Source organism: Oncorhynchus kisutch, linkage group LG12, assembly GCF_002021735.2.
Source record: "Oncorhynchus kisutch isolate 150728-3 linkage group LG12, Okis_V2, whole genome shotgun sequence".
NCBI classification, from domain to species: domain Eukaryota; kingdom Metazoa; phylum Chordata; class Actinopteri; order Salmoniformes; family Salmonidae; genus Oncorhynchus; species Oncorhynchus kisutch.
In genome coordinates this window covers 10,907,557-10,978,740 of record NC_034185.2, presented here as the reverse complement: position 1 = coordinate 10,978,740, position 71,184 = coordinate 10,907,557, and the positions used below count along the sequence as shown (strand labels likewise).

The 71,184-nt window shown below is 42.0% G+C and overlaps 3 protein-coding genes across 4 annotated transcripts in view; 2 read left to right on the top strand and 1 right to left on the bottom strand.

Annotated features, from left to right (window-relative positions):
• Positions 1–21,339: 21,339 nt before the first annotated feature.
• Positions 21,340–47,964, bottom strand: LOC116376495 (myosin heavy chain, fast skeletal muscle-like). 2 transcript variants are annotated; one of them, XM_031836852.1, is made up of 41 exons: positions 47,908–47,934; positions 47,436–47,481; positions 47,079–47,306; positions 46,584–46,730; positions 46,239–46,395; positions 45,791–45,818; positions 45,435–45,543; positions 45,218–45,310; positions 44,975–45,035; positions 44,760–44,858; positions 44,372–44,475; positions 43,138–43,276; positions 42,515–42,633; positions 42,197–42,346; positions 41,929–42,099; positions 41,412–41,715; positions 40,752–40,816; positions 40,571–40,658; positions 40,338–40,455; positions 40,057–40,180; positions 39,529–39,665; positions 38,474–38,729; positions 38,016–38,258; positions 37,525–37,701; positions 37,286–37,431; positions 37,022–37,112; positions 36,293–36,682; positions 36,069–36,195; positions 35,777–35,895; positions 35,437–35,633; positions 35,104–35,287; positions 34,802–34,967; positions 34,351–34,475; positions 33,135–33,443; positions 32,032–32,235; positions 31,767–31,892; positions 31,456–31,626; positions 31,067–31,171; positions 30,883–30,978; positions 30,292–30,423; positions 29,695–29,810 (listed from the first exon to the last, which is right to left on the bottom strand). In XM_031836852.1, the coding sequence occupies exons 3-41, from the start codon at positions 47,292–47,294 to the stop codon at positions 29,793–29,795; spliced, it is 5,811 nt and encodes a 1,936-aa protein (XP_031692712.1). In that variant the 5' UTR covers positions 47,295–47,306; positions 47,436–47,481; positions 47,908–47,934; the 3' UTR covers positions 29,695–29,792. The 2 variants fall into 2 exon arrangements, with proteins under 2 accessions (XP_031692713.1, XP_031692712.1); XM_031836853.1 differs by lacking the exons at positions 29,695–29,810; positions 30,292–30,423; positions 30,883–30,978 and adding an exon at positions 21,340–21,561 and having other exon boundaries at positions 47,908–47,964.
• On the top strand, positions 22,316–27,099 carry LOC116376496 (myosin-6-like). Its single transcript, XM_031836854.1, has 10 exons — positions 22,316–22,441; positions 22,535–22,622; positions 22,738–22,855; positions 23,323–23,578; positions 25,042–25,284; positions 25,599–25,775; positions 25,874–26,019; positions 26,193–26,647; positions 26,745–26,871; positions 27,043–27,099. Exons 1-8 carry the CDS (start codon positions 22,415–22,417, stop codon positions 26,299–26,301), a joined length of 1,164 nt encoding a protein of 387 aa, XP_031692714.1. The 5' UTR covers positions 22,316–22,414; the 3' UTR covers positions 26,302–26,647; positions 26,745–26,871; positions 27,043–27,099.
• Positions 47,965–61,429: 13,465 nt separating the features above from the next.
• Positions 61,430–71,184, top strand: part of LOC109877481 (DNA-directed RNA polymerase III subunit RPC1) — a 71,502-nt gene continuing 61,747 nt past the window's right edge. The window contains exons 1-8 of the mRNA XM_031836851.1: positions 61,430–61,673; positions 62,217–62,352; positions 62,635–62,772; positions 65,738–65,909; positions 66,072–66,226; positions 67,818–68,057; positions 69,084–69,246; positions 69,538–69,674. Of these exons, the coding sequence (XP_031692711.1) occupies positions 61,630–61,673; positions 62,217–62,352; positions 62,635–62,772; positions 65,738–65,909; positions 66,072–66,226; positions 67,818–68,057; positions 69,084–69,246; positions 69,538–69,674 (1,185 nt within the window). The 5' untranslated portion in view covers positions 61,430–61,629. The remainder of the gene's footprint in view (positions 61,674–62,216; positions 62,353–62,634; positions 62,773–65,737; positions 65,910–66,071; positions 66,227–67,817; positions 68,058–69,083; positions 69,247–69,537; positions 69,675–71,184) is intronic.

The window sequence follows — 71,184 nt, the reverse complement described above, 5'->3', positions numbered from 1 at the left end:
CAACTTGTTCATGGAATTAGGATCAGTCCACACCGTCCCCTCTCTCATCCTCCCAGAGCAGGTCAACCTGTACACAGACACAGGGGAAATACTGGCCATTTCATGGTAAAACCCTGTCCTACTCTAACATCTACCACCTGGAAATAATCACAGTAGGTGACGCATGTCACACAGAGAACATACATAAAACTGGGAATCCCACACACATAAGAGTCTGGGGGAGCAGGGGACTCGTCCTAGCCAAACCTTTAGTAGAGTCTGGGGGAGCAGGGGACTCGTCCTAGCCAAGCCTTTAGTAGAGTCTGGGGGAGCAGGGGACTCGTCTTAGCCAAGCCTTTAGTAGAGTCTGGGGGAGCAGGTGACTCGTCCTAGCCAAGCCTTTAGTAGAGTCTGGGGGAGCAGGGGACTCGTCCTAGCCAAGCCTTTAGTAGAGTCTGGAGTAGCAGGGGACTCATCCTAGCCAAGCCTTTAGTAGAGTCTGGGGGAGCAGGGGACTCGTCTTAGCCAAGCCTTTAGTAGAGTCTGGGGGAGCAGGGGACTCGTCCTAGCCAAGCCTTTAGTAGAGTCTGGGGGAGCAGGGGACTCGTCCTAGCCAAGCCTTTAGTAGAGTCTGGGGGAGCAGGGGACTCGTCCTAGCCAAGCCTTTAGTAGAGTCTGGGGGAGCAGAGGACTCGTCCTAGCCAAGCCTTTAGTAGAGTCTGGGGGAGCAGGGGACTCGTCCTAGCCAAGCCTTTAGTAGAGTCTGGGGGAGCAGGGGACTCGTCCTAGCCAAGCCTTTAGAAGAGTCAGTGACAGCCCAATCCACTAGATGGCCCGAGGCCAATGATCAACATTTACAAGTGAAACACTTCACATCCAGGCACACTTTTTGGAAGACTGATTTAAATATTGGGGGAAATGGAAAGTGTTCCTGTCTGCCTGTGAATGAGTTGAATAGAAGGAGTTGAATAGAAGGAGTTGAATAGAGGGAGTTGAATAAGAAGGAGTTGAACAGAAGGAGTGGAATAGAGGGAGTTGAATAGAAGGAGTTGAACAGAAGGAGTGGAATAGAGGGAGTTGAATAAGAAGGAGTTGAACAGAAGGAGTTGAATAGAAGGAGTTGAATAGAAGGAGTTGATAGAAGGAGTTGAACAGAAAGGTGTTGAATAGAAGGTGTGAATAGAAGGTGTTGAATAGAAGGAGTTGAATAGAGGGAGTTGAATAGAAGGAGTTGAATAGAAGGAGTTGAATAGAAGGTGTTGAATAGAAGGAGTTGAATAGAAGGTGTTGAATAGAAGGAGTTGAATAGAAGGAGTTGAATAGAAGGAGTTGAACAGAAGGAGTTGAATAGAAGGTGTTGAATAGAAGGAGTTGAATAGAAGGTGTTGAACAGAAGGAGTTGAATAGAAGGTGTTGAATAGAAGGTGTTGAATAGAAGGAGTTGAATAGAAGGTGTTGAATAGAAGGTGTTGAATAGAAGGAGTTGAATAGAAGGAGTTGAATAGAAGGAGTTGAATAGAAGGAGTTGAATAGAAGGAGTTGAATAGAAGGAGTTGAATAGAAGGAGTTGAATAGAAGGAGTTGATAGAAGGAGTTGAACAGAAAGGTGTTGAATAGAAGGTGTGAATAGAAGGTGTTGAATAGAAGGAGTTGAATAGAGGGAGTTGAATAGAAGGTGTTGAATAGAAGGTGTGAATAGAAGGTGTTGAATAGAAGTCGTTGAATAGAAGGAGTTGAATAGAAGGAGTTGAATAGAAGGAGTTGAATAGAAGGAGTTGAACAGAAGGAGTTGAATAGAAGGTGTGAATAGAAGGTGTTGAATAGAAGGTGTTGAATAGAAGGAGTTGAATAGAAGGAGTTGAATAGAAGGTGTTGAATAGAAGGAGTTGAATAGAAGGAGTTGAATAGAAGGAGTTGAATAGAAGGAGTTGAACAGAAGGAGTTGAATAGAAGGTGTTGAATAGAAGGAGTTGAATAGAAGGTGTTGAACAGAAGGAGTTGAATAGAAGGTGTTGAATAGAAGGAGTTGAATAGAAGGAGTTGAACAGAAAGGTGTTGAATAGAAGGTGTGAATAGAAGGTGTTGAATAGAAGGTGTTGAATAGAAGGAGTTGAATAGAAGGAGTTGAATAGAAGGTGTTGAATAGAAGGAGTTGAATAGAAGGAGTTGAATAGAAGGAGTTGAATAGAAGGAGTTGAACAGAAGGAGTTGAATAGAAGGTGTTGAATAGAAGGAGTTGAATAGAAGGTGTTGAACAGAAGGAGTTGAATAGAAGGTGTTGAATAGAAGGAGTTGAATAGAAGGAGTTGAACAGAAAGGTGTTGAATAGAAGGTGTTGAATAGAAGGTGTTGAATAGAAGGAGTTGAATAGAAGGTGTTGAATAGAAGGTGTTGAATAGAAGGAGTTGAATAGAAGGTGTTGAATAGAAGGTGTTGAATAGAAGGTGTTGAATAGAAGGAGTTGAATAGAAGGAGTTGAATAGAAGGAGTTGAATAGAAGGAGTTGAATAGAAGGTGTTGAATAGAAGGTGTTGAATAGAAGGAGTTGAATAGAAGGAGTTGAATAGAAGGAGTTGAATAGAAGGAGTTGAATAGAAGGAGTTGAATAGAAGGAGTTGAATAGAAGGAGTTGAATAGAATGTGTTGAATAGAAGGTGTTGAATAGAAGGTGTTGAATAGAAGGTGTTGAATAGAAGGAGTTGAACAGAAGGAGTTGAATAGAAGGAGTTGAATAGAAGGAGTTGAATAGAAGGTGTTGAATAGAAGGAGTTGAATAGAAGGAGTTGAACAGAAGGAGTTGAATAGAAGGAGTTGAATAGAAGGAGTTGAATAGAAGGAGTTGAATAGAAGGAGTTGAATAGAAGGAGTTGAATAGAAGGAGTTGAATAGAATGTGTTGAATAGAAGGTGTTGAATAGAAGGTGTTGAATAGAAGGTGTTGAATAGAAGGAGTTGAATAGAAGGTGTTGAATAGAAGGTGTTGAATAGAAGGAGTTGAACAGAAGGAGTTGAATAGAAGGAGTTGAATAGAAGGAGTGAATAGAAGGAGTTGAATAGAAGGAGTTGAATAGAAGGAGTTGAATAGAAGGAGTTGAATAGAAGGAGTTGAATAGAAGGAGTTGAATAGAAGGAGTTGAATAGAAGGAGTTGAATAGAAGGAGTTGAATAGAAGGTGTTGAATAGAAGGAGATGAATAGAAGGTGTTGAATAGAAGGAGTTGAATAGAAGGAGTTGAATAGAAGGTGTTGAATAGAAGGAGTTGAATAGAAGGTGTTGAATAGAAGGAGTTGAATAGAAGGTGTTGAATAGAAGGTGTTGAATAGAAGGAGTTGAACAGAAGGAGTTGAATAGAAGGTGTTGAACAGAAGGAGTTGAATAGAAGGTGTTGAACAGAAGGAGTTGAATAGAAGGAGTTGAATAGAATGTGTTGAACAGAAGGAGTTGAATAGAAGGTGTTGAACAGAAGGTGTTGAATAGAAGGAGTTGAATAGAAGGTGTTGAATAGAAGGAGTTGAATAGAAGGTGTTGAATAGAAGGTGTTGAATAGAAGGAGTTGAACAGAAGGAGTTGAATAGAAGGTGTTGAACAGAAGGAGTTGAATAGAAGGAGTTGAACAGAAGGTGTTGAACAGAAGGAGTTGAATAGAAGGTGTTGAACAGAAGGTGTTGAATAGAAGGTGTTGAATAGAAGGAGTTGAATAGAAGGAGTTGAATAGAAGGAGTTGAATAGAAGGTGTTGAATAGAAGGAGTTGAATAGAAGGTGTTGAATAGAAGGAGTTGAATAGAAGGAGTTGAACAGAAGGAGTTGAATAGAAGGAGTTGAACAGAAGGAGTTGAATAGAAGGTGTTGAATAGAAGGAGTTGAATAGAAGGAGTTGAATAGAAGGAGTTGAATAGAAGGAGTTGAATAGAAGGAGTTGAATAGAAGGAGTTGAATAGAAGGAGTTGAATAGAAGGTGTTGAATAGAAGGAGTTGAATAGAAGGAGATGAATAGAAGGAGTTGAATAGAAGGAGTTGAATAGAAGGAGTTGAATAGAAGGAGTGAATAGAAGGAGTTGAATAGAAGGAGTTGAATAGAAGGAGTTGAATAGAAGGAGTTGAATAGAAGGTGTTGAATAGAAGGAGTTGAATAGAAGGAGTTGAACAGAAGGAGTTGAATAGAAGGAGTTGAATAGAAGGAGTTGAATAGAAGGAGTTGAATAGAAGGTGTTGAATAGAAGGAGTTGAATAGAAGGAGTTGAATAGAAGGTGTTGAATAGAAGGTGTTGAATAGAAGGTGTTGAATAGAAGGTGTTGAATAGAAGGAGTTGAATAGAAGGAGTTGAATAGAAGGAGTTGAATAGAAGGTGTTGAATAGAAGGAGTTGAATAGAAGGAGTTGAATAGAAGGAGTTGAATAGAAGGAGTTGAATAGAAGGAGTTGAATAGCGAGGTGTTGAATAGAAGGAGTTGAATAGAAGGAGTTGAATAGAAGGAGTTGAATAGAAGGAGTTGAATAGAAGGAGTTGAATAGAGAGGTGTTGAATAGAAGGAGTGGAATAGAAGGAGTTGAATAGAAGGAGTTGAATAGAGAGGTGTTGAATAGAAGGAGTTGAATAGAGAGGTGTTGAATAGAAGGAGTTGAATAGAGAGGTGTTGAATAGAAGGAGTTGAATAGAAGGAGTTGAATAGAAGGAGTTGAACAGAAGGAGTTGAATAGAAGGTGTTGAATAGAAGGAGTTGAATAGAAGGAGTTGAACAGAAGGAGTTGAATAGAGGGAGTTGAATAGAAGGTGTTGAATAGAAGGAGTTGAATAGAAGGAGTTGAATAGAAGGAGTTGAACAGAAGGAGTTGAATAGAGGGAGTTGAATAGAAGGAGTTGAATAGAAGGAGTTGAATAGAAGGAGTTGAATAGAAGGAGTTGAATAGAGGGAGTTGAATAGAAGGAGTTGAATAGAGGGAGTTGAATAGAAGGAGTTGAATAGAAGGAGTTGAATAGAAGGAGTTGAATAGAAGGAGTTGAATAGAAGGAGTTGAATAGAAGGAGTTGAATAGAAGGAGTTGAATAGAAGGAGTTGAATAGAAGGAGTTGAATAGAAGGTGTTGAATAGAAGGAGTTGAATAGAAGGAGTTGAATAGAAGGTGTTGAATAGAAGGAGTTGAATAGAAGGAGTTGAATAGAAGGAGTTGTTCAGTTTAACTGCTGTTGTGGTAATGTCCTGAACCTCTATGGTAGCTGTTATATCTAGGAAGACTGAAGACCTGATGATAGGATAATAGGATGTGTAAAAAAAACTCTAAAAGTGGTGTCAACTGGTTAGAAGTAATTTAATTTGGTTTTCAACACTCAACTTCCTTTTCCCCTTTGGTTAAACCTAATAAATAACTTTCCCCCTTTGGTTAAGCCTAATAAATAACTTTTCCCCTTCGGTTAAGCCTAATAAATAACTTTTCCCCTTTGGTTAAGCTTAATAAATAACTTTTCCCCTTTGGTTAAGCCTAATAAATAACTTTTCCCCTTCGGTTAAGCCTAATAAATAACTTTTCCCCTTTGGTTAAACCTAACATATAACTTTTCCCCTTTGGTTAAGCCTAATAAATAACGTTTCTCCTTTGGTTAAACCTAACATATAACTTTTCCCCTTTGGTTAAGCCTAATAAATAACGTTTCTCCTTTGGTTAAACCTAACATATAACTTTTCCCCTTTGGTTAAACCTAACATATAACTTTTCCCCTTTGGTTAAGCCTAATAAATAACTTTTCCCCTTTGGTTAAACCTAACATATAACTTTTCCCCTTTGGTTAAACCTAACATATAACTTTTCCCCTTCGGTTAAACCTAATAAATAACTTTTCCCCTTCGGTTAAGCCTAATAAATAACATTTCTCCTTTGGTTAAGCCTAATAAATAACTTTTCCCCTTTGGTTAAGCCTAATAAATAACGTTTCTCCTTTGGTTAAGCCTAATAAATAACTTTTCCCCTTTGGTTAAGCCTAATAAATAACGTTTCTCCTTTGGTTAAACCTAACATATAACTTTTCCCCTTTGGTTAAACCTAACATATAACTTTTCCCCTTTGGTTAAACCTAATAAATAACTTTTCCCCTTTGGTTAAACCTAACATATAACTTTTCCCCTTCGGTTAAGCCTAATAAATAACTTTTCCCCTTTGGTTAAGCCTAATAAATAACGTTTCTCCTTTGGTTAAACCTAACATATAACTTTTCCCCTTTGGTTAAGCCTAATAAATAACGTTTCTCCTTTGGTTAAACCTAACATATAACTTTTCCCCTTTGGTTAAGCCTAATAAATAACTTTTCCCCTTTGGTTAAACCTAACATATAACTTTTCCCCTTCGGTTAAACCTAATAAATAACTTTTCCCCTTCGGTTAAGCCTAATAAATAACTTTTCCCCTTTGGTTAAACCTAACATATAACTTTTCCCCTTCGGTTAAACCTAATAAATAACTTTTCCCCTTTGGTTAAACCTAACATATAACTTTTCCCCTTCGGTTAAACCTAATAAATAACTTTTCCCCTTCGGTTAAGCCTAATAAATAACATTTCTCCTTTGGTTAAGCCTAATAAATAACTTTTCCCCTTTGGTTAAGCCTAATAAATAACGTTTCTCCTTTGGTTAAGCCTAATAAATAACTTTTCCCCTTTGGTTAAGCCTAATAAATAACGTTTCTCCTTTGGTTAAACCTAACATATAACTTTTCCCCTTTGGTTAAACCTAACATATAACTTTTCCCCTTTGGTTAAACCTAATAAATAACTTTTCCCCTTTGGTTAAACCTAACATATAACTTTTCCCCTTCGGTTAAACCTAATAAATAACTTTTCCCCTTCGGTTAAGCCTAATAAATAACGTTTCTCCTTTGGTTAAGCCTAATAAATAACTTTTCCCCTTTGGTTAAGCCTAATAAATAACGTTTCTCCTTTGGTTAAGCCTAATAAATAACTTTTCCCCTTCGGTTAAGCCTAATAAATAACGTTTCTCCTTTGGTTAAGCCTAATAAATAACTTTTCCCCTTTGGTTAAGCCTAATAAATAACGTTTCTCCTTTGGTTAAGCCTAATAAATAACTTTTCCCCTTCGGTTATAAGCCTAATAAATAACGTTTCTCCTTTGGTTAAGCCTAATAAATAACTTTTCCCCTTTGGTTAAGCCTAATAAATAACGTTTCTCCTTTGGTTAAGCCTAATAAATAACTTTTCCCCTTTGGTTAAGCCTAATAAATTACTTTTCCCCTTCGGTTAAACCTAATAAATAACTTTTCCCCTTTGGTTAAGCCTAATAAATAACTTAAATACATACAAGGATGAGTATCAAAAACATTAATAACACCTGCTCTTTCCATGACACAGACTGACCAGGTGAATCCAGGTGAAAGATATGCTCCCTTGTTGATGTCACTTGTTAAATCCACTTCAATCAGGGTAGGTGAAGGGGGGAGGAGACAGGTTAAAGAAGGGTTATTAAGGCTTGAGACGATTGAGACATAGATTGTGTATGTGTGCCATTCAGAGGGTGAATGGGCAAGATAAAACATGTAAGTGTCTTTGAACAGGATATGGTAAGTACCAGGCGCACCATTTTGTGTCAAGAACTGGATGGCTGCTGGCTTTCCCATGTGTATCAAGAATGGTCCACCACCCAAAGGACATCCAGCCAACTTGACACAACTGTGGGAAGCTTTGGAGTCAACATGGGCCAGCATCCCTGTGGAACATTTTCAACACCTTGTAGAGTCCATGCCCAGATGAAAACTCAATATTAGGAAGGTGTTCCTAATGTCTGGTATACTCAGTGTATATATACAACCCATTTTTTAAATGTTGTACCAAGTAGATTTTTCACTTTGGAATTACCTATACAAATGTATTCAACTGGGTTACAAGCAATTCAATCAATTTCTTGTTAATGAATATATTTAACAATATCTCCAAACACTGTGTGGAACCAAAATGACATCACAGACCCAGCACCATATTTTACAGTAGTGTCACGTCCTGGCCATAGAGAGGCTTTTATTCTCTATTTTGGTTTGGCCAGGGTATGACTAGAGTGGGCGTTCTATGTTCCTTTTTCTATGTTTTTGTATTTCTTTGTTTTTGGCCGGGTATGGTTCTCAATCTGTTTCGGTTGTTGTTTTTGTCACTTTGTATTTAGTGTTCTATTTAATGACGAACACGTGCTGCGCTTTGGTCCTCACCTTCTTCTACCAACGGCCGTTACAAGTAGGGATGAGGTACTTTCTGTATATGCATTGTTCTTTCAAATGCCAAAACCACCTGGCCTGTGTGGCCAAAGACCTCTATTTTTGTGTCATGTGACCATAGCACAGGTTACAATCCAAGTGCCAATACGGTTTACCAAACTCCAGGCGTTACTAGGGCCAGATAACATGAAAATAAAGCTCTTTGGATATTCACACCAGAGATGGGTTGGGCGTTCGAAAGAACAATGTAGAAAATACCTCATCTCTACTGTAAAACGTGGTGCTGGATCATGGGTGTTATGCGGCTATTTTGGATCCACTGGTCCTGAGGCCCTTGGTAAAAGGCCAACGACATCATTAACTTTGCCAAGTACCAGGACATTTTACCAAATACCAGATTGCGTCTCTCAGGAGGCTGACACTTTGCAACAAGTGGATCTTCCAGCAAGACAATAATCCCAACCACACATCAACATCAACAAATAAATGGTTAATTGACCACAAAAATCAACATTTTGCAATGACCAAACATGTGGTTTGAATTGAAGAAGGAAGTCCATAAGAGCAGACGAAGGATATCAAGGATCTGGAAAGATTCTGTATGGAGGAACGGTCTAAGACAGTGGTTCCCAAACTTTTTATAGTCCCGTACCCCTTCAAACATTCAACCTTTAGCTGCGTACCCCGTCTATCACCAGGGTCAGCGTACTCTCAAATGTAGTTTTTTCCATCATTGTAAGCCTGCCACAAACACACTATACAATACATTTATTAAACATAAGAATGAGCTGTGCTGACCCGGGTTGTGGGAAGTGACAAAAAGCTCTTATAGGACCAGGACACAAATAATAATATAATAATAATCAATAATGTTGCTCTTTATTTAACCATCTTACATAGAAAACTTTATTTGTTCATTGAAAATTGTGAATAACTCACCACAGGTTAATGAGAAGGGTGTGAATAACTCACCACAGGTTAATGAGAAGGGTGTGAATAACTCACCACAGGATAATGAGAAGGGTGTGAATAACTCACCACAGGTTAATGAGAAGGGTGTGAATAACTCACCACAGGATAATGAGAAGGGTGTGAATAACTCACCACAGGTTAATGAGAAGGGTGTGAATAACTCACCACAGGTTAATGAGAAGGGTGTGAATAACTCACCACAGGATAATGAGAAGGGTGTGAATAACTCACCACAGGTTAATGAGAAGGGTGTGAATAACTCACCACAGGTTAATGAGAAGGGTGTGAATAACTCACCACAGGTTAATGAGAAGGGTGTGAATAACTCACCACAGGTTAATGGGAAGGGTGTGAATAACTCACCACAGGTTAATGAGAAGGGTGTGAATAACCCACCACAGGTTAATGAGAAGGGTGTGAATAACTCACCACAGGTTAATGAGAAGGGTGTGAATAACTCACCACAGGTTAATGAGAAGGGTGTGAATAACTCACCACAGGTTAATGAGAAGGGTGTGAATAACTCACCACAGGTTAATGAGAAGGGTGTGAATAACTCACCACAGGTTAATGAGAAGGGTGTGAATAACTCACCACAGGTTAATGGGAAGGGTGTGAATAACTCACCACAGGTTAATGAGAAGGGTGTGAATAACTCACCACAGGTTAATGAGAAGGGTGTGAATAACTCACCACAGGTTAATGAGAAGGGTGTGAATAACTCACCACAGGTTAATGAGAAGGGTGTGAATAACTCACCACAGGTTAATGAGAAGGGTGTGAATAACTCACCACAGGTTAATGAGAAGGGTGTGAATAACTCACCACAGGTTAATGAGAAGGGTGTGAATAACTCACCACAGGTTAATGAGAAGGGTGTGAATAACTCACCACAGGTTAATGAGAAGGGTGTGAATAACTCACCACAGGTTAATGAGAAGGGTGTGAATAACTCACCACAGGTTAATGAGAAGGGTGTGAATAACTCACCACAGGTTAATGAGAAGGGTGTGAATAACTCACCACAGGTTAATGAGAAGGGTGTGAATAACTCACCACAGGTTAATGAGAAGGGTGTGAATAACTCACCACAGGTTAATGAGAAGGGTGTGAATAACTCACCACAGGTTAATGAGAAGGGTGTGAATAACTCACCACAGGTTAATGAGAAGGGTGTGAATAACTCACCACAGGTTAATGAGAAGGGTGTGAATAACTCACCACAGGTTAATGAGAAGGGTGTGAATAACTCACCACAGGTTAATGAGAAGGGTGTGAATAACTCACCACAGGTTAATGAGAAGGGTGTGAATAACTCACCACAGGTTAATGAGAAGGGTGTACTTGAAAGGATGCACAGAACTCTGCAATGTTGTGTTGTATTGGAGAGAGTCTCCATCTTAAATCATTTTCCACACACAGTCTGTGTCTGTATTTAGTTTTCATGCTAGTGAGGGCCGAGAATCCACTCTCACATAGGTACGTGGTTGCAAAGGGCATCAGTGTCTTAACAGCATGATTTGCCAAGGCAGGATACTCTGAGCACAGCCCAATCCACTTAAATTCAATTTTCAGTGAACCGATTGTTACAATTTTGATGAGGTTCTCTGGCTCCGATATCGGTAAGTGGACTGGAGGCAGGGCATGAAAGGGATAACGAATCCAGTTATTTGTGTCATCCATTTCGGGAAAGTACCTCCGTAATATCGCACCCAACTCACTCAGGTGCTTCGCTATATCCCATTTGACATTGTCTGTAGGCTTGAGTTCATTTGCACACAAAAAAAATCATACAATGATGGAAAGAATTGTGTGTTGTCCTTGTTAATGCAGACAGAGAAGAGCTCCAACTTCTTAATCAGAGCCTCAATTTTGTCCCAAGTATTGAATATAAGTGCAGAGAATCCCTGTAATACTAGATTCAGATAATTCAGGTGAGAGAAAACATCACCCAGATAGGCCAGTCGTGTGAGAAACTCGTCATCATCAAGCGGTCAGACAAGTGAAATTATGATCAGTAAAGAAAACTTTAAACTTGTCTCTCAATTAAATAAAACCTGTCAATACTTTGCCCCTTGATAACCAGCGCACTTCTGTCTGTTGTAGAAGCGTTACATGGTTTCTACCCATATCATTGCATAGTGCAGAAAATACACAAGTTCAGGGGCCTTGCTTTGACAAAGTTAACAATTTTCACTCTAGTGTCCAAAATGTCTTTCAAGCTGTCAGGCATTCCCTTGGCAGCAAGAGCCTCTTGGTAGATGCTGCAGTGGACCCAAGAGGCTCTTGGTAGATGCTGCAGTGGACCCAAGAGCCTCTTGGTAGATGCTGCAGTGGACCCAAGAGCCTCTTGGTAGATGCTGCAGTGGACCCAAGAGCCTCTTGGTAGATGCTGCAGTGGACCCAATAGCCTCTTGGTAGATGCTGCAGTGGACCCAAGAGGCTCTTGGTAGATGCTGCAGTGGACCCAAGGTGCGGCTTTTGCGCCATCAGTACAAATACCAACACATCTTGACATCTACAAAGTCCATTTGATGTCATAAAGCTGCCCAGTATTAAAAAAATACCCTCTCCTATTGTTCTCATTTCCAGTGGTTTGCAGAAGAGGATGTCTCCCCCCCCCCCCCCCATAAACGTAACGGACATATACCAGGAGCTGTGCCAGGCCCGCCACGTCTGTTGACTCATCCAGCTGTAATGCATATAATTCACTGGCTTGTATGCGAAGCAGTAATTGTTTCAATACATCCCCTGTCATGTCACTGATACGTCGTGAAACGGTGTTGTTTGATGAAAACATTGTCTGTATAGTTTTTTTGGGCCTTTTCCCCCAGCATTGTCTCAGCCATATCCACGGCAGCAGGAAGAATGAAGCCCTCCACAATAGTATGGGACTTGCCTGTCCTGTGCCACTCGGTAGCTCACCATATAAGACGCTTCTAGCCCCTTCTTATTAACGGTATCTGTTGCTTTTATACATGTCTTACTTCTCGAATGTCATCTTAATTCTCTCTCAAAAAACTCCTGTGCCTTATTTTTCAAATTGCCATATTTTGTTTCTAAATGTCTGCGCAAGAGTGAAGCTTTCATCGAGTTGTAAAATAGTACTTTTGAACATATAACACACTGTGGCTGAGGAAAGGCACTACTATGTTAGTGAACCTCAAATCAATGTAGTTCTCATCATATTTGCGCCAATGTAGTTCTCATCAGTTCTCATCCTGCAAGAGAGTAAGGGTTAATGTGATTGGATGTTAATTAATTATTTGACTAGGCTATCTGTAGTTGACATTGTGCTGCAATTTCGCTGAACACTAGATTGTAAGTGTATTTTGGCAGTGAAACGAGGCTACTCAGGAGAGAAAAAAACCTCACACAAATGTATAGCCCCGTTGGAAAATATAAATGGACTGTTTGAAAATTCATTTTGTAATAAAAAAAAAATGTGAATCACGTTTTTATTTGGCGTACCCCCGACAGCGTTGTACCCCGGTTGTGGAAAACCTGGTCAAAGATCTCTGCCAATGTGTTCTTCCACCTCATAAAATATTTGAGGAAAAAGCTCAGTGTCGTTATCCTCACAAGGGGAGGCTGCTGGTGTATTGCAAACAGGGGGTCCAACATTTTATTACTTGTTACACAAAATATATTTATCTGAGCAATTGCATTTGTATAAAATAATATAATTTAGAGCGTAGAATACAGATCAGAATTTGTATTACTTATTTTATACTGTCTTTAAAAAAATATTTATCAAGGATCTAATAATGTATGTATGTATGTATGTACTGTATGTACTGTATGTACTGTATGTATGTACTGTATGTACTGTATGTACTGTATGTATGTATGTATGTATGTATGTAGAGCTTTGTAATATCTACAATAATTTGGTATACAGTCTGGCTTTCTAGCTAACCTTCCTTTCTCAGGTAGTTGTTTCCTCTTTCAGAACCTTTTCATAATCCACTTAATCTACAGAATCCATAATCCACACTAAATCTGAAACTATCAAAAAATCACAACATGGAAATGGCTTCAATGTGGGTCCAAAGGTTCACATATCTGACACCAATCTGATCTAACCCTAACCCTAACCCTCTCGCTCCATAATCCTATTGGTTCACATATCTGACACCAATCTGATCTAACCCTAACCCTCTCGCTCCATAATCCTATTGGTTCACATATCTGACACCAATCTGATCTAACCCTAACCCTAACCCTCTCCCTCCATAATCCTATTGGTTCACATATCTGACACCAATCTGATCTAACCCTAACCCTAACCCTCTCGCTCCATAATCCTATTGGTTCACATATCTGACACCAATCTGATCTTTTTCTTGCAGTCTGAAAAGCCCAAAAGCACATGGAATCGGACATGTTCAGTGGTCATTGTTACCTGGGGTCCTTGGGATGTCCCTACCCTAAACCCCTACCCTTATCCTTACACTAAACATAACCGTACCCTAAACTCCTACCCTTATCCTTACACTAAACATAACCCTACCCTAAACTCTAACCCTAACCCTAACTCTAACCCCTACCCTTATCCTTACCCTAAACCTAACCCTACCCTAAACTCTAACCCTAACCTTAACTCTAACCCCTACCCTTATCCTTACCCTAAACCTAACCCTACCCTAAACTCCTACCCTTATCCTTACACTAAACATAACCGTACCCTAAACCCCTAACCTTATCCTTACCCTAAACTCTAACCCCTACCCTTATCCTTACCTTAAACTCGAACCCCTACCCTTATCCTTACCCTAAACTCTAACCCCTACCCTTATCCTTACCTTAAACTCTAACCCCTACCCTTATCCTTACCCTAAACTCTAACCCCTACCCTTATCCTTACCTTAAACTCTAACCCCTACCCTTATCCTTACCTTAAACTCTAACCCCTACCCTTATCCTTACCCTAAACTCTAACCCCTACCCTTATCCTTACCTTAAACTCTAACCCCTACCCTTATCCTTACCCTAAACTCTAACCCTAACCCAAACCCAAACCCCTAACCCTTATCTTACCCTAAACATAGCCCTAACCTTAACCCTTAACTTAAACCATTTTAAATGTAAACTTCAATGGGATTAGGGACATCCCAAGGATGCTGGATATCACAGACCATTTTCAAAACATATTTGAACCACATTCATAGGTGGTTTGAAATCAGAAACAAATCAAATTCATGGTCATGAACGGTTAAACTTGATTAAAAAATAAAAAATTGTCTCTTACTAGCTACTCAGTTGACAGTTTGACAAGAAAATGTGCGAGCAAACTAGATTGTTTACACCCTAAGGTCGATGTCCCTGTCCCCGATTTAAATATAATTAGCATAATTCAAAAACTACCCATAAAAATCTGTCAATTGAATCTAGAAATATCCGTTGTTTTGCCTTGGACGTGTCTCAACCCTCCACATCCGACTATGTCGCACTTCCGCATCTATGGGCTGTAGTACTGTAGTACAGGACAACTTTTAAATATATTTTGTATACCTAAAGGGTTCCTAAAATTCTAAATGAAATAGCTAAATTAGCCATAGTATGACCATCTAATTAAAACAATTCCATATGTTAGCTTAGTAGAATCCCTGAAAGAGATTCTGGAGGGAAATGGGAGGAGCCTGAAGAATGTCCAAACCAAACAGTTAAATAACCACAGTTAACCTTTCCACCCTGAGCTCTGTGAGTCAACATGTAGTATAACTATTCAACACAGTTAACCTCTCCACCCTGAGCTCTGTGAGTCAACGTGTAGGGAAGGCTTCCTCTGACAGGTGGTTGGCCAGTCTATTTATAGACAAAGTGTGTTAGTGTTTTAGGAAACAGGGATCAATGCAGGACTCAGTAAGGGCTTCTCCATGGGCTGGCTAGACTACGGTGGTGTGTGTGTGTGTCTGTGTGTGTGTGTGTTCTATAGGAAACTGGCAGGGGATCTCCACAGTAGACCCAGGTGTGTGTAGAAGGAAACACAATTAAAAATATTTCAAAATGTTTGTATCTGAAATAGCATGAGCAGTGCACATTTGTACCAGCACGAGAAACTCTATATTTCATGAAATGCATAGCATTACTCAGTGTTTAAATGAATGAATCAGTGTTTAAATGAACTAGCATGATATTGATTCTTGACTACACCATTCACCACAGATGAATAGGGGAAACATAAGTATCTTTGCTAACACCCTGCAGTCAGGTTTTCACACCAGTAGACTAGCTAGCTATGTAAACACCGCCTTCTGTGAACACGTGATGATGGTTACAAGGCGGTGCATATCTACATTTGGTAAGATCGTATTTTTTAGACATTACCATTGGTGTTTTAAAAGGATCAGAGAGTGTGTGAGGAAGTGGAGGCAGCAGGGTAACTGAGGGCTTAGTCGTTGGGTGTTTCCAGTACATGGAGTTTGTGCGTGAAAAACCCATTATTTCTTGGGGGTGCGAGACCTATTCATGACGTCCCTTCCGCACCGCCATGACGCCCCATTACAGCTGCTCTTAATACGATGTGCAAGTGGTGTCGTCCTGCGTCACACTTCCGGGTCCTGTCTTTTGAATGGGCTTGTTGATTATATCGACTTATTCATGAAAATGTGCTCATTTAAGATATACAGCACCAGTCAAAAGTTTCCATTTCCCCCATTAGTTAAATCAGTCTTCCAAATAGTGTGACTGGATGTGAAGTGTTTCACTTGTAAACGTTGATCATTGGACTCTGGCCATCTAGTGGATTGGGCTGTCACTAACTCTTCTAAAGGTTTGGCTAGGACGAGTCCCCTGCTCCCCCAGACTCTACTAAAGGCTTGGCTAGGACGAGTCCCCTGCTACTCCAGACTCTACTAAAGGCTTGGCTAGGACGAGTCCCCTGCTCCCCCAGACTCTTCTAAAGGCTTGGCTAGGACGAGTCCCCTGCTCCCCCAGACTCTACTAAAGGCTTGGCTAGGACGAGTCACCTGCTCCCCCAGACTCTACTAAAGGCTTGGCTAGGACGAGTCCCCTGCTCCCCCAGACTCTTCTAAAGGCTTGGCTAGGACGAGTCCCCTGCTCCCCCAGACTCTACTAAAGGCTTAGCTAGGACGAGTCTCCTGCTCCCCCAGACTCTACTAAAGGCTTGGCTAGGACGAGTCCCCTGCTCCCCCAGACTCTACTAAAGGCTTGGCTAGGACGAGTCCCCTGCTCCCCCAGACTCTACTAAAGGCTTGGCTAGGACGAGTCCCCTGCTCCCCAGACTCTACTAAAGGCTTGGCTAGGACGAGTCACCTGCTCCCCCAGACTCTACTAAAGGCTTGGCTAGGACGAGTCCCCTGCTCCCCCAGACTCTTCTAAAGGCTTGGCTAGGACGAGTCCCCTGCTCCCCCAGACTCTTCTAAAGGCTTGGCTAGTACGAGTCCCCTGCTCCCCCAGACTCTACTAAAGGCTTGGCTTGGACGAGTCCCCTGCTCCCCCAGACTCTACTAAAGGCTTGGCTAGGACGAGTCCCCTGCTCCCCCAGACTCTTCTAAAGGCTTGGCTAGGACGAGTCCCCTGCTCCCCCAGACTCTACTAAAGGCTTGGCTAGGACGAGTCCCCTGCTCCCCCAGACTCTACTAAAGGCTTGGCTAGGACGAGTCCCCTGCTCCCCCAGACTCTTATGTGTGTGGGATTCCCAGTTTTATGTATGTTCTCTGTGTGACATGCGTCACCTACTGTGATTATTTCCAGGTGCTAGATGTTAGAGTAGGACAGGGTTTTACCATTAAATGGCCAGTATTTCCCCTGTGTCTGTGTACAGGTCGGCCTGCTCTGGGAGGATGAGAGAGGGGACGGTGTGGACTGATCCTAATTCCATGAACAAGTTGGTGAGTCTAAAAATAAGTCAGTCCATAAAGAAGGAGGCTGTATCTTCTGGAACACGGCTCAAATAGCAGCAGATCTGCCAACAAAGCAACGAAGCAATGCTAAATTACCTTAGAGATTGCTGTGGAAGCTGGATGTATTTCTGACACTGAACATGGCCATATTGGGCTCGTAACTCATCTGTTGCTTTGGTAGAATGTACTTCTTGCAACTCTGCTATCGACTGTATGGGATGAAATTGGAGTGTCAACAACAGCTCAGCAGTTGGGGTTTGATACTTTGACATTTCTATGTCAGCGGGTAACATTCCAAAACAACTTTAGTCTGCATGTAATTCTGACACCCAGTTTCAGAACGTGGCCATTGGCTGGAGAGGTTTACTGACAGGGGGGGGGGTCATCATGTGGACTACTTCTTGTAACATGTTGTCACTGACAGGGGGGGGGGTCGTCATGTGGACTACTTCTTGTAACATGTTGTCACTGACAGGGGAGGGGGGTCGTCATGTGGACTACTTCTTGTAACATGTTGTCACTGACAGGGGGGGGGTCGTCATGTGGACTACTTCTTGTAACATGTTGTCACTGACAGGGGGGGGGGGTCGTCATGTGGACTACTTCTTGTAACATGTTGTCACTGACAGGGGGGGGGGGTCGTCATGTGGACTACTTCTTGTAACATGTTGTCACTGACAGGGGGGGGGGGGGTCGTCATGTGGACTACTTCTTGTAACATGTTGTCACTGACAGGGGGGGGGGGGTCGTCATGTGGACTACTTCTTGTAACATGTTGTATGCTTGTCTAAAGATCTGTAAAGCTTGATAGAAAAACACAACGGCTAATTGATCCATGTGTTTCTCCTTGTAAATGTATTACATTCAGCCCTTCATTGACTTCACACTACATGCTGAAAAGACCTCATAACCTGTAATGTGGATCACAGAGATGTCCGGTTCAGAACAGCACATTATTTAGACCTCATAACCTGTAATGTGGATCACAGAGAGGTCCGGTTCAGAACAGCACATTATTTAGACCTCATAACCTGTAATGTGGATTACAGAGAGGTCCGGTTCAGAACAGCACATTATTTAGACCTTATTGGTCGACCACGAGGTCCTCACATTGCTGACATTGGCCCCTGTAACAGACTTGGCCCCTGTAACAGACTTGTCATGATATATTAGAGGCACATATCTCCCTGAGATTACACAGACCCACAATGAATTTGAAAACAAATCCATTTTGATACACTCCCATATCTACTGGGTGAAATACTACAGTGTGACATCACAGCAGCACGATGTGTGATCTGTTACCACAAGAAAAGGGCAACCAGTGAAGAACAAATACCATTGTGACATCACAGCAGCACGATGTGTGATCTGTTACCACAAGAAAAGGGCAACCAGTGAAGAACAAATACCATTGTGACATCACAGCAGCACGATGTGTGATCTGTTACCACAAGAAAAGGGCAACCAGTGAAGAACAAATACCATTGTGACATCACAGCAGCACGATGTGTGATCTGTTACCACAAGAAAAGGGCAACCAGTGAAGAACAAATACCATTGTGACATCACAGCAGCACGATGTGTGATCTGTTACCACAAGAAAAGGGCAACCAGTGAAGAACAAACACCATTGTAAATACAGCCCATATTTATGCTTATTTCTTTTCCCTTTTGGACTTGAACTATTTGCACATAATTACAAAACTATATATAGACATAATATAACATTTGAAATGTCTTTATTTTTTGGGAACTTTTATGAGCGTAATAATAACTGTTGATGTTGTTATTGTTTATTTCACTTTTGTTTATTATCTATTTCACTTGCTTTGGCAATGTTAACATGTGTTTCCCCATGACATTAAAGCCCTTTGAATTTAACTGAATTGAATTGATATGTGACCTGAAAAATAAGATCTGAATTAAGTCCAGCTTGGTTGTTTTAGGGATCTAGCTTGGTTGTTTTAGGGACCCAGCTTGGTTGTTTTAGGGAGCCAGCTTTGTTGTTTTAGGGATCCAGCTTGGTTGTTTTAGGGATCCAGCTTGGTTGTTTTAGGGATCCAGCTTGGTTGTTTTAGGGATCCAGCTTGGTTCTTTTAGAGGATCCAGCTTGGTTGTTTTAGGGATCCAGCTTGGTTGTTTTAGGGATCCAGCTTGGTTGTTTTAGGGATCCAGCTTGGTTGTTTTAGGGATCCAGCTTGGTTGTTTTAGAGGATCCAGCTTGGTTGTTTTAGGGATCCAGCTTGGTTGTTTTAGGGATCCAGCTTGGTTGTTTTAGGGATCCAGCTTGGTTGTTTTAGGGATCCAGCTTGGTTGTTTTAGGGATCCAGCTTGGTTGTTTTAGAGGATCCAGCTTGGTTGTTTTAGGGATCCAGCTTGGTTGTTTTAGGGATCCAGCTTGGTTGTTTTAGGGATCCAGCTTGGTTGTTTTAGGGATCCATGCCACGGCGTGTGACATGTCATATATTTTGACTGGCTGTGACATTTTAATGGATTGAATCATGTAAAAAGTGCTGCCGTGTGCCAAAGCTCTTGCGTGTCTCAGGCAAACTCCTGTCTGTGGTGATTCAAATACTTGGCGAGAACAGTGTAAGTCGTTGAAAGCACCATTAAAATGTCTTGGATCAAGAGTTACTGTCCGATCCTCCCAAGGTCCTGCCAAAATATGTTATCTATGTACAATGACAGTTTTATTATGACCGTTTACTCAACGGTTTAATGACATCTGGCAGTTAACAGTATGTCAGAAGCCAGAAACTCCTGTTCTGGACAGCCCCCATCCACATGGTTGTGCAGGTTCTTATTCCACACCAGCACTATGTCCCTCGGATACCAAAACACAGGTCGAATATCATGCCAGATCTTTGCACATTAAAATAACTTTGAATGTCATAAACTCTTAGTCTGCATGGTGTTGATGTTCTCTCCACCCACAAACACGCCAAGTAAATATCTTGTGTCTAATAACAGTGGCATCTGCTCAACTAGTGCATCCAGCAGCTCCCCTCTATGGGGCTTCTTGTACTGATGTCCTGGGTGGACACTGCTCACAGAACAAACAGGAGGTATTCAGGTGAAATGTTCTGAACATTGCTGATAGAAATGTATTGAATAGAGCTGATGTGATTCTCTATTCTACCTGTCATATCTGTTCTACACAATACATTTCATGGATGGATTGGATGGATGGATGGAAGGAAGTTAAAATATGTTTTAGAGATCTATCTATTGTTTTCTATGTTAGAACAGTTTGCTGGTAATATCTGATTTCACTTTTTTATTTCGTTAGGCAAGTCAGTTAAGAACAAATTCTTATTTTCAGTGACGGCCTAGGAACAGTGGGTTAACTGCCTGTTCAGGGGCAGAACGACAGATTTGTACCTAGTCAGCTCAGGGGTTTGAACTTGCAACCTCCCAGTTACTAGTCCAACGCTCTAACCACTAGGCTACGCTGGCCTTGAATGGAAAATGGAAAAGGTTCCAAAATGAAATCCATGATGATGCTATGAATTCAATAATGTCCCCATAATGTTGCTTGAGTATGATAATCAATATGTTGTTTTGTTACAGACCAGGAGAACCAGTCCGTCCTGATTACGTAAGTTGTTTACTAAAATCTCACTTGAGAAAGGGTTTCTACTGCAATATGTTGTGTCACTTGGGTGTGATATATTACATTATGAATGGATTAGGCTATGCATAGGAATGAGTCGATGAGTAGGGATATTTGTTAATGAGAGAGGTACAGGATAGAGGTACAGGATAGAGGTACGGGATAGAGGTACGGGATAGAGGTACGGAATAGTGGTACGGGATAGAGGTACTGTCACGTTCTTTCAGAATCGAACCCAGAAGCAGACCAGGACAAGGAGAGTAGGAAGAAGGTGAGTATTTATTTACAAGTGAATGTGAATGGGTAGATATATCCAGGTGACGTAGCGGACAGCAGTGGTGAGTTGATGGGAGTAAATAGGTGGATCCAATGGGGTAGCGGAATCCTCCGACGACCAGGCGGGAATGGGGTAAATGATCCGGGTGAGTAACTGAAGACAAACGGAGGTAAGTTTAAGGCAAGCAATACGTAAAAAACAACAAAACTAATTCTATCCAACTTGAGGCTGATACTATGGCACAACATACTGTTCATGGCTAACGATCCGGCAGGGAATGGATGTCAGGTCAGAGCTTTTGAAGGGGAGAGGTGATGATCAGGACAGGTGTGCAGATTACTGATGGGATACAGGTGCTGGTGAACATCGATCTCCCAACAAGCTAATTCGCCTCGACCCCGCCGTCTGGAATCCATTATGCAGCGCACCGTGTAGGCAGGACCACCTCCGATCATCCAAGGAGGAGGAGAACGAGGAGGAGGGGGCAACAGAGGACTGAGGAGAACCGGCTTGAGGCAGGATACATGAAAGGTGGGGTGTACTCGAAGCGTTGCCGGCAATTTGAGTCGGACCACAGCAGGGTTAATGATTCTCTCCACCACAAACGGACCAATGAACTTTGGTCGAGTTTCCTCGACTCAGTCTGTAGAGGAAGATCCCGTGTAGCCAACCAAACCTTATCTCCGATGATATAAGCGGGAGCAGGAATACGGCGACGATTCGCCTGGATCTGATACCGGTCAGAAACTCTAAGGAGGACCTTCCTGGCCCGATGCCAGGTCCGGTGGCAACGACGAATGTGAGCCTGGACAGAAGGAACCGAAAGATCCCTCTCCTGAGAAGGAAACAAGGGAGGTTGGTATCCGTACAGGCATTGGAAGGGGGACATCCCAGTGGCAGATGAAGGAAGGGTATTATGGGCATACTCGACCCAGGGTAATTGAGATGACCAAGAGGTGGGATCAGAGGAGACAAGACAACGCAGCGTGGACTCCATCTTCTGGTTGGCTCTCTCCGCCTGACCATTAGATTGTGGGTGAAATCCAGAAGTGAGACTGACTGTAGCTCCAATGGCCAAACAGAAGGATCTCCAGACAGCAGAGGTAAACTGAGGACCACGGTCAGAAACAATGTCACTGTGCAATCCGTGGACCCTGAAAACCTCCCTAACCAGGATCTCGGACGTCTCCGTGGCAGATGGAAGCTTGGAGAGAGGGACAAAAATAGTTTAGTTTTATCAAAACAGGGGCAGGGAGCATGCTTTGTTATTGTTTCAACTGCTGATTGCTGCTTTAAATGTATCACCATTTGTCAGGGTGATTTACTGGGTTCATTTACTCATACAATAGGTGTTATTTTACACAATCTCATTGGCAGCATTTGCATTAAGATACGTGTGAAGATAACCTGAGATCCCTCTCATTTATAATTATGTTGAACTTTTCTCCATTATAACAGATACAACCAAGAAAGGAGGCAAGAAGAAGGGTGGTTCCATGCAGACTGTGTCCTCCCAGTTCAGGGTGAGCTTTTAAAATGTGGATATTCAGTCCTTCAAAATGTGTACTGATTATCAGAAATGATTTCTGAGAACACGGTTTGTAACCCTCTTACAGGAGAACTTACATAAGCTGATGACCAACTTGAGGAGCACTCATCCTCACTTTGTCCGCTGCCTGATCCCCAACGAGTCAAAGACTCCAGGTACAATAGATGTTGAGTTAAATATGACATCTTGTCAGTACAGTATCAGTAACATTAACAAACCAGTCTTTAACCTGTTTATGAGTATTTATAGAGACTTGGTTTGTGTTTCCAGGTCTGATGGAGAACTTCCTGGTTATCCACCAGCTCAGTTGTAATGGTGTTCTGGAGGGGATCAGGATCTGCAGGAAGGGCTTCCCCAGTAGAATCATCTATGCTGACTTCAAGCAGAGGTACACACGCACACGCACATGCACACGCATACACACACACACACACACGCGCACATGCACACGCATACACACACACACACACACACACGCACATGTATTAAAAAAAAGCTATTTTCCAAAACATATATTTTGACCCTTTAGTGTGTGTACTTTACTGTATTTATACTTGAAATATCGTTTTCCAAAGGAAAAGTAAACAACTAAAACACTGGAGGAGTTTACTTAGTTACAGTTCAGTTTAAAATGACAATATTGTTCAGTCATTTAATCATCATTTTCCTAACAATCTTTAAACATGTCACTCACCTTGTCACTCAACATGTCACTCACCTTGTCACTCACCTTGTCACTCACCTAGTCACTCACCATGTCACTCACCATGTCACTCACCATGTCACTCACCATGTCACTCATCATGTCACTCACCATGTCACTCACCATGTCACTCTATCCTCTCTGTGGACCAGAGATTCTGTCTTCACCATCCAGTACAACATCCGTTCATTCATGAATGTGAAAACCTGGCCATGGATGAAGTTGTACTTCAAGATCAAGCCCCTGCTGCAGAGCGCTGAGACTGAGAAGGAGCTGGCCAACATGAAGGAGAACTATGAGAAGATGACTTCGGACTTGGCCAAGGCTCTGGCCAAGAAGAAGGAGTTGGAGGAGAAGATGGTGGCCATGGTGCAGGAGAAGAATGACCTGGCGCTTCAAGTCGCATCTGTGAGTGAGCAACAACCCTCATCAGAGCACATTTAGACACACAAGTACACAGACACAATCACACACACATCAGCACATACGAACAATAATTTAAAAGGCCTTGACTAGAATACAGTATATACATATGAACAATAATTGAATAGGATGGCCTTGACCAGAATACAGTATATACATATGAACAATAATTGAATAGGATGGCCTTGACTAGAATACAGTATATACATATGAACAATAATTGAATAGGATGGCCTTGACTAGAATACAGTATATACATATGAACAATAATTGAATAGGATGGCCTTGACTAGAATACAGTATATACATATGAACAATAATTGAATAGGATGGCCTTGACTAGAATACAGTATATACATATGAACAATAATTGAATAGGATGGCCTTGACTAGAATACAGTATATACATATGAACAATAATTGAATAGGATGGCCTTGACTAGAATACAGTATATACATATGAACAATAATTGAATAGGATGGCCTTGACTAGAATACAGTATATACATATGAACAATAATTGAATAGGATGGCCTTGACCAGAATACAGTATATACATATGAACAATAATTGAATAGGATGGCCTTGACTAGAATACAGTATATACATATGAAGTACATAGAACAGTGATGCCAGGTCTATATGCGTAGGGCAGCAGCCACTAAGGTGACTAGAATACAATATATACTGTACATATGAAGTGGTTAAAACAGTATTCCCCCCCCCCCCCCCCCCCCCCCCCCCCCCAAGACTTGGGGAACATGCACTCCTCTTCAAGGATGGACCAGTGTTCGATTATTAAAGTAACCAGTATTCCATGTCTATGTACATAGGGCAGCAGCCTCTAAGGTGCAGGGTTGAGTAACCAGTGATGACAGGTCTATGTACAGTATATGGGGCAGCAGCCTCTAAGGTGCAGGGTTGAGTAACCAGTGATGACAGGTCTATGTACAGTATATGGGGCAGCAGCCTCTAAGGTGCAGGGTTGAGTAACCAGTGATGACAGGTCTATGTACAGTATATGGGGCAGCAGCCTCTAAGGTGCAGGGTTGAGTAACCAGTGATGACAGGTCTATGTACAGTATATGGGACAGCAGTCTCTAAGGTGCAGGGTTGAGTAACCAGTGATGACAGGTCTATGTACAGTATATGGGGCAGCAGCCTCTAAGGTGCAGGGTTGAGTAACCAGGGAGTAACCGGCTAGTGATGGCTGTTTAACAGTCTGATGGCCTTGAGATAGAAGTTGTTTTTCAGTCTCTCTGTCCCTACTTTGACACACCTGTACTGACCTCACCTTCTGGAAGGTAGCGGGGTGAACAGGCGGTTGAAGTCCTTGTCTTTTTGGCGTGTAATATATATTTATATATGGCATGCATTTGACTAAATGAAGTCTATATTTTTGATACACAAAGTGAAAACACCCGTTTTTTCTCTTGTTCTGAAACCAGGATTCAGAGAATCTGAACGATGCTGAGGAAAGGTGTGAGGGGCTCATCAAGAGCAAGATCCAGCTGGAGGCCAAACTCAAAGAGACGACTGAGAGGCTGGAGGATGAGGAGGAGATGAATGCTGAGTTGACTGCCAAGAAGAGGAAGCTGGAGGACGAATGCTCTGAGCTGAAGAAGGACATTGATGACCTGGAGCTCACCTTGGCCAAAGTGGAGAAGGAGAAGCACGCCACTGAAAACAAGGTCTTGTAGACAGTCCAACCAAACAATAATCCACAGAATAATCAACTCAAAACAGAAATGTGATTCAAGTCTTTTTGTGAGTGCAGTAAAAATTAAGACACAAAATAGTGGAATTTCAGTTGTGGTGGACTCCCCAAATTCAGCACATGTTCTGCTCCCCCCTCGTTTATGATTTCCATTCAGCACACTGGCATGGAGTACATTGCCATCTAGTGTTGAATCTATAGTACAGTACTTGTTGACACATTTCTATCATCCATTTAACCACTTATGGTGAAGTGACCAAAAGCGAATTTTGTTGTGGCCGTTTTCAGGTTAAAAACCTGACAGAGGAGATGGCGTCTATGGATGAGAGTGTTGCCAAGCTGACCAAGGAGAAGAAAGCCCTCCAAGAGGCCCACCAGCAGACACTGGACGACCTGCAGGCAGAGGAGGACAAAGTCAACACTCTGACCAAGGCCAAGACCAAGCTGGAACAGCAAGTGGGCGACGTGAGTGGAGTTTGACATTTTGGCCATGATTGAATGTAAGATGATATTATCTTCAGTTGTTTAAATTTAACAAATATATGTCTGTTTATATCTTGTAGCTTGAGGGTTCTCTGGAGCAAGAGAAGAAGCTCCGTATGGACCTTGAGAGAGCCAAGAGAAAGCTGGAGGGAGATCTGAAACTGGCCCAGGAGTCCATAATGGACCTGGAGAATGACAAGCAGCAGTCTGATGAGAAAATCAAGAAGTAAACACAAATAAATGACTACAGTATTCAACATAATGATCAACATAATGGTTCTTCTTGGCTCATTCTTGTAATTATGAATTAGACTTATGTGATTCTTACAAGCAAAGTGAATGGTAATGTAGGCTCCCTTTACACTGTCTAACCAAAACAAACGTGTTTGTGTTTGTTAGGAAGGAGTTTGAGACCACCCAGCTCCTCAGCAAGATAGAGGATGAGCAGTCTCTGGGAGCTCAGCTGCAGAAGAAGATCAAGGAACTGCAGGTACAGTACAGGATCTAAGCTCCAGTACAGGAAAATAACTGACACATTTCTTCTAGTAGCACATATTCTTCCTGGTGGATTCTGATGGCTCAGTAAGATGGAACATGGTGCTTCTTGCTGGTGCTTCTAATCTGTGTAAAGATGTTGCTTCTTACCGTTGTTAGTTTGGTTCCTGCATGGAAACTGTCTAATGAATATATAGTAAATATGTTAGTGTAGCTGAGAGTCCGACAGTGTGGCTGAGCTCGGGGAGCAGATCGACAACCTGCAGTGCGTCAAGCAGAAGCTGGAGAAGGAGAAGAGTGAGTACAAGATGGAGATTGATGACCTCTCCAGCAACATGGAGGCTGTCACCAAGGCTAATGTGAGTAGTGATGTTTTGTTCAAGCAGTGTTGAGGATGGTCAGCTAAATGACCATTCAATAAACTGAAGTTGACAGTCCCATATGTTTCACTAACAGGGCAATCTGGAGAAGATGTGCCGTACTCTTGAGGACCAGCTGAGCGAGCTCAAGACTAAGAATGATGAGAATGCTCGCCAGGTCAATGACATCAGCGGACAGAGGGCCAGACTCCTTACAGAAAATGGTACCTTCAACAATGAACAACAAACCAATATAGTTCATCTCAGTAGTACACAATAACATGTGTCGGGGGCTGTAAATTCAGTCCACACAGTTTCTGCACTACGATTCCTCAAAATACAATTTCAATCTAGAAAGAATGACTCATTAACAGGAGGTCCCTCGTTCCCTGCAGGTGAGTTTGGCCGCCAGCTGGAGGAGAAGGAAGCCCTGGTGTCTCAGCTGACCAGAGTCAAACAGGCCTTCACCCAACAGGTGGAGGAGCTGAAGAGACTGATTGAGGAGGAGGTCAAGGTAAGGCATCCTAAATGGAAACCACCTTCCAGTTTAGAGCTTTATCTACACATAGACTGTTTCTACGCCTCCCTCAGAGACTTCTACTGTCATCTGTTTTACTCTCCCTCTCTAATCTCTCTCTGTCTTTCTTTCTCTCTCAGGCTAAAAACGCACTGGCCCATGGTGTCCAGTCTGCCCGCCATGACTGTGATCTCCTGAGAGAGCAGTTTGAGGAGGAACAGGAGGCCAAGGCAGAGCTGCAGCGCGGCATGTCCAAGGCCAACAGTGAGGTGGCTCAGTGGAGGACTAAGTATGAAACTGATGCCATCCAACGCACAGAGGAGCTGGAGGAGGCCAAGTGAGTTGCGCAATAGCAAAAACTAAAATAAATGGTGTGGATGGTGAGGCTGGTTGGGGATCTGAGAAAATGTTTCTTCAATATGTAGTGCAATATTTGTTTCACAACAAGTTACTCACCATAACACCACCCTCTGTTGTCCAACAGGAAGAAGCTGGCCCAGCGTCTGCAGGAGGCTGAGGAGACCATTGAGGCGACCAACTCAAAGTGTGCCTCCCTGGAGAAGACCAAGCAGAGACTGCAGGGAGAGGTGGAGGACCTCATGATTGACGTTGAGAGAGCCAATGCCATGGCCGCCAACCAATATTTGAAACTGGTATCATTTCCTATTTATGCTATTTTTATTCCCCCAGTGTTGATCTTTTGTTTTGGACAGGCAGACCACTTGTATAAGTGAAGAATTTAGAGAGAGGTTCTGTGCTTTTATATTTAATCCTCTCAACCCACCCAATTCATATTCATTATATAGACAGGCACGCTTTATTTTGTCTGGATTAGCATCCCAGATAAATCAAAATATTTTTTTACTCATATGATTTGAAAAAACGAATCATCAGGAGTAGGCAGCTCCATAAGTAAGTGAGTAAGCTGAGATACGACTAAGTGTCACACCCTGGGTGGGCAGCAGATGAAGAGGAGCAGTAGACTTGGTACCATGGTGTTGGACAGATACAGTGTGTGTGATACAAGGTGTGTGTGTGTGTGTGTGTGTGTGTGTGTGTGTGTGTGTGTGTGTGTGTGTGTGTGTGTGTGTGTGTGTGTGTGTGTGTGTGTGTGTGTGTGTGTGTGTGTGTGTAAGCTGAGATATGACTAAGTGTCCTGACCTTAGTTATCTCTGTTTTCTTTATGATTTGGTTAGGTCAGGGTGTGACTAGGGTGGTTTGTGTAGTTTTGTATTGTCTAGTGGTTTTTGTTTATACAATGGGCTTTAACTAGTCTAGGTGTTTATATGTCTATGGTTGCCTAGATTGGTTCTCAATCAGAGGAAGCTGTTTATCGTTGTCTCTGATTGGGGACCATATTTAGGTAGCCATATTCAATGGATAGTTTGTGGATTGTTATTCTATGTTTAGTTGCCTGTTTGCACTAGTCATATGGCTTCACGGTTCATTTTGTTGTTTTGTATAGTTTTGTTCAGTGTTCGTTCTTTTCATTGAAAGAGTTATGTACGCTTATCACGCTGCGCCTTGGTCTCCTCATTATGACGACCGTGACACTCTGGGATATTGCGGATATAGACAGGTATTGACCTAGCCATGGTAGCAGGATCTTGTCTATTTTTTACAAGTTTTCTATTGAAATTTTACAGATATTACCGTGTTTATAATGTCAATTACCATGTTTATAATGTGAATTACCATGTTTATAATGACTGGTACCATATTTATAATGTGAATTACCATGTTTATAATGACTGGTACCATGTTTATAATGTGAATTACCATGTTTATAATGTGAATTACCGTATTTATAATGTGAATTACCATGTTTATAATGTGAATTACCATGGTTATAATGTGAATTACCATGTTAATAATGTGAATTATCGTGTTTGTCATGTGAATTATCGTAATTTCACCACTAGAGGGTACGAGGGAACACTAATGTATATATCTGCATTTCTTTTTGGGGGGGGGGGGGTGCAAATTGGCAAATGATAAATCAATATCATGTTTTCTTTACTTTTTTCATGTATATATGTGTATAATCTCGGATAACCCAGGACTAAAATCTTGTGTAATTTGGTCAGATAATCGAATACCATTTGTTTTCACGTCGTCTGGCCACATTAGATTATTGTGCACATTATCTGTATCCTGAGAACTTTGTTCTGAGAATTTCCCAAATCACCAAAGTGTTCTCTCTCAATTGCCATGTTTATGTTACCATCTTGCTTCTCCTATTTGTTTCTTATGGAAACATTTCAATTTGGGCGTGTTCATATAGGCCACTTCCCCTGAGTGTAAAGGGTTAAAACTATCATGGATGATTATAATAGCTTAGTGTATGAATTGTGTAGTTAAATTTCTCCATCCTCATCCCTCAGCTGGTTACCAAAACAAGTGACCTCTGTGTTGGGGTGTCCGCTTTGATGTGGTTTAAATCCCAGATTGCTCCTTTAGTTAAAGTACAGTATTTTTATGGTATGAAAAAAGCTGTTTTCTGATAAATAAGTCCACAGTCACAAAGGAAGTGTATGTAGGCCGACATGTTTTTAATCATTGCTCAACATTTCACCATGGAAATCATATTTTATGAAACACAGGAAATTGATAAGACTTTGGTCTTGTTTATTCAGCCTCTTTTCCCTGTAAGAAGAAAGAAATAACAGAATGGATCAGTATTAATAATGAACATGATAAATATATCAACACTTGGTAATAACAGAATGGATCAGTATTAATAATGAACATGATAAATATATCAACACTTGGTAATAACAGAATGGATCAGTATTAATAATGAACATGATGAATATATCAACACTTGGTAATAACAGAATGGATCAGTATTAATAATGAACATGATAAATATATCAACACTTGGTAATAACAGAATGGATCAGTATTAATAATGAACATGATAAATATATCAACACTTGGTAATAACAGAATGGCTCAAGCATTTAAGACTCAGTAAACACCTTGTACCAACTACATTTGGATTAGTTATTTTATTTACCCTGTCCTGAAATGTGTTTCTCAGAAATCTAAAATACATTTGAGTGAGTGTAAAATGTCAGAATTGTCTACTGTGAAGTCAGGTGTAGGTTTAGCAGCAGTTCTGTACCTTTCCAGAGTCACGGGTCTTGGCTCTGAGCTTGTTGACCTGAGTCTCAGCGATGTCAGCACGCTCCTCAGCCTCTTCCAGCTCATTCTGAACCTTCCGGAACTTAGACATGTGCTGGTTGGATGCTTCCTCCTGGGTGAGGAAAAGAGAGGAGAGCAAAACATCAGTATTGAAAGCTTGGATTCATATTCTTATTATTATTTTTATTTATTTTAAAGGTATTTTTAAAGAGATTTAGGACAGAATTGTACAGTATATATAGGGAGATAGATGATACAGAAGAGAAAGTGAGTGGTGGAACAGAGGATCAATCTGCTGCTTCCAGGGCCATGTGATCCAGGAGAGTCAGCACCACCACCAGACCAGCCCCCGGCACAAAGCTAAATAATATTCAACCCTCTCTACTTTAAATTGTTACACATAGGAAGAGGAGTCACTGTGCGTACATTTCTTCAGAAATTACTTGCACTATCAACTGAGTCAATGTTGACGTTGTGCAGTAACAACACTTCAACTAATCTCACTAAATGTTTTGTAATGTCTACTAAGGACTGTAACCTTTCAGAGGATTTGACTAAGTCTGTGACTCACCGCTTCCTCAGCCTGCCTCTTGTAGGCCTTCACTTTCATCTGCAGCTTATCTACCAGGTCCTGAAGTCTGGCAACGTTCTTCTTATCCTCCTCGGTCTGTGGAAGAAGTTACAAGAATCAATAGTCCATAGTTTAACACACAAACCAGTGTGCTTTAGTGTGTGCAGAATGCACTTTCTCTTACCTGGTAAGTGAGTTCCTTGACTCTGCGCTCATACTTGCGGACTCCCTTGACCGCGTCTACACCTCTTCTCTGCTCGGCCTCCACCTCAGTCTCGAGCTCACGCACCTTTGTGGAAGAAATAAACGTTGGCATTTATGTGAGGTGGTGAAGTCAGACGTAACAAATGTTTGTAAAACAGAGGAATCTTCTTCTACTGGTCAAGTAATGTTGTCTGCTTCTATGAACTTTTACGATTTTAATTAAAGGGGTCTATAATGAAAACAACTACTTTTCATGATGTAGGTGGGTTATTGAGAGAAAAAGCCAATACACAATACCTCTGTTTATTTTTATATGATCAAATACATTTCCAGCAATCTGTTTTTCAATCCACCCTGCTGTCAACTCACCCTGGACTCCAGTTTCTGGAGCTGCTTCTTGCCTCCCTTCATGGCCAGATTCTCAGCCTCATCCAGACGGTGCTGCAGGTCCTTGACTGTGACCTCCAGGTTCTTCTTCATCCTCTCCAGGTGAGAGCTGGTGTCCTGTTCCTTCTTCAGCTCCTCAGCCATCATGGCCGCCTTGGAATGGTAGTTAGTTTAATTTATGCACCAACTGGCACCAATCATAAAGCTCCTTTGGGATCTTTGGTGTGGTTAAACCAACCCAGCGACTGCTGGCCCTTGGGGACAAATCAAGTTGATGTAATTCAAAGACTCACGTCAGTGATGGCCTTCTTGGCCTTCTCCTCTGCATTCCTGGCCTCCTGGACGATGTCGTCCACCTCTCCCTGCACCTGAACCAGGTCAGTCTCCAGCTTCTTCTTGGTGTTTGCAAGGCTGGTGTTCTGAAGGAGGAAACAAGGTCGATTTGTTTGACTCTCAAGAGGACTTACAAGTGAGAAAGAGAAAGTCACAAGGCTGAAATCATGAAAATGTAAACGGTATGCTTGGTTGAGTTTCATTAGAAATGGCTTTGACCCGTACCTGGGAGTGCAGCAGTCCAACACGCTCGCTGGCGTCCACCAGCTCAGTTTCAGCCACTTTGCGGCCTCTCTCTGTCTGCTCCAGAGCAACTCTCAGCTCCTCGATTTCAGCCATCATCAGACCGTTTCTGCGCTCCACCATGGCTGCCTGCTCCTTCATATCTTCTGCGGCGCGGACGGCATCATCAAGGTGCAATTGGGCATCCTGGGGTTCACAATTACATAGTATCATTAGACTTGTGGAAGTAGGGCGATAGGATTGGAAAATAAGGGGGAATGGGGGATAACTAGTCAGTTGTACAACTGAATGCCTTCAACTGAAATGTGTCTTCTGCAATTAACCCTCTGAATCAGAGAGGCAAGGGGTCTGCCTTAATCGACATCCACGTCATCGGCGCCCAGGGAACAGTGGGTTAACTGCCTTGCTCAGGGGCAGAATGACAGATCCAGCAACCTGTTGGTTACTGACCCAACGCTCGAACCACTAGGCTCCCTGCCACCCCAGTGGGTAATAGGCATGTTCATTGGTAAAAATGTCCCCGATATCCCTACAGTATATTAGTCTACTCTAATATCCCTACCTTCCTACAGTATATTAGTCTACTCTAATATCCCAACCTTCCTACAGTATATTAGTCTACTCTAATATCCCTACCTTCCTACAGTATATTAGTCTACTCTAATATCCCAACCTTCCTACAGTATATTAGTCTACTCTAATATCCCTACCTTCCTACAGTATATTAGTCTACTCTAATATCCCTACCTTACTACAGTATATTAGTCTACTCAAATATCCCTACCTTCCTACAGTATATTAGTCTACTCTAATATCCCTACCTTCCTACAGTATATTAGTCTACTCTAATATCCCTACCTTCCTACAGTATATTAGTCTACTCTAATATCCCTACCTTACTACAGTATATTAGTCTACTCTAATATCCCTACCTTCCTACAGTATATTAGTCTACTCTAATATCCCAACCTTCCTAAAGTATATTAGTCCAGTCTATTACATTCCTCTGATCTATTATTTTCTACTGATTCACAAACTCCCTCCCCATGTTCAGGTTGTTGAGCCTGATGTCCAAGTCCCTTTACCTTGAACTGTCCCTGGACGTTCCTCAGCTGTTTCTGGGCCTCAGCGGCCTGCCTGTTGGCGTGGCTCAGCTGAATCTCCATCTCGTTCAGGTCTCCCTCCATCTTCTTCTTCACCCTCAGGGCGTCATTCCTGCTCCTGACCTCAGAGTCCAGGGTGCTCTGCATGGAGTCAACCACCCTCTGGCTGTTCCTCTTGATCTGCTCCATCTCCTCGTCCTTCTCAGCGATCTTCCTGTCCACCTCACCCTTGATCTGGTTCAGCTCCAGCTGCACACGCAGAATCTTGGATTCCTCGTGCTCCAGTGTGCCCTGAACGAAGAGAAGCAGTCAGTCAAATCAACCCTTCACTCAGCTCCGCCCCCCTTGGTTACTGTTGCAACCTCAGACAACATCTTCCTGGGAAGCCCAATTCCCCATTCAGACCACTGGAATAAACCCCTTACAATAATCTCAAACTGTGTTTTTATATACACAATGAAATTAAACACTACTCCTCAGGTATGTTGTGTTGGTCTGTCATTACAGCTGCTTCAAAGGGAATCCTGGTCAGTTCATTTTTGTAGTGTGGCCACTGAATGGCTCTGAATTCAGTGCCAGCATGCAGTCAAAGCTATAACTACTTTTGGAACTAACTAGTGGTCTCAAATCGTATCCTGAAGTTTAAAGCAGACGTGAGATGTATTCATAACATGACTAACTGAGCTAGCCATTGTACATGATCATATATTTTGAGAAAACAAGTTATATGGCTAGCTAGCAACGTTTGGTGGTCTATGAGACAGAGCTAGCTAACCAGCTGAGCTAGCAAACAAAGCAACAAAAGTATATCGGATGTGAAAAAAACTATCAACAGGCTCTGCATTTCAGGATTCAAGTAGCAAGTCCCCCTGGTGCACTGTTCAATTATTAAACTTTAATTATATTTTAAGAAAACTCTGTTTCTGTTTTCTTTTTCTACTGGTTTTCATGTGTTTGAAACCAGAGCTTGTTCGATGTGTCCGACTCGACGATAGTTGCTATCAATTGGAGAACAGCGATTGGTTGCCCACAAACGTTAGGGCGGAGCTTAGCGAAGGGTCAGTACGTTTGGATGTGCAAAACACAAGGAATTGCATATATATGACTACAATAAACACCAATAAAAGGGAGCATTGGATTGTAGTTGGCATTGCCAAGTGTAACACTTATTTTCCTATCAAACAGCTGTAGTTTGTACCTCAGCCTCCTCCAGAGCGGTCTGGATCTCAGACTTCTCTGTCTCCACGGTCTTCTTGGCCTTCTCCAGCTCATGGATGCTCTTGCCAGTCTCTCCGATCTGCTCAGTCAGGTCAGAGATCTCCTCTGCACACACACACACACAGAAGCTGTTTAGACTTGGGAGATATCCAGTGGATATCACCAATGCACTAAAGTTTATAATGAATCAAAATAACAGTTAATTAATGAACAGCACTTCATGCTGTCCTGCAAATCTAATTGCCACCCCACATCATTGGGTTGTTCAAAGGAATACCAATTACAAGTTCCAAATATATATATTTTAAAATGTATATAAAAATTCTGAGATGGTGTAATAGCAAATTGATATAATGTTGATGATTATAATCGATTCCATTTTCAAATACTGGTCAAACATCATGCAAAAATAACTGCTGTCAAATGCTCACGTTGCAGGTTCTTGTTCTCTCTCTTCAGAGTCTCCAGATGATCCAGAGCCTCCTCGTAGGAGTTCTTCATCTTGAAGAGTTCAGTGCTCATAGAGCGAGCCTCCTTCTGAGCTCCTTCCAGCTCAGCCTGGCCCTCCTCATACTTCTGCTTCCACTCTGCCAGAACCTGGGGAAATCCATGGGATTTTCATTACAACTCATTGATGGAGAGTTTTCAATCGGAAATATGCTACAATTATAATACAACTGATCAAATAACAGACAGAAAATATCACCCTAGAGTGAGGTTTATAAATGTTCACCTTGTCAAAGTTCCTCTGCTTCTTGTCAAGGTTGGCGGCCATGGCGTTGGCTCTCTCAACGTCAATCATGAGGTCCTCCACCTCTCCCTGCAGTCTCTGCTTGGTCTTCTCCAGGGAGGCACACTTTGAGTTGGTCGCCTCAATGGTCTCCTCAGCCTCTTGCAGACGCTGGGCCAGCTTCTTCCTGTTGAACAGCAGCGGGTGTTGTTATGGTGAGTAACTTGTTGTGAGACAAATATTGCACTACATATTGAAGTAACATTTTCTCAGATCCCCAACCAGCCTCACCATCCACACCGTTTATTGTAGTTTTTGCTATTGAGTGCAACTCACTTGGCCTCCTCCAGCTCCTCTGTGCGTTGGATGGCATCAGTTTCATACTTAGTCCTCCACTGAGCCACCTCACTGTTGGCCTTGGACATGCCGCGCTGCAGCTCTGCCTTGGCCTCCTGCTCCTCCTCAAACTGCTCTCTCAGGAGATCACAGTCATGGCGGGCAGACTGGACACCATGGGCCAGTGCGTTTTTAGCCTGAGAGAGAAAGAAAGACAAAGAGAGATTAGAGAGGGAGAGTAAAACAGATGACAGTAGAAGTCTCTGAGGGAGGCGTAGAAACAGTCTATGTGTAGATAAAGATCTAAACTGGAAGGTGGTTCCCATTTAGGATGCCTTACCTTGACCTCCTCCTCAATCAGTCTCTTCAGCTCCTCCACCTGCTGGGTGAAGGCCTGTTTGCCTCTGGTCAGCTGAGACACCAGGGCTTCCTTCTCCTCCAGCTGGCGGCCAAACTCACCTGCAGGGAAAGAGGGACATCTTGTTATGGGGACTCTGTTCTCGAAGATTGACATTTTATTTTGAGGAATCGTAGTGCAGAAACTGTGTGGACTGGAATTTACTGCCCCGACACATGTTATTGTGTACTACTGAGGTGAACTATATTGGTTTGTTGTACATTGTTGGAGGTACCATTTTCTGTAAGGAGTCTGGCCCTCTGTCCGCTGATGTCGTTGACCTGGCGAGCATTCTCATCATTCTTAGTCTTGAGCTCGCTCAGCTGGTCCTCAAGAGTACGGCACATCTTCTCCAGATTGCCCTGTTAGTGAAACATATGGGAGTGTCAACTTCAGTTTATGAAATGGTAATTTAGCTGACCCTCCTCAACACTGCTTGACCAAAACATCACTACTCACCTTAGCCTTGGCGACGGCCTCCATGTTGCTGGAGAGGTCATCAATCTCCATCTTGTACTCGCTCTTCTCCTTCTCCAGCTTCTGCTTGACGCGCTGCAGGTTGTCGATCTGCTCCCCGAGCTCAGCCACACTGTCGGCCTGCTTCTTGCGCAGAGCGGCGGCTGTGGCCTCATGCTGCAGGGTGGACTCTTCAAGATCACGACGCAGCTTCTGGAACTCAGCCTCGCGCTTCTTGTTCATCTCAATCTGAGCAGCAGTGGCGCCTCCGGCCTCCTCCAGTCTCTCGCTGATCTCCTCAAGTTCCCTGGAGAGATCGGCCCTCTGCTTCTCAACCTTGGCCCTGGCAGCACGCTCAGCCTCAATTTCCTCCTCCAGCTCCTCAATACGGGCCTACAACAGGTGGTAAGAGCAGGGGGAATGAACACTACAATACAGTTGAAACAATTGAACCTCACTACATAATAATAGCATGTACTGTATATTTAGCATACATGTGTTTATACATAGCCAGCTACACTAACATATTTAATATATTCATTAGACATTGTCCCATGCAGGAACCAAACTAACAACGGTACGAAGCAACATCTTTACACAGATTAGAAGAACCAACAAGAAGCACCATCTTCCATCTTACTGAGCCATCAGAATCCACCAGGAAGAATATATGCTACCAGAAGAAATGTGTCAGTTATTTTCCTGTACTGGAGCTTAGATCCTGTACTGTACCTGCAGTTCCTTGATCTTCTTCTGCAGCTGAGCTCCCAGAGACTGCTCATCCTCTATCTTGCTGAGGAGCTGGGTGGTCTCAAACTCCTTCCTAACAAACACAAACACGTTTGTTTTGGTTAGACAGTGTAAAGGGAGCCTACATTACCATTCACTTTGCTTGTAAGAATCACATAAGTCTAATTCATAATTACAAGAATGAGCCAAGAAGAACCATTATGTTGATCATTATGTTGAATACTGTAGTCATTTGTTTGTGTTTACTTCTTGATTTTCTCATCAGACTGCTGCTTGTCATTCTCCAGGTCCATTATGGACTCCTGGGCCAGTTTCAGATCTCCCTCCAGCTTTCTCTTGGCTCTCTCAAGGTCCATACGGAGCTTCTTCTCTTGCTCCAGAGAACCCTCAAGCTACAATATATAAACAGACATGTGTTGGTCATATCTAAACAACTGTAGATAATATCATCTTACATACTATCATGGCCAAAATGTCAAACTCACGTCGTCCACTTGCTGTTCCAGCTTGGTCTTGGCCTTGGTCAGAGTGTTGACTTTGTCCTCCTCTGCCTGCAGGTCATCCAGTGTCTGCTGGTGGGCCTCTTGGAGGGCTTTCTTCTCCTTGGTCAGCTTGGCAACACTCTCATCCATAGACGCCATCTCCTCTGTCAGGTTTTTAACCTGAAAACGGCCACAACAAAATTCGCTTTTGGTCACTTCACCATAAGTGGTTAAATGGATGATAGAAATGTGTCAACAAGTACTGTACTATAGATTCAACACTAGATGGCCCTGTACTCCATGCCAGTGTGCTGAATGGAAATCATAAACGAGGGGGGAGCAGAACATGTGCTGAATTTGGGGAGTCCACCACAACTGAAATTCCACTATTTTGTGTCTTAATTTTTACTGCACTCACAAAAAGACTTGAATCACATTTCTGTTTTGAGTTGATTATTCTGTGGATTATTGTTTGGTTGGACTGTCTACAAGACCTTGTTTTCAGTGGCGTGCTTCTCCTTCTCCACTTTGGCCAAGGTGAGCTCCAGGTCATCAATGTCCTTCTTCAGCTCAGAGCATTCGTCCTCCAGCTTCCTCTTCTTGGCAGTCAACTCAGCATTCATCTCCTCCTCATCCTCCAGCCTCTCAGTCGTCTCTTTGAGTTTGGCCTCCAGCTGGATCTTGCTCTTGATGAGCCCCTCACACCTTTCCTCAGCATCGTTCAGATTCTCTGAATCCTGGTTTCAGAACAAGAGAAAAAACGGGTGTTTTCACTTTGTGTATCAAAATATAGACTTCATTTAGTCAAATAAGTCAGAGCAAATCTATTTAAATGTTTTAAATATAAATATATACCATGGGCATTTTCTTGAGTTAGTCACATAGCGATTGTGTTAGTGTCTATGTACTTGTGTGTCTAAATGTGCTCTGATGAGGGTTGTTGCTCACTCACAGATGCGACTTGAAGCGCCAGGTCATTCTTCTCCTGCACCATGGCCACCATCTTCTCCTCCAACTCCTTCTTCTTGGCCAGAGCCTTGGCCAAGTCCGAAGTCATCTTCTCATAGTTCTCCTTCATGTTGGCCAGCTCCTTCTCAGTCTCAGCGCTCTGCAGCAGGGGCTTGATCTTGAAGTACAACTTCATCCATGGCCAGGTTTTCACATTCATGAATGAACGGATGTTGTACTGGATGGTGAAGACGGAATCTCTGGTCCACAGAAAGGATAGAGTGACATGGTGAGTGACATGGTGAGTGACATGATGAGTGACATGGTGAGTGACAAGGTGAGTAACAAGGTGAGTGACAAAGTGAGTGACAAGGTGAGTGACAAGGTGAGTGACATGGTGAGTGACATGTCTAAAGATTGTTAGGAAAATGATGATTAAATGACTGAACAATATTGTCATTTTAAACTGAACTGTAACTAAGTAAACTCCTCCAGTGTTTTTGTTGTTTACTTTTCCTGTGGAAAACGATATTTCAAGTATAAATACAGTAAAGTACACACACTAAAGGGTCAAAATATATGTTTTGAGGAAAATAGTTTCTTTTTATATACAACTGCAAACTTCAAGGAGTGGCATTCCCAGTATTTCTTTACTGGAAAAGTAACAAATAAAATCACTGGAAGACGTCTTTAAAGCTACATTCTGCGATTCGAAGAATAACAAAATGGGGACCCCACCACTTGTTGCATACAGCTGAGGAATGAGGCTAGGGAAATGTAATCCCTCTTAAATGTATAGACTGCGCTCTAGATGAAAGAGCTGACAGGTGATGTTCAGATCACGAGGCATTTCATATTATTCCAGAATTAATGGGTAAAAATCACTTATTTAAATAACAATTGAACTGCTTGCTAAATCCCAACCTGCTGCTTTAATAGAATATTATAACATGTACCTTCTCATCCTGAACAACTCACAGCATATTCAGTACACAATCATTATACATTACATACAGGAGGCTGACAGAATGCTTTGCCAAGATGTCTACTCTTCCTCACCTCCTCTCCATCATCTTGGTGAACTCTCTCCTCATGAGGAATCCACGGCTGAGAGCCTGGACCATGCCGACCAGAGAGGCCAGCTTCTCATCTCTCATCTCCTCCAGGACACCCAGCAGACCGGCTTTGAAGAACACCTGACACAGGTTGACATGGTCAATTATAGAACCAGTAACAGATAGAAAGGTTGAATCCAAAGAGAGGAACAAAACCACTAGATTGATTTGAACAACATAAACATTGTAATGCTTACAAACAAACCATGAGATGGTTTTATGAGGTGTTTTATGAGTTGTAAGTTATTGTATAGTTGTAGATTAATAATGTACACTGATATAGATAACTGCAGACATACCATTCTGACATAATGCACAAGATAATGAATTGAGTACAATGTTTCTTCACATTTTTAAGAAATAATTACAAGATGGATAGATCAACTGGAGAGACATTTAATGGTTAGAGATTAAGTTATCATTGAAGTTGTGTTTTAGTTGTCATCTTTTGCTGGGGGGGGGGTTGACTGACCTTGGTGTGTCCAAACTTGTAGTCCTCGTGATTCACATCAATGGACCCAAGCAGCTTCTCAGAAGCCTTCTTGTTGTCCATGAACTGGCCCTCGGGGATGACACTGGCATTCAGTACTTTGTACCTGAATCAGGAGAAATGTTTAACATGAGTCAAGTTGTAATGGGTTGGTTAAGCCTATTCTGATGCTGGGAAAACCCTTGGAGAAGATATTTCTGTGTGTGTGTGTGCGTGTGCGTGTGCGTGCGTGTGTGTGTGTGTGTGTGTGTGTGTGTGTGTACCTCTGCTTGAAGTCAGCATAGATGATTCTACTGGGGAAGCCCTTCCTGCAGATCCTGATCCCCTCCAGAACACCATTACACCTGAGCTGGTGGATAACCAGGAAGTTCTCCATCAGACCTGGAAACACAAACCAAGTATCTTTAAATACTCATAAACAGGTTAAAGACTGGTTTGTTAATGTTACTGATACTGTACTGACAAGATGTCATATTTAACTCAACATCTATTGTACCTGGAGTCTTTGACTCGTTGGGGATCAGGCAGCGTACAAAGTGAGGATGAGTGCTCCTCAAGTTGGTCATCAGCTTATGTAAGTTCTCCTGTAGGAGGGTTACAAACCGTGTTCTCAGAAATCATTTCTGATAATCAGTACACATTTTGAAGGACTGAATATCCACATTTTAAAAGCTCACCCTGAACTGGGAGGACACAGTCTGCATGGAACCACCCTTCTTCTTGCCTCCTTTCTTGGATGTATCTGTTATAATGGAGAAAAGTTCAATATAATTATAAATGAGAGGGATCTCAGGTTATCTTCACACGTATCTTAATGCAAATGCTGCCAATGAGATTGTGTAAAATAACACCTATTGTATGAGTAAATGAACCCAGTAAATCACCCTGACAAATGGTGATACATTTAAAGCAGCAATCAGCAGTTGAAACAATAACAAAATATACTCCCTGCCCCTGTTTCAATAAAACTAAACTGAGAGATGGTCTGGAGAAATCTAACCACTCAAATTTACAAACAGATCTATGTCTTGAAGGACTGACCATCCATGATATCAAAATGATAGTATTAATAATGTTTTGAGGCTGTAAAGTGCATGTTTCCCTTTACTTTGCTTACAAACATTAAAACAAGCTCATATTTTGGGTTCTGGTGGGGTACGACAGGTGAACTAAGCCAATGTTCTTCAAGAAAGTTACAGTATGTTCTTCAAGAACGAATGGGTACATGTCTTAAGTCCACAAATGGATGTAGCAACTGCAGACTGAGCCTTTAAAGAAAATGGGACTGATTTGTAACTAGTTCTTCATGAAGTCTTTTGATGTTCTGCTAGTCTTACCCTCAGGTGGGGCAGCGACATACAGGGTCGCCATCAGTTTGACTGAAGACTTCCCGTACAGCTGAAGAACTGAGTCGTTCAGGGGGTCCTTGTTCTTCTCCAGCCAGCCAGTGATGTTGTAGTCCACAGTGCCGGCGTAGTGAACCAGGGAGAAGTGGGCCTCTGCCTTGCCTTTGGCTGGCTTGGGCTTCTCAAACGCCTTGGTTTTGCCAAGATGCTGGGAGTACAGCTTGTCCTTGAAGGTAGTGTCTGAAGACTTGGGGAACATGCACTCCTCTTCAAGGATGGAGAAGATGCCCAATGGCTTTACGAAAAGAGATGTATATCAAATTAGTGATATTTACATTTAGGTCAAATTTATTCTTCCAGCAAACATGCTATTATGAGAGTATCTTCATTTAGTGGCACAATAGGAAACATATTGAGTTCTCAACAGTCAGATGCGTTGTACCATGTGATAATATTTCCATTTGAACTTTGCTGTTGAGGTCCATTATAATCCTGACAGACAGCTTACCTTCTCAATAAGCTCAATGCAGGCAGCCAAGTCCATGCCGAAGTCAATGAAGGCCCAGACGATTCCCTCCTTCTTGTACTCCTCTTGTTCCAGGACGAACATGGTGTGGTTGAAAAACTGTTGCAGTTTCTCATTGGTGAAGTTGATGCACAGCTGCTCCATGCTGTTGTACTGTTGAAGGAATTTCAGAAGGGATCATTTCATCATCATACAAGGCTGTAATCCCTCTCAATCACAACTAATTGTCTTGTTCTGTTCTCAGACTCACGTCAAAGATCTCAAACCCGGCAATGTCAAGCACACCGATGTAGAACTGCCTTGGATTCTTGGTGTCCAACATCTCGTTGATACGGATGACCATCCACAAGAACATCCTCTCGTAGATGGACTTGGCCAGAGCCGAGACTGAGTTATTAACCTGCAATGATAATAGCTCAAATGAATACATGAGATATTGACCATGTCTAGTGACAAGGTGAAAAGAGCTTGGGGAAAACATCATCACTATTCAAAACAAGCAATTCACTCATCACCAAATGATGTACGGTGCTCAGAAAATGGTAGAAGCTGTGTTTGTCAGCCTTACCTGAGGCACAGTCTGTCCCTTGGTCACATACTCATTGCCGACCTTCACTCTGGGGTAGCACAGAGCCTTCAGCATCTCAGCTGAGTTCAGGCCCAGCAGGTAGCCGATTTTATCAGCCACTGGAGAGAGAACCAACAACAACAGACTCAGAAACACAAGATCACGTGTTTCTGATGTCACACTGACAAAAGGGTTAGGTTTAGATTTGAACCCACAACCATCATTTTAAATCATTTCTGGAGGTTGGAATTTGGTCTCCATAAATGATCTCCTGCCGGACTTTGATGAAGCTCTGTCTATCTTACACGTTGTATATCTATGAGTGGGACCGGGACTGGGAATGGGACTAATGTTTACATATTGTATATCTATGAGTGGGACCGGGACTGGGAATGGGACTCATGCTTTACATATTGTATATCTATGAGTGGGACTGGGACTGGGAATGGGACTCATGCTTTACATATTGTATATCTATGAGTGGGACTGGGACTAATGTGTACATATCGTATATCTATGAGTGGGACTGGGAATGGGACTAATGTTTACATATTGTATATCTATGAGTGGGACTGGGAATGGGACTAATGCTTACATATTGTATATCTATGAGTGGGACTCACCCTCTGTGCCGTCTGGCTCAGCCTGCTCCTCACGCTGCTTCTGCTTGAATTTCAAGTTGCCATGGTGCAGTACAGCTCCTGTCAGCTTGTAGATGCTATTTTTCTCATCATTACTGAAGCCCAGGATTGTAATGGCATCCTGGCATTAGACAGGAAGTACAACAGTGATGAACTGAACGGTAGTTTGCTCACATACAGTACACTACAGTTCTGTGCTCTCAGCAGAACAAATGAGATGGATACATTTGACTGGGTTCTCAGATCCACGTGAATACACTTGACCAACACTGGTAGATGACAGCACAAGATACATTTGACACAGTTCCACAGGGACTTAGTGACACTCTCTTGTGGATGTCTTATATATACAGTATGGGCCTCAAGGTGAAGTGTGAAGGCATGAAGAGTTCCTTGAGGCACATGCCTAACTAACTGTCATCGGACTTTCATAATAACTATATGTGTTCATTAATTAAATTCACTTAGTCTATTTTCTGAGAATTTCTAAGATTCTTATTTGCATAAAATAGACAGATACCAGTCTTATCAAAATGAGATAATAGTATTTATACTCGGAGCGCGCTGCCATGAAACCACAAACAACAGGTTATGTACAAAATATGACGTCATATGTTATAAAATGTCCTTCCTCCTATCGACCAGGACAAAACAGGTTCAAACGTTTATTCCAACCCCCTAGCTTGCTCGCTCACTCCAGACACACACTTATCAAGATTCACTTCTGCAATCTTCACCTTCATCCATCACTATTTAGAAAACAGTTCCAGATGATGGAAACCCCAGGAAAACACTGCTGCCTTATCTGAACATCCCAGAGCTAAGTTGAGTCGGTTCAACCACAGGTTAACGATCCTTTCTGCTTACTTAAAACCCACAATCCATTTCCTCCCCAACCTGGTTGGAATGGTATTTATTATGTTTAATTACCCCCTGTTTCATGCTACACAATCCCTTCCTTATGAATTAACATTATGAATCAGATATAATAAAACAGAGTAGAGTTTAATTAGTTACAGTTCTATTTAATATATAGATATTGTTTAGTCATTATTCATAAAACTCCTAACACTAACTCAAGGCATTTAGAATCAAACAAACAAATACATGCTAATTCCCTGCTGCCACCAGGTTGGAATTGCACAGTGCATTCAGTGTGTATGGTGGTCCTACCCATTCCATATATAGAATATGATGAACCCTTTGTTTGACTCACGTCTGTGGCATCCAGCTCTTCCTTGTCGTTGATGCTGGCCACAGTGATCTGACCCTGACTGCACATGGGGAAGTCGTAGGGGTTGGTGGTGATGAGTGACATTTCTATGGACAACAGAGGATGTCTTGTCAGTTAAATCTCTTAGAATTCTACTGTCCTACCTTTACAGTATCTCTCCTTTACTCAATAGATGGACTCAAGGATCTAGTATAAAATAAATAGCATCCACTGAGACTCGTGGACTAGTGCATCACAGTCCATTACTTGATAGATATTTCCCAAAGACCTGACCCATATCTAGATGCCTTGTTACCATGGATGTACTCATTGTAATAGTATTTATAATGAAGGTAGGAAACATTCCCCCTGAACCTCTACTTTGCCTCACCAATAATGTCAGGTTTGTGATTGGTCATCATCTGGAAGAAGATGTGGTAACCTCTCTCATCGGGAAGCTGGAAGGATACTCTGGACTTCTCTAGCAGGTCTGAGAGAGAGAGAGAGAGAATATGAGATAAAATGATATGATATGATGATATGCTCTCCGAATAAGAATATGTGTGAATTTAGGAAATCATTGAGAAACAATGAAAATCAACTCACAGGTCTCAATGTCAGCTTTAGCCAGTTTGCTACCTTGGAAGTGAATCCTGATGAATTTACCCTAAAGTTGAGCATGGGGGTTAGAAAGAGGTTAACTAAATACATCTAACATTTTACTTTGATAGACCCCTTTAAATGTTACCGTTTGTTGGACATCTATTGATACAACAGAAGGGAAATACTGAAATATTTGAAAATTTGTCCAATATTAGATCACTTTCCCAGTATGCCCTTCATACTTACGAAGCGAGACGAGTTGTCGTTCCTCACTGTCTTGGCATTACCGTAAGCCTCCAGCAGAGGGTTAGCAGCAATGATCTGATCCTCAAGAGACCCCTGATTGAGACAAACACAAGTTGCTCAGAAACTGGTTAAGTGGTAAAGTTAGTTATTCTCGATTGCTTGAACACAGCCCACCAAACTGAAATGTGTTAAAATGGCACTCAGAAGCTGAACATACCTGCATTTTGGTGGGGTCTACTTCCTTCTTGGCACCAGACACTGCAATGGTGGCAAAGTACTGGATGACACGCTTGGTGTTGACAGTCTTTCCTGCACCGGATTCTCCGCTGGTTAATATGACAGAGAAACAGGTGTTTTAGTCACATGTTTGAATGTCAGATTGGCTTTCACTAAGAAATAACATTGAAAAATACACTGTTTTGCTACATAAATTAACAAATATCCCCACTCATCAACTAACTTCTATGCATAGCCTAATCCATTCATAATGTCATGTATTTTCATCACACTCAAGTGTCTCAACATATTGCAGTAGAAACATTTTCTCAAGTGAGATTTTAGTAAACAACTTACGTAATCAGGACGGACTGGTTCTCCTGGTCTGTAACAAAACAACATATTGATTATCATACTCAAGCAACATTATGGGGACATTATTGAATTCATAGCATCATCATGGATTTAAATTAGGAACCTTTTCCATTTTCCATTCAAGGCAAGCGTAGCCTAGTGGTTAGAGCGTTGGACTAGTAACCGGGAGGTTGCAAGTTCAAACCCCTTAGCAGACAAGGTACAAATTGTCATTCTGCCCCTGAACAGGCAGTTAACCCACTGTTCCTAGGCTGTCACTGAAAATTAGAATTTGTTCTTAACTGACTTGCCTAATGAAATAAAGGTAAAATAAAAAAGTGAAATCAGATATTACCAGCAAACTGTTCTAACATAGAAAACAGTAGATACATCTCTAAAACATATTTTAACTTTAACTTCCATCCATCCATCCATCCATTACAGCTCATACCAATCTGCATGAACTGAAAGGCGTTGTCAGAGACGGAGAAGATATGGGGTGGAGCCTCCATCCTCTTCTTCCCTCTGTAGGCGTTAACAACCTCCATGTCGTACACAGGAAGCCACTTGTAGGGGTTCACCGTGGCACAGAACAGCCCAGAGTAGGTCTGGATGAACGAGAATGAATCCAATTAGGGGATGAGAACAATCAGATTGACGTTTACCTGGATTTATGTGAGGATGTGGGTGTACTATGGTATACTAATGTAGGTCTACTGTATTGGTCTGTTTTGGTTTCTACCATGACTTTATGTGTAGTACTGCATGTGTGTGTATGTTTATACAGGTATCTTACATAGATCATCCATGCTGCATAACGCTCTTTGAGGTTATACAACACAGAGGCTTCATTCAGGTAGGTCATCATGGCCATGTCCTCAATCTTGTCGTACTTCGGGGGGTTCATCTCATAGACATCTGCATCTTTGAACACTTTTCCTTCCTGAAACAGTCAGAAATCTAGATTATACACAGATCAAACTGGACAGGACTGAATGCTTTTAAAAACAAATGTACAAATTAAAAAACTGATTACCCCATTTAATCCAACTACTTTGTTATCAACCACTGACACATACATGGTGATACTTAACTAGTCAATATAGAAAATTCAATGCCAATTTTAATTAGCAGCGATAAAAAGGATGTTTGAAGGTTATATTCTGCTTACAAAAAAACTAAGAAATGCTTATTAATCAATATTTTTGTACTTATTTCATTTTTACAATTGGCATGATAAAAATGAAAAAAGTGTCTGCACAATCTTCAATTCTTTTCAAATCAGGCTTACCTCCTTAGTGCCGTTAGGATTCGTGACTGTCACAGTACACTTTCCTTCAGCCCTGGCAGTGACCAAACCCTTAAGGTAAAGCTCCTTGGTGTCTGCGACATAGCAGGCGTTCTTTGAATCAAAGGGTGCGGTTTGTGCCTCCATCCTCTCCTTCTCAGGCTTACGGAGGTATATGGCAGCCTTGCCGTAGATTTGCATCTCCGCGTCCGTACTCATGGTGACGGATGACTAGGAAAGAGACGAAACAAGAAACATGATTGACTCTGTGGTGCTTCCTCCACAATCAACAGAGTTGTGAGGGGTTTCTCTCACAGAACATTTGTCACTTTTCTTATGAAGACTCAAACTATGTCTCACCTTCTTTTTCCCCTTCTACAGATGAATTTGTACTTCTTGGAGAACCCTGGGAAACATTAGGGTGGTGTGAAGAAGTCTAAAGCATTATCATTTAGCCCCCGGAGGGCCAGAAAACATAATTCAACTCAATCATGACAACCTTGTCCAATTAAACTACAGGGGCAACCGGTAACGTTCATTTCCTGGTGACAACTCACTTAACTACACATTCTGACAAGAATTCAAATCAACACCCCTGAAAACCCAGTTACATTATAAACCAACCCGTCCATTTATAAACAGCAGGAGAACCACTTTTGGCAGGAAATGAAACTTACAGATTTGAATAGAAAACACATTTAAAGTTAAGCACAATAATAAATAAAACATATTAAATCAATGCAATTTAAAAATATAACAAGACACATGTAAGATTCTAAGCACACAAAATGTTGGCAAATGTAAACATGTGAAGAGGTGGAGAGAGTCTTACCACAGAGGAAGAAGGTGTCTGACGTATGGATGCTGGGGTCTCAGCCTGCTTATATCTGGTTGAAACTGACAACCAGGCAAAAGTTAATTATGGACCACTCTGGTAAAGGAAATGGATTGGGTGAGAGACCTCTGTGTTTCTGTGTCTCACTAGCGCCACCAACTCCCAGGAGCGCCACACTCCCATTACATTACTTTTTAATGCAATAGTTGGTTTTAAATTGAATTTCACTGAATTTACGTTAATTAGATCAAATCAAATGTTATTTGTCACATGCGCCAAATACAACAGGACCTTACAGTGAAATGCTGACTTACAAGCCCTTAACCAACAATGCAGTTTGAAGAAGAAAAAAATTGTGAAGTAAAAAATAGATCATAATAAAATAATAATAATTATGACAATATCAATATGACAATAATCAGGACGCTGCCACTCAAATACTGTAATGACACTACAATTGTAATAAAAATAGAATCTTACTTAATTTAGTTTAATTTTTGTGGCATTAATCCTTATTAACAGCTTGCTTTATATATAAAAGAATAGCTCTATTATTTTGCTTTCAAACACATCTAAACGGTCTCCTCAGTCACCTCATGCTTGTGAAGGAGTTGGCTGTTACTTTGTGCTTTGCTTAGTTCGATTTGTCACCCTGGTAAAACCATATTGCAAAAATGATTTTCAAGCTACAACAGAAACATTTAGGCTTTCAATTACATCTCATAAAAGTGTTAAATCAACGGTGTAGTTATTTATCTACAGTATGATCTATTGAAGATGCTGCAGGAGATTTTTTTTGTCTCACATTTCAGTTGTCTAAAACGGTCCAGGAGGATTCTTAAGGCTTACATAACATCAGTACAGTATTTAAATCATCTTATCCACTCGTATTTCTGACAGCCATGTAGCTGCCTCAAACTTTTATTACACTCTGAGGTAAACCGTTTAGCAGCTGGCTTCTATAAAACTGCTTTAAAATGACTATATAGTTACAATAAAGTAACAGATTCCTTTCCATTTCCATGACATTTTAATGAATCCTTTACAATACAGTTTTAATATCTTTCTAACAGACAGCTGTAGCAACTTCTGAGGGAGCCACGATCAGCAGAGACATTTCTTTAACCTATTTTTAACACATGTAACACATTCAGCAATGTAATGCACACACACTAGATGTTAATGTATTTAAATGTATGTAAATCCTAAAGTCTTTGGTCTGTAATGTCTCTTTTGGTTTTGTGTCGGACTCCAGTAAGACTTCCTGTCACCATTGGCGTCGGCCAATAGGGATCCTAATAAATCAAACCAGGAAGTTGTTCTTTCAAGTCAGGCATTTCACATTCATCAATATCTATCTCATCTTTGCTTTTATTCAACCTCTGCATTTAATAGTTGTTTAAATGTTCTTTGTGTCTGATATGGTGCAGCCATATTAATGTTCAATAGCGTGAAACTTTAAACAGGGCCGGCCCTGGCCTTTTGGAGCCCTAAGTGAGATTTGGGCCACAGTGGAAGTCATGGCCCCTGCGTCCCCGGCCGGTTTAGGCCATGATTACTACGAGTTTAGATAGCTGACTAGATTCATTTACCAATCGAAAAATGAGCTGACATGGCTAATTCAGTGACTGATATAAGAACAGAAAATTGCTGAGGCACAACCATTCTATCTCTTCTGGATGCACAACTTGAGCAGGGGGCTACATCATCTGGGAGGACCATCAAGGCCTTTTAATTTCTTGGACTGTGCTCTAGTCTTCACTGTAGCCAAGGTTTATTGTTTGGTTTTTCTGCCAACATTTCCACACAGCCAAAATCTGGCTCCGTTGTCCCTGTTATTAGACAGAAGATATTTACTTGGCGTGTTTGTGGGTGGAGAGAACATCAACACCATGCAGACTAAGAGTTTATGACATTCAAGTTATTTTAATGTGCAAAGATCTGGCATGATATTCGACCTGTGTTTTGGTATCCGAGGGACATGTTTTCTCTAAGCTCCAAACTTGTTACCATCCGCAAATCAGTGGGGTGGGGATGTCAGAGGAATAGACAACTGTGAATTTGGCCACAAACACCTCAACTGACTTTACAGCCATGGGTCTTCTCACAATGCACTTGTATCGAGATCAGGGCTGAAGTCATTTCGAGTCAATTTAGGAATTGACCTGCAATAATTTCTCATTAAAAGCCTTGTGAAATATTGGAATTTCAGTTCACTTCCTGAATGAACTGAGTTGTATTTCTTCATTAACACACTGAACCTGATTTTAGGTCATTAAGGGCTAAATTGAAGATTATGATCCGTTGATTTAGCTAAACCCGCTATGTTAGTGCTGGGGTGGAACACGAGCCTGCACACCATGTTGATGGGCTGTCCAGAACAGGAGTTTCTGGCCTCTGACACACTCTCAACTGCCAGATGTCATTAAACAGTTGAGTAAACTGACATTATAAAACTGTCATTGTACATATTTGACGTATTGTGGCAGGCCCTTCAGAGGATCAGACAGTAACACTTCATCCAATACATTTTAAGGGTGCTTTAATTCCTCAGGCAGAGCCGGCTCTAGCCACTAAGTGGCATAACTGGCATAGGGGGCCCCCGACCCCCCCACCCCCCAAAAATAAGTAAAAAATAATAATAATTAGGAAATCTGTCGGGTTCTCAAGTTACTATTAGGAGTTAGAATAGTAGAATACCCAAGGTGCAATTAAAAAATGTGGTTGTACATTAGCAGTATTTCTCTTGTTATGTCTGTCACTGAATAAAGGTCTTCACGGGTCCACCCGATTACCCGGGACCCGAACCGATCCGAAATTTCATAGAAAGACCCTCGGATCTAGGTTGGGTCCTGTTTGATGGCCATTATTTTAGATGCAACAGAAAATGGATGTGTGAAACCATTTTGGACAAATCTTGGACATGTTTCAGGTCAGGATCGGGTCTACCTCGGATCCAAATCGAGTTGGGTATTGATCTTCAAAAAAATGACCTGGTCCTGTCGAAGTCGGGTTGGAATTTTGTGGTTCCAATTTGGTGCGGGTCTCATTTTCAGGACCAAGCAAACCTCTATCACTGACAGTCTCTTAATTAGCCCATGTCAGTTAAGATTTTGTAGCTTGCTGAGATAGTCTAGTAACCATGGTTGAATTGGGGTGCCAGGTAGCCTAGTGGTTAGAGCTGTTGGACTAGTAATCTAAAAGGTTGCTAGATTGAATCCCTCAGCTGACAAGCTAAAAAAAATGTGTCGTTCTGCCCCCGAACAAGGCAGCTAACCTAGACCAGTTAACCCACAGTTCCTAGACCAGTTAACCCACTGTTCCTATGCCGTCATTGAAAATAAGAGTTTGTTCTTAACTGACTTGCCTAGTTAAATAACAAGTCAACCGGGCTCGCAGGGCATGAGCTCATTGGCCTTGACCTCCAGGGGGCCCCCATTGATTTTGTTTGTCACTCTCACTCATATATCATATTAACATTCAATAAGTCACGTAAAAATGTATAGAATTGCAGAAAATGCGTTATAAAATTGGGTGGGGGGGGGGCAACAACATTTAGTTTAGGGTCCCCAAAAGGCTAGGGCCGGCTCTGGAGTTACCCTGAGACACCCTAGCACCTTGGCTCACATCAGCATTTTTTTTACACGGTTCAATCCATTAAAATGTCACAGCAGTAAAACTCTATATCTGGATATGAAATGTCTGTGGCATGGATCCACAAAACAACCGAGCAGGGTTCTTTCAGATCTTATTTCCAGGTCACGTATCTCGCTGTAAATTTAGTATGGGAGGGGCCAACGTCAGCAATGAGAGGACCTCGTGGTCGACTAATAAGGTCTAAATAATGTGCTGTTCTGAACAGGACCTCTCTGTGATTCACATTACAGGTTATGAGTCCTAATTAATGTGCTGTTCTGAACCGGACCTCTCTGTGATCCACATTACAGGTTATGAGGTCTAATTAATGTGCTGTTCTGAACCGGACCTCTCTGTGATCCACATTACAGGTTATGAGTCCTAATTAATGTGCTGTTCTGAACCGGACCTCTCTGTGATCCACATTACAGGTTATGAGGTCTAAATAATGTGCTGTTCTGAACCGGACCTCTCTGTGATCCACATTACAGGTTATGAGGTCTAAATAACGTGCTGTTCTGAACCAGATCTCTCTGTGATCCACATTACAGGTTATGAGGTCTAAATAATGTGCTGTTCTGAACCGGACCTCTCTGTGATCCACATTACAGGTTATGAGGTCTTCACTTTTCCTGCATGCAGTGTGAAGTCAATGTAATATTATTCTCAGAAATGTTCAAGGATAAACACATGGAGATTGGTTGTGTTTTCCATGAAGCTTTACAGATCTTTGGACAAACAAGTAGTTAAAATGATTTCCCCCCCCCCCCCCCTGTCAGCAGCCTTCTCCCGCCAATCGCCCTGTTCCCGAAACTGGAAGTCAGAATTACATGCAGCCGATTGCTTTATGATCATCTGTCATAGAGATGTCAAAGTATCAAACCCCAACTGCTGAGCTGTTGTTGACACTCCAATTTCATCCCATACAGTCGATAGCAGAGTCACAAGAAGTACATTCTACCAAAGCAACAGATGAGTTACGAGCCCAATATGGCCATGTTCAGTGGTCAGAAATACATCCAGCTTCCACAGCAATCTCTAAGGTAATTTAGCATTGCTTCGTTGCTTTGTTGGCAGATCTACTGCTATTTGAGTCGTGCACCAGAGGACATTAACTTAAAGGAAGCAGACTTATACCTGATATGGCTATTAAACAGACCAGTCAAATATCTGCTTATTCTTGGACAGCTTTATTTGTACACTTTGTAAATCAAATGTAAAGACAACAGAGATTGTAGACAAATACAGTCAAGGACAAGAAAAGTCCATAACAGAGAACATCAATAAAACTGGGAATCCCACAACTCCCCTTCAGCTGAAGCTGTTGGAACATAAGCGTCTGGGGGAGCAAGGTGTGTGTGTGTGTGTGTGTGTGTGTGTGTGTGTGTGTGTGTGTGTGTGTGTGTGTGTGTGTGTGTGTGTGTGTGTGTGTGTGTGTGTGTGTGTGTGTGTGTGTGTGTGCGTGCGTGCGTGCGCGTGCGTGTGAGTGTCTACAATTATATTTCATACAGGTATGGTCATGCGAATAGGACCCCATTGAGTTGTTTGGCGGCCATATTAGAAAAAGTCTTCTGTGATTGTCTTGTAATCTACAAATCTTTTTAGAAACCTGTTCTAGCCGTGTGTATGTAATTTGGTGCTTATGTCACCATCCAAAAACGTAACCTCCAACATTCTTATGTCAATTGCACAATATGGGCTAATTTTAAACAATATTTGAAGGTGTTGCTGTCAAATTTGGTGATATTATATACATTTGAAAGGGTGATGTCATGACCTGTCAGCTCCACTTGTATTAGGGTTTCCTTTTTTAAAGCAATTCATACAGGTAATTCTGATGTGTGCCCTAGATGTCAAAGGTCAAAGTTCTGTTGACCTGAACATATCCCCGAAAATGTGTCTAGTGGATAGCTGTGAATCAATGCTTTTCAATTATGTACTGAATGAGTATTGGGTGTTTGTGAGCAATAACTTGTTGTGTACGGACATTGTTTGTGACAGGGTAAAATCCCTACCCTCTCCTATGGGGGAAACTAATAGGATGAATGAAAATGTGAAAACACAGTGAAAGCTACCATTTCTGCACTGCTATCACACGTGTTACAGCTCCAGGGACATAGACCTTCAACGAAATCACTGTGAGACATCGTCACTCCAAGTGAACCCTACGACCCAAATGTGGGGGTCTGGCCCGTGGACTGTTTCTGGGAACGACAGCCTGCAGTACCCAGGTCGGCCTTGAACTGCATGGCTTCAATGAGAGGGGCGCAGTTGTTCTCCCCTGATTTCGGCTGACTGTTTGGCTTTCATTCCAACCTTTCCTGCCACTGTGGATATATTTATAGCCCCCTCATAAAAGTCGGAGGGCTCCGCTATGTGTCTGATATGCTGACAAAGCTATCTAGCCTCTAACTCATTGCAATTCGAACCCTCTGGAAAATGTGGATAAGTCTAATGTTACTGAATACATGAAATGCTTTTTTCCTAAATGGGTATAGACTTGTTATTGCTTGCGTTTGCAGATGGGGGGGATCTGTGAAACTCACTCCTCAGTCTGACGTGTCTCCCCTTGCGCTGCCAAATAGAAACATTAGCATTACCATTAACAATAATGTTTAATGAACTTCATTCATCCCTGAGGGGCATTTCTAGCAGGCATAGGATACAGTTAAAAGCCAATAAACATACACTTGAAGGCCCCGAACAGTCAAAATCATGTTGAAATCATGTTGAAAGGCCCTGAACAGTCAAAATCATGTTGGAATCATGTTGAAAGGCCCTGGACAGTCAAAATCATGTTGAAAGGCCCCAAACAGTCAAAATCATGTTGGAATCATGTTGAAAGGCCCTGGACAGTCAAAATCATGTTGGAATCATGTTGAAAGGCCCCAAACAGTCAAAATCATGTTGAAATCATGTTGAAATCACCTTGAAAGGCCCCGAACAGTCAAAATGATGTTGGAATCATGTTGAAAGGCCCAGAACAGTCAAAATCATGTTGAACTCATGTTGAACAGCCCCGAACAGTCAAAATCATTTTGGAATCATGTTGAAAGGCCCCAAACAGTCAAAATCATGTTGAAAGGCCGTGAACAGTAAAAATGTTGAAAGTCCCAGAACAGTCAAAAACATGTTGGAATCATGTTGAAAGGCCCCAAACAGTCAAAATCATGTTGAAATCATTTTGAAATGCACTGAACAGTCAAAATCATGTTGAACTCATGTTGAAAGACCCTGGACAGTCAAAATCATGTTGAAAGGCCCCAAACAGTCAAAATCATGTTGGAATCATGTTGAAAGGCCCGAACAGTCAAAATCATGTTGAAATCATGTTGAAATCACATTGAAAGGCCCCGAACAGTCAAAATCATGTTGAAATCATGTTGAAAGGCCCCGAACAGTCAAAATCATGTTGGAATCATGTTGAACAGCCCCGAACAGTCAAAATCATGTTGAAATCATGTTGAAAGGCCCCAAACATTCAAAATCATGTTGAAAGGCCCTGAACAGTAAAAATGTTGAAAGTCCCAGAACAGTCAAAATTATGTTGAACAGCCCCGAACATTCAAAATCATGTTGAAATCATGTTGAAAGGCCCCAAACAGTCAAAATCATGTTGAAATCATTTTGAAATGCACTGAACAGTCAAAATCATGTTGAACTCATGTTGAAAGACCCTGGACAGTCAAAATCATGTTGAAAGACCCTGGACAGTCAAAATCATGTTGAAATCATGTTGACAGGCCCAGAACAGTCAAAATCATGTTGAACTCATGTTGACAGGCCCAGAACAGTCAAAATCATGTTGAACTCATGTTGACAGGCCCAGAACAGTCAAAATCATGTTGAAATCATGTTGACAGGCCCAGAACAGTCAAAATCCCAAATTGGATGATGTTTGGATGATGGGCGTACTTTACATAGCTAGCTAGTCTACTGGTGTGAAAACCTGACTGCAGGGTGTTAGCAAAGACACTTATGTTTCCCCTATTCATCTGTGGTGAATGGTGTAGTCAAGAATCAATATCATGCTAATTCATTTAAACACTGATTCATTCACTTAAACACTGAGTAATGCTATGCATTCCATGAAATATAGAGTTTATCTTTTAATTGGGTGCTGGTACAAGGTGCACTGCTCATGCTATTTAATGATACAGTTCCAAAAGTATTGGGACTGTGAGGCACTTTTGTTGTTGTTTTGGATCTGTACTCCAGCACTTTGGAATTCATATGATACAATGACTGTGAGGTTAAAGTGTTGTCAGCTTTAATTTGAGAGTACTTTCATCCATGTCGGGGGGAACCATGTAGAAATCACAGAACTTTTTGTACATAGAAGTCCCCCCATTTTAGGGGGAATTTAAAGTATTGGGACTAATTCACTTATGTATATTAAAGTAGTAAAAAGTTAAGTATTTGCTCTCATATTCATAGTACGCAATTACTCTACATACTTGTTGGCTGCATTTGCTGTTTGTTTTGATTGTGTTTCAGATTATTTTGCTGTTTGTTTTGGTTGTGTTTCAGATTATTTTGCTGTTTGTTTTGATTGTGTTTCAGATTATTTTGCTGTTTGTTTTGGTTGTGTTTCAGATTATTTTGCTGTTTGTTTTGGTTGTGTTTCAGATTATTTTGCTGTTTGTTTTGGTTATGTTTCAGATTATTTTGCTGTTTGTTTTGGTTGTGTTTCAGATTATTTTGCTGTTTGTTTTGGTTATGTTTCAGATTATTTTGCTGTTTGTTTTGGTTATGTTTCAGATTATTTTGCTGTTTGTTTTGGTTGTGTTTCAGATTATTTTGCTGTTTGTTTTGGTTGTGTTTCAGATTATTTTGCTGTTTGTTTTGGTTATGTTTCAGATTATTTTGCTGTTTGTTTTGGTTGTGTTTCAGATTATTTTGCTGTTTGTTTTGGTTATGTTTCAGATTATTTTGCTGTTTGTTTTGGTTGTGTTTCAGAATATTTTGCTGTTTGTTTTGGTTGTGTTTCAGATTATTTTGCTGTTTGTTTTGGTTATGTTTCAGATTATTTTGCTGTTTGTTTTGGTTGTGTTTCAGATTATTTTGCTGTTTGTTTTGGTTGTGTTTCAGATTATTTTGCTGTTTGTTTTGGTTATGTTTCAGATTATTTTGCTGTTTGTTTTGGTTTCCTAAAACACGAGCACTTGTTGTCTATAAATTGCCAACCACCTGTCAGAGGAAGCCTTCCCCACATGTTGACTCACAGAGGTCAGGGTGGAGAGGTTAACTGTGTTGAATAGTTATACTACATGTTGACTCACAGAGGTCAGGGTGGAGAGGTTAACTGTGTTGAATAGTTATACTACATGTTGACTCACAGAGGTCAGGGTGGAGAGGTTAACTGTGTTGAATAGTTATACTACATGTTGACTCACAGAGGTCAGGATGGAGAGGTTAACTGTGTTGAATAGTTATACTACATGTTGTTTGCTTACCACATGGGGATGTGCGACACTTCCTCCTCGGCCTGAAGTGTCCCCACCTGTACCAGGGAATAGATAGCTTTTCACGTGGCACTGACTGGTAAGACACTTCAGGAGGGCGGTCAAGTCTGCTAGCAAAGCAAAGGTCCTGAGTTTGCGCCAGGTTTGGGCTAAATTGGGAGGAAGTCGTACTCGCTAAGCAAGCAGTGTGACGTCCTTTACAAATCTGGAGATTTGCAAAATAAGTAGCAAAGCCCATGAGCTGGGTCATGTTCATTAAGGCATGTAACAAAAACATCTTCAAAAATGTTGCAATTCATTTATTTGCCTGGACAGAGACAGTGATTGGATAGAATGCCTGGAGAGATCGGCAATGGGTTAGAATGTCTGGACAGAGGTAGTGATGGACTAGAATGTCTGGACAGAGGTACTGATGGGATAGCTAGATGGGTCTCTGGACAGAAGTACTGATGGGATAGCTAGATGGGTCTCTGGACAGAGGTACTCATGGGATAGCTAGATGGGTCTCTGGACAGAGGTACCGATGGGATAGCTAGATGGGTCTCTGGACAGAGGTACTGATGGGATAGCTAGATGGGTCTCGGGACAGAGGTACTGATGGGATAGCTAGATGGGTCTCTGGACAGAGGTACCGATGGGATAGCTAGATGGGTCTCTGGACAGAGGTACTGATGGGATAGCTAGATGGGTCTCTGGACAGAAGTACTGATGGGATAGCTAGATGGGTCTCTGGACAGAGGTACTGATGGACTAGAATGTCTGGACAGAGGTACTGATGGGATAGCTAGATGGGTCTCTGGACAGAGGTACTGATGGGATAGCTAGATGGGTCTCTGGACAGAAGTACTGATGGGATAGCTAGATGGGTCTCTGGACAGAGGTACTGATGGGATAGCTAGATGGGTCTCTGGACAGAAGTACTGATGGGATAGCTAGATGGGTCTCTGGACAGAGGTACTGATGGGATAGCTAGATGAGTCTCTGGACAGAGGTACTGATGGGATAGCTAGATGGGTCTCTGGACAGAGGTAGTGATGGACTAGAATGTCTGGACAGAGGTACTGATGGGATAGCTAGATGGGTCTCTGGACAGAGGTACTGATGGGATAGCTAGATGGGTCTCTGGACAGAGGTACCGATGGGATAGCTAGATGGGTCTCTGGACAGAGGTAATGATGGGATAGCTAGATGGGTCTCTGGACAGAGGTAGTGATGGACTAGAATGTCTGGACAGAGGTACTGATGGGATAGCTAGATGGGTCTCTGGACAGAGGTACTGATGGGATAGCTAGATGGGTCTCTGGACAGAGATACTGATGGGATAGCTAGATGGGTCTCTGGACAGAGGTACTGATGGGATAGCTAGATGGGTCTCTGGACAGAGGTAGTGATATAGGATAGCTAGATGGGTCTCTGGACAGAGGTAGTGATATAGGATAGCTAGATGGGTCTCTGGACAGAGGTAGTGATATAGGATAGCTAGATTGGTCTCTGGACAGAGGTAGTGATATTGGATAGCTAGATGGGTCTCTGGACAGAGGTAGTGATATAGGATAGCTAGATGGGTCTCTGGACAGAGGTAGTGATATAGGATAAAGATACATGATTAACAACAGGAATCAATATTGACCCATTTATGTTAGTAGACACCTTGACGATTAGGAATAATGCAAATAGGCTAAAAGGCTAAACAAATTTGTAAAACCTTTGCTCAGCCAGGAGGTTAATAATAATAGCCCTCAGAAAGTATTCCTACCCTTTGACTTGTTATACATTTTACAGGCTGACTCATTTGTTTGTCACCCGTCTACACACAATATCCCATAATCAAATCAAATCACATTGTATTTGTCACATGCGCTGAATACAACAGTGAAATGCTTACTTACAAGCCCTTAACCAACAATGCAGTTTTAAGAAAAATAAGTGTTAAGTAAAAAAACTGATTAGTAAAAAATTAATAAAATAAAAGTAACAAATAATAATTCAACAGCAGCAGTAAAAACTGGAAGAGAACAGTTGGAGAACAGTTGGAGAACAGTTGGAGAACAGTTGGAGAACAGTTGGAGAACAGTTGGAGAACAGTTGGAGAACAGTTGGAGAACAGTCTTAGAAGAACAGTCTTCTAGGCTAGGTCTTTCAAGCTGCACCAGTTCTGTGATTCTCTCTCATTAGGTCTGAGCAGTAAGAGGATCCCACCGTACACCGGAATTGGAGAGCGCTCACAGAAATATTGGAAAAATGCTGACGTGAGCCAAGGCGCTAGGGTGCCTCAGCCAAACACCTGTCTGTGCTGATAGAACCGCTCGGCGAGCACGGACCCAGTCGTTTACCTCACAAGGCCCAGCCAAACACCTGTCTGTGCTGATAGAACCGCTCGGCGAGCACGGACCCAGTCGTTAACCTCACAAGGCCCAGCCAAACACCTGTCTGTGCTGATAGAACCGCTCGGCGAGCACGGACCCAGTCGTTAACCTCACAAGGCCCAGCCAAACACCTGTCTGTGCTGATAAATCCGCTCAGCGAGCACGGACCCAGTCGTTTACAGCACCTTTAGAATGTATTGGATCAAGAGTTACTGTCTGATCCCTCCAAGGCCCAGCCAAAATACCTAAAATATGAACAATGACAGTATTCTAACTTGTATAACCCCCCCCCCCCCCCCCTGCCTCCAGCGCCTGTCATAAAGTCTGCATGGTGCGAATGTTCTCTCACCCCAAAAACACTCCAAGTAAATATCTTCTATCTAATAACAGTGGCACTGGTGACAGAATTAGAATGTGTGTCAATGTCAGCCCATTCACATTAAACAGACGTAAGATATGGAATGTAAATTTGTATCTGTTACATTATGCTATGTTCTGTTACATTACAAATGTAATAATGGGTATGGTTACTTTATACGTGCCTTCAGAAAGTATTCATACCCCTTGACTTATTACACATTTTGTTTTGTTACAGACTGAATATTTATTTTGCCAACCATCTACAAACAATATCCCATAATGACAAAGTGAAATCATGTTTTTTAAATATTTTAAATATTTGCTCATTTATTGAAAAGAAAATACAGGAATATTTCATTTACAGAAGTATTCACACCCCTGAGTCAAATACATGTTAGAATGACCTTTGGCAGTGCAACATTTGGCCGTTAGTCTTTTCAGAATTCTTCAAGCGCTGTTAAATTGGTTGTTGATCATTTGTAGACAACCATTTTCAAGTCTTGTCATAGATTTTCAAGCAGATTTGAGTCAAAACTGTAACTCAGGAACATTCACTGTCTCCTTGGTAAATAACTCCAGTGCTTAGCTCCATTCATGTATATTATATCCTGAAAAACTCCCCAGTCCTTAATGATTAAAGCATACCCATAACATGATGCATGCACCACCATGCTTGAAATTATGGAGAGTGGTACTCAATAATGTGTTGTATTGGATTTGCACCAAACATAATATTTTCTATTCAGGACAAAATGTGTATTGCTTTGCCAACTTTTGCTGCAGTATTACTTTGTTGCCTTGTTGCAAACAGGATTCATGTTTTGGAATATGTTTATTCTATACAGGCTTCCTTCTTTTCACTCTGTCAATGTGGTTCGTATTGTGGAGTAACAATGTTGTTGATCCATCCTCAGTTTTCTCCTGCCACAGCCATTAAACTATGGAACTGTTTTAAAGTTACCATTGGGTGCATTGTGAAATCCCTGAGCGGTTTCCTTCCTCTCCGGCAACTGAGTTAGGAAGGACACCTGTTTCTTGGCCTCTCAAATGGCGCAGAGGTCTAAGGCACCGCATCTCAGTGAGCATGGTTCAAATCCAGGCTGTATCACATCTGGCTGTGATTGGGAGTCCCATAGGGCAGTGCACAATTGGCCCAGCATCGTATAGGTTTGGCCGGGGTATGCTGTCATTGTAAATAAGAATTGGTTCTAAACTGACTTGCATAGTTACATTTAAAATATATATATTTGTAGTGACTAGGTGTATTGATACACCATCCAACCTGTAATCAATACGTGACTTTTGGCATTGCAAGTGCAATGCTCTACAGACTGAGCCACATAGGACTAAGTGGTTTGGATAAAAGTGTTTGCTAAATTGCTTATATTATTGTATACTGTATTGTGTTTTTCTTCCCACTTAAAACTACAACTCCCATGGGTCCCGCACTAGAGAAGGTTAAAAAAAGTCCATATGAATATTTCAGACAGATTTGGTATTTTCTACCAGGAACATGTAGTTGCCTATCTGTTATTAATCCATGTAGCTACGACTGACATCTAGTGGAAATGTATTTCTGCACTCGTTTCCTCGTTGTTTATGTAATACTTTTTTGGCCCACTGGAGGGCAGTTGCTGATGGATAACCTCCCTCCCGTTCATGGGGCGCTCTTGAACCGGATGTGTGCATGTCGTTGTCATATGAATTCATGGTTCACGTTGTTTCACATTGCCGTGGTAGCATTTCTAGCTACAACATGGGATTTGGGAACGACAAGTGACAGTGTGATGACTGTATATCAAGTTTAGTGTGAACAGCAGTGTAGAAAATAACAGTTTATGTCCTAGATCTGTATTTCTGCCGGAGGTTGGCGGGGACAAACAGAAGTCACGATGGTGAAAGAGCAGTTTAGAGAGACTGATGTGGCCAAAAAAATGTAAGTATGTCCAGCTAGATGCTAGCCATTAGCAATTAATATTTCCCCCAGCCCTCTAGCTATGAGTATTGTTCGTAAATATTTGCCTAAAGTAGCTTGCAATTTGTCACATGAGCTTGCTTTTCATAGCTAAGTTAGATAGCTTTTTGCAATTGCATCATTGATTTGAACAGGGTCAGCAATGCCGGAAACACGTTTTAGAAAGCTAGCTAGCTAAACAAACAATCACATCACATCTCCACCTGGGTAAGGTGGCAGGATATCGAACTCGTGTTGCCATGACCACTGGCACTCTTGCTGAGTACATGGTAAAGCATGACGTGTAGCAGGGAATCCGCATTCCAACCAAGTAGCCTCAAGTAGACATCCAGCAAGGCAATGCTGACCATGCATTACAAATGACTCTCAATTGACCCCTAAACTATAGCTTGTTATCATTGGCAGTTCTTGCTTGGGTAGGACCTATTTGCTAGTTGACTTAGTAGCCAGTGTTTAATTGAACCCCTATGCTGAGTTGGCTATCTATTCCATTTATGTCAACAGAAGCCACATCTGTTTTGGGATGAAGTCGGCTGAACAGATGAGACAGCAGGCTCATATCCAAGTGGTCAGTAAGAACCTGTACAGCCAGGACACCAGCCATACTCCTCTACCATACGGAGTACTGGATCATCGCATGGTAGGGCTGACACGTGGACACATACATACATACATACATACATACACACATACATACACACATACATACATACACGCACCACCCTATTGAGTACTGGACCATCACATGGTACACTACCAGTCAAAAGTTTTAGAACACCTCCTCATTCAAAGGTTGTTCTTTATTTGTACTATTTTCTACATTGTAGAATAACAGTGAAGACATCAACTTTGAAATAACACTTTGCAAACTCTTGGCCTCCTCTAATGGTGGTTGTGACCCAACTGTCATGTTATATTCCAGGGCACCAGTGAGAAGGATCGTCCTTGTGACACGTGTGGGAAGAACCTGGCTGACTGTCTGGGACACTATGGGTATCTGGACCTGGAGATGCCCTGTTTCCATGTGGGCTATTTCAAAGCCACCATTGGAATCCTACAGGCAAGTTCACTATGACCGTAACTGCCAAAATAAAGGAAACACTTGAGTAAATGAGGGATACAAGTAGGATGTATAGAAAGCAGGTGCTTCCAACACAGGTGTGGTATCCTGAGTTAATTAAGCAATTACCATCCCATCATGCTTAGGGTCGTGTATAAGAATGCTCAGTTGCCCATTATCTTGGCTACCATGGCTAGAAGAAAAGATCTCAGTGACTTTGAAAGAGGGGGATCAAAGGAGCATAGAGGGTTTAAAGGGTGTGTCTCAGTCACCAGATCTCAACACACTTGAACACTTATGGGAGATTCTGGAGCGGCACCTGGGAAAGCGTTTTCCTCCACCATCAACAAAACACAGAATTATGGAATTTCTCGTAGAAGGGTGTCGCATCCCTCTAATAGAGTTCCAGACACTTGTAGAATCTATGCCAAGGGGAAAGCTGTTCTGGCGGCTCGTTTTTGCCCAACGCCCACTTTATGTTGATGTTTCCTTTATTTTGGCAGTTATTTGTATATATTTATCTTCTCTCGCTCTACAATGTAGCAAACTAAATATGACATTACTGTACTGCACACTGAGGAGCCTACATCATAACCTTGATCATCCTGATTAAATCATCATAGTTATTTCTTTGACTCTTGCTATGGGATTGTTGTTCAAGCTGGCCCATTAAAACATCATGTGGTTGTTGTTCCAGCTGGCCCATTATAACATCATGTGGTTGTTGTTCAAGCTGGCCCATTAGAACATCATGTGGTTGTTGTTCAAGCTGGCCCATTAGAACATCATGTGGTTGTTGTTCAAGCTGGCCCATTAAAACATCATGTGGTTGTTGTTCAAGCTGACCCATTATAACATCATGTGGTTGTTGTTCAAGCTGGCCCATTAAAACATCATGTGGTTGTTGTTCAAGCTGGCCCATTATAACATCATGTGGTTGTTGTTCAAGCTGGCCCATTAAAACATCATGTGGTTGTTGTTCAAGCTGGCCCATTAAAAAATCATGTGGTTGTTGTTCAAGCTGGCCCATTAAAACATCATGTGGTTGTTGTTCAAGCTGGCCCATTAAAACATCATGTGGTTGTTGTTCAAGCTGGCCCATTAAAACATCATGTGGTTGTTGTTCAAGCTGGCCCATTAAAACATCATGTGGTTGTTGTTCAAGCTGGCCCATTAAAACATAATGTGGTTGTTGTTCAAGCTGGCCCATTAAAACATCATGTGGTTGTTGTTCAAGCTGGCCCATTAAAACATCATGTGGTTGTTGTTCAAGCTGGCCCATTAAAACATCATGTGGTTGTTGTTCAAGCTTGCCCATTAGAACATCATGTGGTTGTTGTTCAAGCTGGCCCATTAAAACATAATGTGGTTGTTGTTCAAGCTGGCCCATTAAAACATAATGTGGTTGTTGTTCAAGCTGGCCCATTAGAACATCATGTGGTTGTTGTTCAAGCTGGCCCATTAGAACATCATGTGGTTGTTGTTCAAGTTGGCCCATTAGAACATCATGTGGTTGTTGTTCAAGCTGGCCCCATTATAACATAATGTGATTGGTTTTCAAGCTGGCCCCATTATAACATCATGTGTTTGTTCAAGCCGGCCCATTATAACATCATGTGATTGGTTTTCAAGCTGGCCCATTATAACATCATGTGATTGGTTTTCAAGCTGGCCCATTATAACATGTGGTTGTTGTTCAAGCTGGCCCATTATAACATCATGTGGTTGTTGTTCAAGCTGGCCCATTATAACATCATGTGGTTGTTGTTCAAGCTGGCCCATTATAACATCATGTGGTTGTTGTTCAAGCTGGCCCATTATAACATCATGTGGTTGTTGTTCAAGCTGGCCCATTAAAACATAATGTGGTTGTTGTTCAAGCTGGCCCATTAAAACATAATGTGGTTGTTGTTCAGGCTGGCCCATTAAAACATCATGTGGTTGTTGTTCAAGCTGGCCCATTATAACATCATGTGGTTGTTGTTCAAGCTGGCCCATTATAACATGTGGTTGTTGTTCAAGCTGGCCCATTATAACATAATGTGGTTGTTGTTCAAGCTGGCCCATTATAACATCATGTGGTTGTTGTTCAAGCTGGCCCATTATAACATCATGTGGTTGTTGTTCAAGCTGGCCCATTATAACATCATGTGGTTGTTGTTCAAGCTGGCCCATTATAACATCATGTGGTTGTTGTTCAAGCTGGCCCATTAGAACATCATGTGATTGGTTTTCAAGCTGGCCCATTAGAACATCATGTGATTGGTTTTCAAGCTGGCCCATTAGAACATCATGTGATTGGTTTTCAAGCTGGCCCATTAGAACATCATGTGATTGGTTTTCAAGCTGGCCCTTTAGAACATCATGTGATTGCTTTTCAAGCTGGCCCATTAGAACATCATGTGGTTGGTTTTCAAGCTGGCCCATTAGAACATCATGTGGTTGTTGTTCAAGCTGGCCCCATTATAACATCATGTGGTTGTTGTTCAAGCTGGCCCCATTAGAACATCATGTGATTGGTTTTCAAGCTGGCCCCATTAGAACATCATGTGGTTGTTGTTCAAGCTGGCCCCATTAGAACATCATGTGGTTGTTGTTCAAGCTGGCCCATTAGAACATCATGTGGTTGTTGTTCAAGCTGGCCCCATTATAACATCATGTGGTTGTTGTTCAAGCTGGCCCCATTAGAACATCATGTGGTTGTTGTTCAAGCTGGCCCATTAGAACATCATGTGATTGGTTTTCAAGCTGGCCCCATTATAACATGTGTTTGTTGTTCAAGCTGGCCCATTATAACATCATGTGATTGGTTTTCAAGCTGGCCCATTATAACATCATGTGGTTGTTGTTCAAGCTGGCCCATTATAACATCATGTGATTGTTGTTCAAATTGGCCCATTATGACATCATGTGATTGTTGTTCAAATTGGCCCATTATGACATCATGTGATTGTTGTCCCTCCAGATGATCTGTAAGACGTGTTCTCACATCATGCTGACCAAAGAGGAGAAACTACAGTTTATGGATGTGTTGAAGAGGCCAGGCCTAGCGTACCTCCAGAAACGAGGAATGAAGAAGAAGATATCCGACAAATGCCGCAAAAGGACAATGTGTCTCAATTGCTCCACGTTAAATGGTAGGGTACCAACAATAGCTTAGTCTTTGACTGTTTACGGTTCAACTTTGACATTTGGGCCAAAATACATATGAAGTTATATTTGAATTGAGTTGAGTTGAAAGCAAAGCCCAAGTGGTGGTTGGTGTGACTGATACTGTCTTTGTTCTTGCCATTTAACAGGACCAGTGAAGAAGTGTGGCTTGCTGAAGATCCTCCACGAGAAATACAAGACAACCAAGAAAGTGGTGGACACTGTAGTATCAGACTTTCTCAACTCATTCGATATCGCAATAGAACACAACAAAGAAGTGGAGGGCTTGCTTAACAGGGCTCAGGTGAGTCACGTTGAAGGCAACTAGGGCTTGCTTAACAGGGCTCAGGTGAGTCACGTTGAAGGCAACTAGGGCTTGCTTAACAGGGCTCAGGTGAGTCACGTTGAAGGCAACTAGGGCTTGCTTAACAGGGCTCAGGTGAGTCACGTTGAAGGCAACTAGGGCTTGCTTAACAGGGCTCAGGTGAGTCACGTTGAAGGCAACTAGGGCTTGCTTAACAGGGCTCAGGTGAGTCACGTTGAAGGCAACTAGGGCTTGCTTAACAGGGCTCAGGTGAGTCACGTTGAAGGCAACTAGGGCTTGCTTAACAGGGCTCAGGTGAGTCACGTTGAAGGCAACTAGGGCTTGCTTAACAGGGCTCAGGTGAGTCACGTTGAAGGCAACTAGGGCTTGCTTAACAGGGCTCAGGTGAGTCACGTTGAAGGCAACCAGGGCTTGCTTAACAGGGCTCAGGTGAGTCACGTTGAAGGCAACCAGGGCTTGCTTAACAGGGCTCAGGTGAGTCACGTTGAAGGCAACCAGGGCTTGCTTAACAGGGCTCAGGTGAGTCACGTTGAAGGCAACCAGGGCTTGCTTAACAGGGCTCAGGTGAGTCACGTTGAAGGCAACCAGGGCTTGCTTAACAGGGCTCAGGTGAGTCACGTTGAAGGCAACCAGGGCTTGCTTAACAGGGCTCAGGTGAGTCACGTTGAAGGCAACCAGGGCTTGCTTAACAGGGCTCAGGTGAGTCACGTTGAAGGCAACCAGGGCTTGCTTAACAGGGCTCAGGTGAGTCACGTTGAAGGCAACCAGGGCTTGCTTAACAGGGCTCAGGTGAGTCACGTTGAAGGCAACCAGGGCTTGCTTAACAGGGCTCAGGTGAGTCACGTTGAAGGCAACCAGGGCTTGCTTAACAGGGCTCAGGTGAGTCACGTTGAAGGCAACCAGGGCTTGCTTAACAGGGCTCAGGTGAGTCACGTTGAAGGCAACCAGGGCTTGCTTAACAGGGCTCAGGTGAGTCACGTTGAAGGCAACCAGGGCTTGCTTAACAGGGCTCAGGTGAGTCACGTTGAAGGCAACCAGGGCTTGCTTAACAGGGCTCAGGTGAGTCACGTTGAAGGCAACTAGGGCTTGCTTAACAGGGCTCAGGTGAGTCACGTTGAAGGCAACTAGGGCTTGCTTAACAGGGCTCAGGTGAGTCACGTTGAAGGCAACTAGGGCTTGCTTAACAGGTCTCAGGTAAGTCACGTTGAAGGAAACTATGGCATCTTTTAACAGTTTACATGTCTACTTTGTAGAGGTCATATGAGGTTAATGGTTTGTTGTGTATGTTTTTGACTTAGCAGTGACTTACAGTAACAGAGTTCATACAGGGTTAGTATATGGGAAACTTGTCGGAATTGAACAAACAGAACCTGGTATTACTAGTGTCACACTTTCCTTACCAACTGGGTCACACTGGTTTTAAATGCTGACCGATCATGTCTTTCACCCCAACGGAGAACCTGAGTCCTCTAGTGGTGCTGAACCTCTTCAAAATATGTCTGTCTGAATCTGGGAAACTGGCCCTTATGGTTTTAAATGCTGACTGACCTTCATGTCTTGTGGTTTCCAGGAGAACCTGAGTCCTCTAGTGGTGCTGAACCTCTTCAGGAGGATACCAGCGGAGGACATTCCCCTGCTCCTGATGAACCCTGAGGCAGGTAAGCCCGCAGACCTCATCCTCACCCGCCTGCTGGTACCTCCGCTCTGCATCCGCCCCTCTGTCATCTCAGACCTCAAGTCAGGTACTAATGAGGATGACCTCACCATGAAACTCACAGAGATCATCTTCCTCAATGATGTCATCAAGAAGGTGGGTACATTACATTTACATCAAATATATAATTTTTTTTGTATGATGTCATAGAGAAGGTGGGCGTCATGGGATTGGGAGAGTAGCAGGAAGTGTCAATGAATTTGTGATTAATTGTTTTATTAATCGTCCCGGGAGTTTTTCCATGAACTGACCAGGAAAACCTCTGGGGCCCCAGTAGGCTATTACTAACTAGTTGGTCAGCTAAGGAAGACCTCTTGGCCCCAGTAGGCTATTACGAACTAGTTGGTCAGCTAAGGAAGACCTCTTGGCCCCAGTAGGCTATTACGAACTAGTTGGTCAGCTGAGGAAAACCTCTGGGCCACAGTAGGCTATTACTAACTAGTTGGTCAGCTGAGGAAAACCTCTGGGGCCCAAGTAGGCTATTACTAACTAGTTGGTCAGCTGAGGAAAACCTCTGGGCCCCAGTAGGCTATTACTAACTAGTTGGTCAGCTGAGGAAAACCTCTGGGCCCCAGTAGGCTATTACTAACTAGTTGGTCAGCTGAGGAAAACCTCTGGGCCCCAGTAGGCTATTACTAACTAGTTGGTCAGCTGAGGAAAACCTCTGGGCCCCAGTAGGCTATAACTAACTAGTTGGTCAGCTGAGGAAAACCTCTGGGCCCCAGTAGGCTATTACTAACTAGTTGGTCAGCTGAGGAAAACCTCTGGGCCCCAGTAGGCTATAACTAACTAGTTGGTCAGCTGAGGAACACCTCTGGGCCCCAGTAGGCTATTACTAACTAGTTGGTCAGCTGAGGAAAACCTCTGGGCCCCAGTAGGCTATAACTAACTAGTTGGTCAGCTGAGGAAAACCTCTGGGCCCCAGTAGGCTATTACTAACTAGTTGGTCAGCTCAGGAAAACCTCCTGTGCCTTTTTTATGAAAGCAATAACACAAGACAAAAAAAAAGTTTACAATTCACATTAGACAATAAGGTGGTTTGATGTTGATGTTATTGTTGTTGTCTAATGAATGTTGAGTGATGAATGAGTTGTTCTGCCCGCCTCCCATGCCGTCCCACAGCACCGTATGTCAGGGGCCAAGACCCAGATGATCATGGAGGACTGGGACTTCCTCCAGCTGCAATGTGCTCTCTACATCAACAGTGAGCTCTCTGGCATCCCCCTCAACATGGCCCCTAAGAAGTGGACCAGAGGCTTCGTTCAGAGACTCAAGGGCAAACAAGGTCTCGCTCATATAAATAGGGATTTTTAATTCGAATGATTTAATAGTTACCTATTGTCTATTCTGATTTCTAGTTCTGTGGTCACATCGTATTTATTGATAGTTGACACTGAATTCATGTCAATGTCATGCCTTTTGTCATAAACAATGTAGTTTATTTACACAGTTGAGTTAAAAACAGAAAGTATCCTAGTTGATTGTGGAGCCATTTAATCACAAACTATAATGTTATTCTCCACTGCTGCCTATGGAGACACTCGGTTATTGATGGTTCGTGGTGTCTCTCTCTCAGGGCGATTCCGTGGAAACCTCTCGGGGAAGAGAGTGGATTTCTCTGGGAGAACGGTCATCTCTCCGGACCCCAACCTGCGGATTGATGAGGTGGCTGTCCCTGTGCACGTAGCCAAAATCCTGACCTACCCAGAGAAGGTAAGATTCTTATTGGTCACACTTTAACTACAACTTTTAATAAGGCTTTATAATAATTAGGGCAGTCCACGTTAACACTTTTTAATGCTGTTAATTTCTTTGACGCTTTTAATTGCATCTCCATTTCTTTACCCCACGCGGAACCTTTTTAAGCGCACGTGTTTCAGCAGGGACCCTTATAAGCGCAACACACAACACGCTCTATGCTGTGTACCTGTCAGTGAGCACACGGTCTCAGTAGCGCTGTCTGTCTCCATTGTAGTGTGCCGTGCGCACAGCTTTGAGAAACAGTTTAAGGAAACCGTACAGATACTTCTACCGTAAACACATTCTCAGGCATTTCTTTAGAAAATTCATTTAAAAACATTCATTTGTAAAGAAGTAACAAACTAGTTATGCTAACGTTAGCTAGCTAGCTAGCCATAATATTGTTTACAATGCCATGGCTGAATGCCTCTTGATTCAACGAACTTCCCACAATGATTTTAATCAGAACAGGACATCTATTCCATGTGACTACTGTTTCTGTTGTAGTCCTCAGGTCAAAAAGACTTAATGAATCCCAGTTCTAGTAGCATCAACATGTGACTACTGTTTCTGTTGTAGTCCTCAGGTCAAAAATACTTAATGAATCCCAGTTCTAGTAGCATCAACATGTGACTACTGTTTCTGTTGTAGTCCTCAGGTCAAAAAGACTTAATGATCCCAGTTCTAGTAGCATCAACATGTGACTAGGAGCAACATGTGACTACTGTTTCTGTTGTAGTCCTCAGGTCAAAAAGACTTAATGATCCCAGTTCTAGTAGCATCAACATGTGACTAGGAGCAACATGTGACTACTGTTTCTGTTGTAGTCCTCAGGTCAAAAATACTTAATGAATCCCAGTTCTAGTAGCATCAACATGTGACTACTGTTTCTGTTGTAGTCCTCAGGTCAAAAAGACTTAATGATCCCAGTTCTAGTAGCATCAACATGTGACTAGGAGCAACATGTGACTACTGTTTCTGTTGTAGTCCTCAGGTCAAAAAGACTTAATGATCCCAGTTCTAGTAGCATCAACATGTGACTAGGAGCAACATGTGACTACTGTTTCTGTTGTAGTCCTCAGGTCAAAAAGACTTAATGATTCCAGTTCTAGTAGCATCAACATGTGACTAGGTCATGATGAAGAACATGGATCAGTTAATCTTCAATATTATTGATAAGAAAGATTAGGCCTCCTGGGATCATGAATAGTTAGCTGTTAGAGACTTTTGTGTCGTTTATGGTGAAAATGCCTTTAAACCATTTTTAATCAACACTATTTTGGGTTTAATAGTAACTCAATGTTCTGCTCTCATTCATATATCTTTATGTACATATTCTTTATCCCTTTACACTTGTGTGTGTATACGGTAGTAGTTTTGGAATTGTTAGGTTAGATTACTCGTCTCGTTGTACTCATTGTCGGAACTAGAAGCACAAGCATTTCACTACACTCGCGTTAACATCTGCTGACCATGTGTATGT

Excerpts from the sequence above, each read along its gene's own strand:
- LOC116376496 (XM_031836854.1), top strand. The coding sequence starts at position 22,415 with ATGCAGACTGTGTCCTCCCAGTTCAGG. Across the intron at positions 22,623-22,737 it reads CAACGAGTCAAAGACTCCAG|GTCTGATGGAGAACTTCCTG; the intron begins GTACAATAGATG and ends TTGTGTTTCCAG. Across the intron at positions 25,776-25,873 it reads TGGAACAGCAAGTGGGCGAC|CTTGAGGGTTCTCTGGAGCA; the intron begins GTGAGTGGAGTT and ends TATATCTTGTAG.
- LOC116376495 (XM_031836852.1), bottom strand. The coding sequence starts at position 47,294 with ATGAGTACGGACGCGGAGATGCAAATCTACGGCAAGGCTGCCATATAC. Across the intron at positions 45,819-46,238 it reads CTTTCAGTTCATGCAGATTG|ACCAGGAGAACCAGTCCGTC; the intron begins GTATGAGCTGTA and ends GTTTTGTTACAG. Across the intron at positions 40,817-41,411 it reads TGTCGCTGCCCCACCTGAGG|ATACATCCAAGAAAGGAGGC; the intron begins GTAAGACTAGCA and ends CCATTATAACAG.